At 37.6% G+C, this 69,553-nt stretch overlaps 3 protein-coding genes across 3 annotated transcripts; 1 reads left to right on the top strand and 2 right to left on the bottom strand.

Moving 5' to 3' along the window:
- Positions 1-45,295: 45,295 nt before the first annotated feature.
- On the top strand, positions 45,296-50,439 carry LOC110713025 (TORTIFOLIA1-like protein 4). The gene is made up of 5 exons (XM_021891492.1): positions 45,296-46,765; positions 46,878-46,989; positions 47,409-48,112; positions 48,331-48,779; positions 50,027-50,439. Exons 1-4 carry the CDS (start codon positions 45,941-45,943, stop codon positions 48,769-48,771), a joined length of 2,082 nt encoding a protein of 693 aa, XP_021747184.1. The 5' UTR covers positions 45,296-45,940; the 3' UTR covers positions 48,772-48,779; positions 50,027-50,439.
- Positions 50,440-58,989: 8,550 nt separating this feature from the next.
- On the bottom strand, positions 58,990-60,333 carry LOC110713092. The gene has a single exon (XM_021891553.1). It carries the CDS (start codon positions 60,331-60,333, stop codon positions 58,990-58,992), a length of 1,344 nt encoding a protein of 447 aa, XP_021747245.1.
- Positions 60,334-60,786: 453 nt separating this feature from the next.
- LOC110713091 lies at positions 60,787-61,842 on the bottom strand. The gene has a single exon (XM_021891552.1). It carries the CDS (start codon positions 61,840-61,842, stop codon positions 60,787-60,789), a length of 1,056 nt encoding a protein of 351 aa, XP_021747244.1.
- Positions 61,843-69,553: the final 7,711 nt, after the last annotated feature.

The raw sequence follows: 69,553 nt of genomic DNA, 5'->3' as shown, positions 1-69,553 counted from the left end.
AGAGAAGGCAAAGCTCCTGTTCGTCCCGAAGACAAATACAAGAGTCTTCAGACTCAGATATGGACGAGCAGCCCCTTCTGAAAAGGCGCCGAAGGATGGCCATCATCGGCCCTCATGACTTTCAGCAGAGGCCGATGACCATCGGCGTCGCAATAAAGGGAACCTGAGGAAGGCAATGGATCGCCGAGGGTTCCCCAGCCAACACCCCAATCTCCTCAAAAGACCCTCCGCCACCTCCTGAGATGGAGGTGGATCAGAGAACTCCCCGAACCTAAGGGAGGGGTCCAAGAAGAAAATCAAGAAGAGTGCTGCTGAGCACGAAAAATAAAGATGCCGTGATGTCCAGTGCTGAGGGCTTCACGGCAGATATCGCAAGAGAGGTTGAGGCTTTCGTCCTCACCCCTGAAGAAGAGGAGGTCATAGTAATTGACTCCTCTGAGAAGGACGATGCTGAGGCAACCAAAGCTAATCAAGCTCCATCGTCGTCCTTCCCTTCTTTCCAGACTCTGCATTCTGGAGAAATGGGTTTCTCGGCCCCCCGAATTCCAATCCAGATCACATCTGGGACCTCATATGGGGTCAAAACCGAGAAGGAGCTGCAGCCTACTTCGGCAATTTTGCTGGCATGTCGAAGTAGACAGGGCAAGGATCTGGTCGCTGAAGGCCACTGCTGGGATGGGCGAATCCAGCAGATCAGTTCCTGACCCAGCCAGGTCTAACCAACTGCTGATGATGCAGGTAATTTTCCTTCATTTCCTCCGAAATTCAGCTCTTCATATATATATACATTTTTTTTTTATTTATTATTTTTTTTTCCTTGTCTTCCTGTTTTCAGTTCGTGCACAATCAGACTCTCACTGTAGAGCTGATAGATACCCTACAAGATAGGGTAGACGCTGCTGTGCACGAAAAGAAGGTGGCTGAAGAGGAAGTTAAGCTTGCTAAGCTGAAGCAAGCAGCAGCTGAAGAGAAGCAGCAGGAGGTTGAGGAGTACGGTAAAAAAGCTGCCGAAGCCCTGAAAACCTTCTGCGATGCTATGGAGATGGAGGTTTTTCCCCCACTGATGGAAGGGGAAAAATTCCTCCAGGAGCATATGGGAGTGGACGTCTCCAAATTCAAGGCTGCCATTGAGAGCCGAATTCAAGAAGGAACTGCTGCACAAGCTGAAGTGCAACAGCGTCTAGAGGCTCTTGAAACCAGCCGAATGGCTGCTGAAGAGTTGCTCCTGGCCAAAGACGTCCAACTCTCAGAGGCTGCTGCTGCTGCTGAAGCTCAAAGAGCTAAATTCCAAAAGGCTGAGGATCAATTGCTGATCCAGAAAGTTGAAGTGGCCCAGTCTCAGACAAAGGCTTTCCAAATTCAGCAAGAGCTGAATGAGCTGAAAGGTTCCTCCTCCCAAGTCGCTGATGAGCTGAAGAAATCCAAGGAAGACTTGGAGGAGACCCAGAAGAAGCTGGCTGATGCTGAGGCTTTACTCAAAGTCCGTGTTTATACCCAAGAGGAATATGAGATGGGTTTCAGAAACGGATTCCAAGTATGCCGAAGAGTCTGCCTTCATGCTGAGCCGAAACTGGACTGGTCTAAATGTGCTGAGTGGGTCCAGAATCCCGAAGACCCTCACATGAAGTATGCAACTCCAGCTGAAGCTGAAATTCTTAAGGCTGAGGAAGCCGAAGAGGAAGCTGAAAGACTGGAGTTGGAAGCTGAGCAGAGGGAAAGGGAGGCTCGGCAAAGTGCAAAGCCCGCTTCTTCTGCTGCTGGGGCTGAGGCCACCATGGGGCTCAACGCTGATCAGTCTGATCCTCCGGCTGAAGCATAGGAACTCGGGCAGTCGTCTTCAGAATCTTGCGGTTCATCATGCGCTTAACTTTAGACTTGCCGCTTTCTGAGTTTTTTGCCTTGTTTTTTGCTTCAGCTTGCCTTGTCGTACAGCAGTTTTATTTTTTTGCTTATGTACGTATTTCGGCAGCTGTTATTTTCCGCTTGTGGGCGGCTGCCGATACTGAATTATTGAACTTGTAGCTCAATTTTTGAGAAATATTAATCTAATGCTCTTTTCTTCAGTTGCTTTACTTTTGAATGCTTTACTGTTTCTTTTCTTCAACTCTGCCGAACATAGTTGTACTGAGTGCTTCTTGCCCCCACAGAAATTGAAGTATGACTTCAGCTGAATAAGCAATTTCTGAACTTCTTCAAAATGGGTATCCGAAACACAGGGCCAGCTGAAGGCAATGCTTGGGATATTTGCTTTCTGGGACTAACGGAAATTTGACTTCAGCCGAAAGACCAGCGTTCTTAAAGAAGACGCATATCCGAAACACAGGGCCAACTGAAGGCAATGTTTCAAATAATGGCTTTCTGGGATACAAGGCTCAGTTAAGGCAATATCCCAGAATTGTCCATGGACTAATGCCTTTGGAGAACAGGTCTTACTGAAGTTTGATTTCAGCTGAAAGACCAGTGTTCTTTAAAAAGACGAGTTTTGTAAGCCATCTGAAACCCAGTTACCCGAAGGCGAAGGTTTCAGACGAGGCTGATTTAAAAATTTTCAACTGTTGCTGTTATCCTTGATTTTCTGTCTATCTTTGAAAAATGGATACCCGAAACACAGGGCCAACTTAAGGCAATGTTTCGGATAATGGCTCTCTGGGATACGAGGCTCAGTTAAGGCAATATCCCAGAATTGTCCATGGACTCATGTCTTTGGAGAACAAGTCTTACTGAAGTTTGAATTCAGCTGAAAGACCGGTGTTCTTTAAAAAGACAGGTTTTGTCAGCAATCTGAAACCCAGTTACCCGAAGGCGAAGGTTTCAGACGAGGCTGAATAAAAAACCCTTAGAGAGTAGATAGAACATAAAAAATTTTGAAAGGATAAAAAGTTGTAAATATTTATATAAATGGTGGCTCCAAGGCCTTTCATTAGTTCAAAATGTACTTACAAAGATTGTTCTGCCCCGAAGGGTTTACACATGATATTTTTTCAGTACATCAGCGTTCCAGTGATTTTTCAACTCAGTTCCATCCAACCGCCGAAGTCGGTATGTCCCTGGCTGAAGCTCATCATAAATTTCATAAGGTCCCTCCCATGTAGCTGAGAGCTTCCCATGGATTCGGCCTTTCTGAACTGCAGCAGCATTCCGAAGGACAAGATCTCCAATTTTGAGAGGCCTTGCATGGACCCTTCGGTTATAAAATTTGCTGACTCTCTGCTTATAGGCGGCCATTTTATCTCGAGCTGAGTCTCTTACTTCGTCGAGGAAATCGAGAGATTCCCTCATCAGTCGCTCATTATCAGCCGAGAAATGGTGCACTCGAAGGCTCTCAGAGCCAATTTCCACTGGAAGGACGGCTTCGGCACCATACACCAGTTCAAAAGGTGAGTGGCCCGTTGCCTCTTTTTCAGTTGTCCGAAGGGACCAAAGGGTTCCAGGGAGCTCCTCTAGCCATTTGGACTTTTGATCTTCCACCCTCTTCTTGAGGGCATTTAAGATCTGTTTATTTGCTGCTTCGGCTTGTCCGTTACTTTGCGGGTGGCATACTGCTGAGTATGCCAGTTTGATGCCGAACTGATCTGTATATCGCTTCAGCGGTAAGTTATCAAATTGCCTCCCATGATCGAAGACAAATATTCTCGGGATGCCAAAGCGAGTGATGATATTCTGCCAGATAAATTTTCTGACAGTTTGCTCTGTAATGTTCGAGGCTGCTTCGGCCTCGATCCATTTACTGAAGTAGTCGACACCAACTATCAGCCATTTTTTCTGGTACACAGCCTCTGGAAATGGTCCCAGTATATCCAGTCCCCATTGGGCAAACGGGAGTGGATTAAGGATCGGCTGAAGATCCCTTGCTGGCTGATGGATAACTGGAGCATATTTTTGACATTTTTCGCATTTCCGAACCAGCTCCTTAGCATCTGCGATCATGGTGGGCCAGTAATATCCGGCCCTCAATGCCTTGTGGGCTAAGGTTCTTCCCCCAATGTGGTTCCCACAGATGCCGAGGTGAATCTCCCGCAGGATATAATCTGCATCTGTTGGTCCCACGCATTTCAGCAATGGGGCTGAGAAGGACTTTTTCAGAAGTTCCCCCCTGAAGACAATGAACCTAGAGCTGGTTCTCTTCATTTTGGAGGCCAAAGCTTTGTCCTCAGGAGTTTCTCCCCGAAGCTTAAAAGCTAAAATGGGTTCCATCCAACTAGGCTCTGGGTCGGCGCAGCACACTTCAGGTGCTTCGTCGACACTTCTTACTCGACGCACTTCTACATATACAGACCTGTTCAGCTCGGTAAAAGATGAACTAGCAAGTTTGGAGAGTGCATCGGCCTGAGTATTCTGACCCCTTGGGATCAGCTGAACCTCAAAAGTTTTCAGCTCTGCAATGACTGATTTGATCTTGGCAAGATAAGCTATCATGGAGGGCTCTTTGGCCTCATAGCTGCCACTGATCTGATATGCAACTAGCTGAGAGTCTGTTTTTAAGCAGACATGATCGGCTTCCAAGGAGATGCATAATTGTAGGCCGGCGATTGCTGCCTCATATTCGGCTTCATTGTTCGAGGCCTTAAAAGAAAATTTTAGTGCATACTCAAAGGATTTGCCTTCGGGAGAAGTTATCACTACTCCTGCCCCCGAACCGTTTTCGGTGGAAGACCCATCCGTAAACACGGTCCAGACTTTCTTTTCACTGTCCAGCACTTCTTGATATGAGCATTCGGCCAAGAAATCCGCCAGGGCTTGAGCCTTGATGGCAGCCCTCGGACGGTAGCTGATGCTGAATTCGGTGAGCTCAAAAGCCCACTTGGCTAGCCTACCGGATTTTTCAACCTTGCCAAGAACTTTTTCCAACGGCTGATCAGTTAAGACCACTATCTGATGGCAATCAAAATAGGGCCTCAGCTTCCGAGCAGCTACCACTACCGCGAAAGCAACTTTCTCGAGTAGAGGATAGCGGGTCTCGGCATCCGTCAGTGTATGACTGACGAAATAAATCGGTTGCTGACTCTTACTCTCTTCCCTCAGCAATACTGCGCTGATGGTGGCTGGGCTAACGGCCACATATAGGTATAGAGTTTCTCCTTCAACTGGGCTAGCCAGCGTTGGGAGTTGAGCCAGATGCTCCCGAAGCTGTTGAAAGGCGTCTTTTTGCTCTTCCTCCCAAACAAGCTCTTTTGTTTTCGGGAGTTTCAGGGCTTTGAAGAAGGGTAACCCCTTATCCGAAGCTCTGGAAATGAACCTCGAGAGGGCTGCCATTCTTCCAGTGAGCCGCTGAACATCCCGCTTCGTTTTCGGCTCAGGAAGGTCGAGCGCCGCTTTGACTTTAGAGGGATTGGCATCAATCCCCCTTTTGCTGACCATGAAACCCAGGAATTTCCCTGACTTCACGCCGAAGACACACTTCTTCGGATTCAGCTTCATTTGATGCTTTCTCAAGGTGGCGAAAGTTTCAGCCAGGTCCTTTACATGGTCCTCTAGTTTTCTGCTTTTGACGATCGAATCGTCAACGTAGACTTCCATGTTTCGGCCCTTTTGATCGGCGAAAACTTGATCCACCAGCCTTTGATAGGTTGCCCCCGCATTTTTCAATCCGAAGGGCATCATTTTGTAATTATACACCCCAGCGTTCGTGACGAATGCTGTCTTGGCTCGATCGTCGGGGTGCATAAAGATCTGATGATACCCCGAGAATGCGTCCATGAAACTAAGCAAGGCATGGCCACTTGTCGAATCGACTAGCTGATCGATTCTTGGCAAGGGATAGAAATCCTTTGGACAAGCCTTATTTAGGTCCGTGAAGTCAACGCACATCCTCCAGGTACCATTGGGCTTCTGAACCATCACCACATTTGCCAGCCATTCCGGATATTGACAAGGTTCAATGAACCCCGCCTCCAATAATTTTTTGACTTCGGCTGCGATGTCTCGGTTCTTATTGGCGGAGTAATTCCGCTTCTTTTGCTTAACTGGTCGACACGCTGGGTCAACATTAAGCTTATGGGAGATGAGGTCTGAACTTATCCCGGGCATATCAGCTGCCGAGAAAGCAAACACATCTCTGTTATCCCGAAGGAGCTGAATAAGTTCACAACGGGTGTTAGGATCAAGGTCCATCCCGATTGTTACACATTTCTCAGCATCTCCTTCGGCCAACTCAACTGTTTCAGTCTGTTGGTCCATGTCCATTGCCGATGGACTGGACTCTTCAGAATCTGGTCTGCTGCCAATGTCAGCAGGTGTCCCAGTCTTTGTGTTCTTCGGCTGGCTCTCTGAGTCTTGCGGCTCAGCTGAAGAGTCAACCTTTTCCCTTTCGGGACCTTTTTCTCTGGGCACGGACCCTTGGGCCGAAGCACTTAGGCCTTTCGGCTTTTTTGTGCTTGGCTCTCTTTCTTTTTCTTTCTCCTCCTCATCCTTGTCGTTATCTGGGCGACTACTGGATGGCTTGAGGTAGTTGCACCTTCGGGCGTCCTTTTGGTTGCCCTGTATCCTTTCGGGGAAGCCGGCGTCTGAGACGTAAATCATCAGCTGATGATAAGTTGAGACGACCCCTTGGATCTCGTGAATTATGGGTCTCCCCAAAATCACGTTGTACACTGAAGGAGCGTCGATGACCAAAAACTCAATCATGACGTTCCGGGCTGCCTCATCGCAACCGATGGTGACAGGAAGTGTCACCTTCCCATCTGGATAAGTTGAAGCCCCATTGAACCCGGATACCGGATAGGGTACCGGCGTAAGGTGCTTGGGCTTCAGCTTAATTTGGTTGTAGGCCTTTCGGAACAGAATGTTTGCTCCGCTGCCACCGTCAACAAGGACCTTACTGACGTCGTGGTTGGCCACCGTGGCGATGATCACCAACGGATCCTCGTGAGGGAACGTAATCCCCCGGCAGTCGGCGGCTGTGAACGTCATGTTCGGCACCGGCGACTGGGGAGATTGAATGTCAGCGTTGTTCACCTGGTGAGTCAAAGCTCTAAGGTGACGCTTGTGCTCCCTCCGAGAGTATATTCCTCCCGAGATAACATTGATCGGAGGGAATTTCCCCTCCTGTTTTTTACTGTTTTTCCGGGGGAAATCAAGGTCCTGCCGAGGGTCCTTTGCTAACCTCTCGGATTCTTTTTTCTCGCGGTGATCCGCGATGTATTTTTTCAAGTATCCCTTCCGGACCATGTCCTCTATCTGGTCCTTCAGCTGGATACACTCCTCAGTGTTGTGGCCCGTAGACTCGTGGAACTCACACCACTGATTTTTATTTTTTCGCTGATACCACTCTGGGAGTGGTCTCGGCTTTCGGTAACTCTGCTCCTCCTTCGTCACACTGTAAATTTTGGCGCGTGGAAGAGAGAACGGAGTGTAGGACTCGTATCTGCCTGTGTATGAGGCAAACCTGTCCTTCTTTAGGTCGTTGGTCGGAGATGGCTCCGGAGCCTTTAATTTTCCCTTTGCCTTATGGCCTTGGCCTTCAGACAAAGGTATTTGCCTCTGTTTCCCTCCCCCGGATTGAGGTTGGGTTTTTGCTTTATTCCATTCTTCGGCTCGGATGAACTTATCCGAAGCACTAAGAGATTCCTCCAAGGTCTGCGGGGTATGCATGACCATGAAGTCTAGGAATTTTCCTGGCTGAAGGCCATTCTGCATTGCAAAAACAGCTAGCCCCTGGTCCAGCTGAGAGACGCTTGATGACTCGTTACTGAAACGGGTCAGGTAGTCTCGGAGGCTTTCGGTTTCCCCCTGTTGCAGACTCATGAGCTCTGCGGTAGTCTTCTCTCGGCGGTTTGCCGTGGAAAACTTACTCCTGAACTTGGAGGACAGATCATCCCAACCTGTTATGGAGCCTTGCCTTACTCCCTTGGAGATCCACGCTTGCGCGACCCCCTTGAGAGTGGTTGGGAAATATTTGCACCAAGTCGCCTCGGATCTGGGGCAAAGATGCATATGAGTCTCATACGAGGCCACGTGGTCCTTCGGATCCGTGGTCCCGTCATATGTGATATGCGACGGTATTTTAACCGTGGGTACGCGCTCTTCCAGTATCCATTGCTCGAATGGTGAACTAGCGGGAAGCATAACGGCCTTGCCCTTGTTCCTGGCCGAAGGGACCGCGCTCCGCCCTCTTAGAGAGGTAGGAGTGGTTTTCGTCCCTGGCTGGGAAGTCTGGGCCTCGGCTGCAGGGAACGAGAGGCGACTACGCACGCTCGGTTCCTGGCCGCCGAGTCGGTCAAGGACGCTTCTGCGAGCAGTCTCGGGTTCCCGGCGAGTAGATTCTGGCCGAGAAGCTGAGCTGCTGCTCTTATGCGCTGCTGGTCTTGAGGATGAGGATCCTTTAAATAATTGAGAGTTCTTTTTCCTCTGTTTTTCATTTTTCCAAGAATCCTCCTCCCACTCTTCCAGTTCCCGGAAGGAAGGAAGCTTCCCACCGTCATGGTCTAACTTCCTCCGCTGATGCCGGGTATGCGGAGGAGTTTGATCACGAGGCGGTGGCATATTCTGTGCCCTCATTGCCTCCATGAGTACTGCCAGCGCTCTTGCCACCTCTTCCGAACTGGGCCCCGTCAAAGGGGTCCCCGGCCGAGTGTGGTAATGAGGCCGTGCAGCCGATGGTTGGCTTTGGGACACTGAATATGTCCTATGATCAGACTGACCCCTGCTAGACCGAGAGTGGTCCGGCCTATATTGAGAGTCATGCATTATAGGAGATAGGGAATCCTCCTTGTGTGATCCTCCCCCCGAGCCGGCACCCTTGGGAGAGTTCCGGTCCGACGAGGGCGATGGTGTAGGGGTTTTAGGCTTTTCGCCCGCCCCTTGACGGAGGCTTTTGCTCTTGCGGTTCTTAGCCATGGCTGCTAAGATAATTGCAAGATGATCTTGGTTAGGAATTTGGCTTAAAGATTTTTGAAAGTCTTCCCCACAGACGGCGCCAAATTGTTTCGGTTGAAAACAATGGGACCTTGCCGAAGGTCCACTGGAATGGAGAAGACTGGATTCGATCCAAGTTGTATTGGGCCGAAGGTTTCCTGCACAGTGAACACACGTAAACTAGCCTCGGGGGTGTTTCCGAGGAAGGCCCCTCCGATGCTAAAGTCAGTACAATGTGTAAAAGGAAGACACTATGCAAGAGAGTTTGTAGCTTGAGGCTTTTGTGGAATATTTCTCAATGCAAGAATGAGCATATGAATTGGTATATGAATCTCTCCCTGAATGTGTCAATATGATGGCTTTTTATACCTCATAATATATGGAGAGGTTGGGCTTTAGCCCAATTGGCTTACTTTGTGGGCTGACCTTTGACTTTTAAGCAATTGGAGAGTTGAACCTTGACCTTGGGCTTTTAATTGGATCATTTAGTGCTTAGGCCCAATTTTGACTAAATTGGACCCAAACACATAATATCTAACCTAAATTAGTCAACCCAGAAGCCAAGAGTTACAGAATAAATGAATATCATCATTGCCTATAAAAGTTAAAAAGACAATTCTACATTAAGCTAATAAGACAGTGCGATTATGTGCTTATTGTATTATCATATTTTGTGGTTGATATTCACAAATAATTAATGTTCAATTAATAGTATAATGATAAACTTCATGATTTTTTTTGTGCTGCTTCTAAAATTGTATAATTGTGTTGTTCAACTTACTCTAATAGTCTAATGCCAAATTATTAGCAGATAGGGTATTCTTTAGCTGGCTCTTGCTGAACCATATTATTGATTGTCATAATAAACTGATAGAGTATTTTATAGTATTCCCTCTATCCCTTTATTTTTGCCTCATTGTCATTTTTTGGGTAAAACTTTGTAAAACTTTGACTGTAAATCACCGTTAACACCTATAAGAAATAATATAGTCATATGTGATCTTGTTAGATTTGGCTCATTGTATATTTTATAAATATCACGTTTTAATAATTTTTACGTGTATGGAAATGAAGATATATATGTTCTAAGACGCGTTTTGGAGACCGTGAAAAATCAAATGAGGCAAAAAAAAATAGGGAAAGAGGAAGTATAATTATATGGTTTTTGTCATTAATTTGTTTACCATGTTCTCCTTTGGTTGTCAATTTTCACCATTGTTCTGTTTGTCTGTTTGATTTTGACGGGTTTGAGAAGTTTTGGTGATAGAATTTTGGGCTAGGCCCATTATGCAACCCAAAAAAAAGAAAAAAAACATAATATACTTGTAATAATTAAGAAATATCTAAAGTTTATCATTACCCCTAATTTGAAAGGCAAATAACTCATTTTTGTATAAAAGTTTACTAGTGTGTGCCGGTGCTAATGCATGAAACATTAGTAATGTAGAAAACTAAAAAGGGCTGGTAATGTAGAAAACTAAAAAGGGTTGTATATACAATAAGCAATAAAAACTTGTCAATTACGGAGTAGTAAGTAATAAATCATGTACAATTTTAATATGACAAAAATTCTTGCATATGGGCTAGATGGGAGAAAAAATGTATTTTGAGATGATAAAACTATATAAGTGACAAATTATATTGGCTAACCTTATCAAATACAAATTCATCTTTAAAATTTTGGAGCTACATACTTTTCGAATTTATTTATTTATATATTTTTTTTTTATGCAAAGTTGGGGGCAGGAATTAGATTAAAACAAGTTCAAAAGTACAAGAGAGTTATGGAGGTTTATCCTCCAATATTACATCCTGAATGTAGTCAGGTGATTCAGTTAAAACCAAAATATCCCGATTCGGAGACTTCCTACCATGTTTAGCTAGATAATCAGCTACCCTGTTAGAGTTCCTGCCTTCAAAGTAGAGCTTGGTTGTTTGCAATTTGTTAAGCTAGTCCCTGCAAGTAGGGGTGTACAAAAATTGGCCCGGACCTGAACCGACCTGAACCGAACCGGACCTGACCCGGACCTGTTGATTCAGGTCCGGTCCCGGTTCTTAAAAATCCAGGTTCCCGGTCCCGGTCCGGACCCGGTCCAAACCCGGGGTTTTCAGGTCCGGACCTGAAACCCGGGAAAATCGTAATTAAAAAAAAAAAAAAAAAAAAAGAAGAAAACCAAACTCTGAAAAATTGAAACTGAGTTTTCGTGGACTTATTTGTATTTTCGGTGGACTCATTTGTATTTTTGGTGTTTGAGAATTTGGACTTTATAGACTTTATGTAGTTTTGTAATTGATAATTTTGGTTTGTATGTAATTATTAAATTATGCAACAGGTCTAAAAATCACAAAACAAGTCCATATGCAGGTCCATATGCAGGTCCAACAGGTTTTGTATTAAAAAAAAAAAAAAAACGAAAAAGACACAAAACAGGTCCATTCAGGTCCAAACCCGGACCGGACCTGATTTTTCAGGTCTGGCCAACAGGTCCGGTCCCCGGTCCTCATAATTACCCAATTCAGGTCCCCGGTCCAAACAGGTTCGGTCCAGGTCCGGTCCGGTTTTGGACCGGTGTACACCCCTACCTGCAAGTGTCCAAAATAATCAAATTAGCATCTTTAACCACCATTGCACCGTGGATAAGTTCCACCATCTGCTTTGAGTCTGAGTACACTTCCAGCCTTGACCATCCTCTCTCAAGGGCAATTTGCAATCCTGTAGAAACAGCTGACAATTCCCCCATGACAGTAGATTTCACATGACATTTTTACTGAAAACCCAGCACCCATGAGCTTGCAAAATCACAAAATACACCTTCCACACCAGCCCATTCCCCTTTCGATGAGAAAGAAGCATCACAGTTTAGTTTGAGGTTGGGTTGTGAGGGTGGAGTCCAGTAAGAAACAGTAGGATTGGTAGTGGTGATGCCCGAAGAAATCTACAGAGAGGTACGGAATTCCCAAGCTAAAGCTTGGGCCTCCCCAAGGGACTATTCTAAGGGTTGGTTTGATTGGTTGAGAATGCAGTCATTTCGCTTAAGCCATAGTTTCCAGATTATAAAAGAGAACATGGTTTGCCAAGGAAGGTGAATTTCAGATGAGGGGGGAGGGATATGAGAATGGTTGGTGTGCAACCATTCTTGCAGGGGTTGGGAATAGAAGGTGGGTGGCATATGGAGCAGATCCCAAACTCCTTTAGCTTGTTCACAATCTCTGAGAATATGGAGGGAATTGTCAAGAGTGCTATGGCAGTGAGCACAAGCATCCGAAGTGGTGATTTTTCTCTTAAATAGAGTTACCTTATGAGGTAATCTATCTAAGTAACAAAGCCAAACAAAAAATTTGATTTTAGGAGCTGATTTAAGGCCCCAAATCCAATCCAAATTCCAACTTTCATTATTTTCTCTTCTAAAAAGATTTACAGCTTTTTTAAAATCAAATTTCCCCTTTGAAGTGAGAGTAGGGAAAATAAAATCCTGGCAATCTTGGTCTGTATTAGGAATAGGAACACTAAGACAAGCATTAGTAATGTCCTTTGGGAGATCAAAAGAAATGTTAGAAAAATTCCATTGGAAATTTGAGATGCACTCATGAAGCATGGTGTCCTCCTTCCCTCTTTGAAGAGGACCCAAAATTAAACTCCTAAGAGACCTCGACCCTATCCAATTGTCAGACCAGACAAAGATATCCATACCATTCCCAACACCCCATTGAACACAGCTCCTAAAAAGCTCCCAAACCTTCCCCATACTCCTCCAAAGATGAGAACCAAAAGAAAAAGAGCGAAATTGGTTATTAGGTTTTGAGTATTTATCCTTCAAGATTTGGACAGCAAGGTTACTCTCCTGATTTAGCATTTTCCACCATAATTTCAACATATGGGCTTTGTTCAAGGCTTCAAAACACCTAATTCCCAACCCTCCTTCTTCTTTAGGGATAACTATTTTATCCCACCCAACTAAATGCAATCCTTTAGAATTCTCACCCTTACCCCATATAAACTTAGCCAAGAAGCTATTTAGCTGATTTAACACAGCCATAGGGAGAAGCATGCATTGCATATAGTAATTAGGAAGGGTATTCAAAGTAGTAGAAACTAAGCACAGCCTACCAGCCTTTGAGAGCATAGAAGATTTCCACAGATCAAGTTTTTTGAGAATTTTTTCAGAGATGAACTTGACTTTATTCTTAGAGGGTCTACTACTAGAAATAGGGAATCCTAGGTAGGGGCTCAAATCATCAGTCTCTCTAAAGCTCATACCATCACAAAAAATCTCTCTATCTCCCTGGGAAGTATTGTTAGAAAACAAAACTCTACTCTTTAGAACACTAATGGTTTGGCCAGAGAAAGCACAGAAAGTGTCAAGAGTGTCTTTTAGGGAAAGGATATTCTCTAGAGATGTTTCACCAAACAGAAGGATGTCATCCACAAAAAGGAGATGGGAAATCGGAACTTGTTTTCTACCCATGCAAAATGAATCCAAGTCTATCTTTTTACTTCTCTATGAATCAACTGAGACAGAATTTCCATACAAATAATAAATAAGTAGCGGGAAAGGGGATCTCCCTGACGAATGCCTCTGAAAGGATTAAAGTCATCAGTTGGGATACCATTAACAAGAACAGAAAAAGAGACAGAAGAGACACAAGACATGATCAGCTCTATAGAGGGGGAATCCAAACTAAATAAAACTAAAGCATTTCTCCAGAAAACCCATTTAATTTTGTCATAAGCCTTCTCAAGGTCCAATTTGAGAATAAACCATCCTTTACTCCCCTTTCTCTTCTTCATAGAAAGGAGGATTTCATTCACCACAATCACATTAGTCTCTGTGCCCCTCCCCGGAAGAAAACTGTTTTGGTTAGGAGAGATCCTGGAAGGAAGGAAACCTCGGAGTCTATTGGCTATGATCTTGGTGACAATCTTGTAAACCGTATTACAAAGACTAATTGGTCTAAACTGAGTGATGGAGGAAGGATCAGAGATTTTGGGAATGATGGATATCAAAGTTTTGTTGATATTATCAGGAATGGTCTTATCCTCAAAGAGTTTCCTAATGAAAGAGGTGAGGTCAGGGTTTACTGTGTCCAAGAACTTTTTATAGAAAAAAGGGTGGTAACCATCTGGCCCCGAGGCTTTGAAAGACCCTATCTTGGAAATTACCCCCCAAATTTCATGGTGGTCCGGAAGGTGGGTAACAGAAATCATAGCTCTAGAATCCGGGAAGGGAAGAGGGAAAGCATCAGGATCAGGAGGACTCACAAAAGAAGAGGAGAAGAGATTTGAGATATAGTTCCTAATGTGGTTTCTGAGAAGAATTGGGTCAAATATCTGGTCACCTACTTCCGAGCACAAAGAAATTATTCTATTTCTATTTCTCCTAATTAGGTCTGACTTATGAAAAAAGAGGTATTCCTATCCCCTTCTACAATTTTATTGATTGATTTGATTCTTAATAGGTTGTTTGCAATGATGATGATGATTTTGATGATTAGTTTAGTTTTGTTCTTCATTTCCACCATGCTTAGTGAGTAGATTCCTTGCTAGGGTGATGGTGAAACATGCATGAATGATGGATCATTGCTAATTGTTGAATTTGATTGATTGAATGATGTGATTAAATTGGTTGATAGGATTGTGCATGTGTTTGAATTGTTAAGGAGTAGCTAATCTTGATTTTCAAGCTAGATTGCATTGTGATCTCTAATGACACGAACCATTGATTTAGCGATTACTTTATCGGATTGATTGAATTTGATTTGTGATTCTTCTTGCTAGTCATTCATATAGGAAACCTAGCTTGACTTCTAGGAGATAACCTATTGGATTCTCTTTATTGCAATTACTATTTTCCTTTGCAACATTTGGTTGATTGATTTTCCTTCAATTAGCATAACTATCATGATTGTATGTGGATCCTAATCCCTGGTGCTTTTTGATATTGATTTTTAATCCAATTTTGCTTTGTTTGATTAGCTCATTTGACTACACATTCGTATACTCTTCGAAGTAGCTTAACGCATAGACTATAGTGATTGACCCCCCATTCCTCGTGGATCGACCCTCGACTTACCCTATACTCGGTTTAGGTTTGGTTGAGTGTTATAAATTTTGTTGATAAGGTTTTAAGCATTTAACGACGTGTTTAGACCCTCCTATCACCCTCCATTCCTCCGGGACTTCCGACGGATTGATGATAATTTGCCGGAGAACTTCCGTTGGAACGATTCTGTCATCGTCCCATTAAAGTGTCTCCATCATGAACTGGAGATAGTTCGGGTTCAGGTCCGAGATCCCAGTTGAAGGAGGTGTTAGATCCACCACATGGGTGTTCTAGGTTAAGAAAATCTCTTGAGGAGAAGGTGGTGTCCATGGTGGTGATGCTAACGGGTTCGGAGTGTTGGTCGGGGTTGAAGATGGAGAGTGGTCTAGGCTTCTCGACGGGTGAAAAATGTCGCGAACTAGGGATGGGTTGTAAGTCGCATAATTGGACACCATTTTGCTTTGGTGAATGAGAATCTGGAGAGAGATTGAAATGGGTTTTTTGGAAGAGGGATAGAAGAGAGAGAATTGGGACTGGTTTGACTAGAAGAAGAAGAAGAGTCTAAATAGTGAGAATGGGATCCAGCTGTTAGTAGCTGAGGTGGACAAGGGGGATGACGTGTTAGAATTGTAGGAATTTCAAAATTGAAATCTTCTTTACCCAAAACAGAAATTTGGCGCCCACTCGGAGTCGAACTCTGTTTCCTTTTTTCTAGCCATCTCATCTTAGATCTACCTCGCTGCCCTGTTTCATTGGTGGTCGGTGTCGACTTATGATTTTTCCTTGATTTTCCGGTCACTTGCACCCAATCATCCTTGACTTCAGTAGAATTCTGACTCACCTTAGGGACCGACCCATTAATATTTCGATACTAGCTTCGCTTACACTCAGAATTCCAATGACCATAGTATTTGCACACCTTAAAAAACTTCAAATCATCTTACATTTGAATTGGTTGGAGGAAATTGCCATTCCAAATCGCAGCCGGAGAAGGTTTGGACAAATCAATTTGAACAAGAAGCCTTGCAAAGCAAACTCTATCTATGTCCATCATCTTCACATCAATTTTAACTAATTCCCCTAAGGCATTACCAATTCCCATCAAAATTTCCTTGTCATAGAATTCAATTGGAAGCTCCGGCAGCGTCACCCACAACACCGCTGAATCAATAACCGTATCCGATGGTCTAAACCCTGGTTCCCACAGCCTTAAAAACAAAGGAAAACCTCCTAATTTCAAAGGTCTACGATCTAACGTAGCTTGCAGGTCTTCTTGAGATTTGAATTTGAGCAAGAAGAAACCCTTACCCCGAAGGAGAAAATCCCACTCGGAACAATGCACAAAGGCATTCTTCTAGAGATCTTTCAAGAAGGAGAAGGAGAAGGATTTCCCGATGACTTTTCCAATTAGAGAGAACTTCCAATTCGAACATAGCGAGACGCAGTGGTCCTTATCCGACGGCAAGAAAACCTGACTATCAGGGGTAAAGTCAGTAGGGGGAGAGGAAGCGGCAATGGATTGAAACGAAGCAGAAGAGAGGGAACAGGCTAGAGAAGGATTGGGAGAGGAGAGAGCTTACTTGAAAGATTTCTGATGAATGATCGATGGCGAACTCCTAGAGGATGAATGCTGATGGCGGCAGGTTGGGCTACCTGCAGGATCAGGGGGAGGGGGAGACATTTTATCTCAAATACAATCTTTTCGGGGAAAAATAAATAAATCTATTAAATAATACTAAAAGAAAACATGCTGACATCATCAACCCTCCTCCCTATCCTACGTGTCGCTTTCTCATTAAAAAAATTCCCGCCAATCTAATATGTGATGTCATCAATGTTTTTTTTAATCTACATTTTATATGTATACCTTGGATGATGCCAATATAATTTGTTTGTTAAATACATTTAAAAAATAGTTCTCCTCTTAATATGGCTTCTCCTTATCTTTTCCATTTTCTTGATTTATATTTTATTTTGTGTTATAATTTTTTATAGTTTTAAAATTTTGTGATACTTTTATATAAACTAGAATCATAGCTTCAATTTTTTTTTATTTTTTTTTTTATAATTTATACTATAGTATATATTTTGCAAGTTGTTCGGTTCATTTATGAATACGAGAATGTAAGCATCATCAATTGCTAGAGTTGTTGAGGTATGTTTAGTAATTTTTCTTCGAAATTTTATTTTCCTTTGTTTGGTCGTAAGAAGTTGTAAATATTCTGTTACAGGTAAATATTGTCGTGATTATCAAAGCTCAAAGATACAAGGAATTAAAATCCCATTTAATAGAAGAGTAATAACGAAGAAGCAGTATAAGAATTTAGCTTTGATGTAGTGATTAAAGGAATTTAAATTTATCATAATTTATTAGTAAATACTGATACCTATTTTGATTAAATTTTTACCATGAATTGAATATGATGTTAAATTTATGTAATTTTATTTATGTTTTCCCATATGCAGTACCAATTTTTTTAATTTTTTTTTTCTTTTTACATAACCAATTTAATTACTTGAATGTGTACTACATAGTAATGTAATATATCTTTCCCCCATTAATGGATACACTTACTTGGCTTGGTCTTGGTGTCTATCATGCTGGTGTTCAAGGTTCCCTCTCCTTAATTCTTTTTTGTTTTTTGAATTTAAAAATTAATTCATATAAATCTGTTTTTATCGGTTGTTGTGGAAAATATGATGTGGGTTTATTTGGATAATTTTATGTTAATTAAATATCGGTATATTAAACTCTAATTTTGGTTAGGTATCTTTTTTTTTTGCTAGAATTGTGGTGGAAGTTTTTTGGGGATTTTGAATTTTTATTTTGCAAATTTTCATATTATGTATTTTGCAAATTTCTTATTAAACTCTAATTCTTATTACTTCCCAGAATTAGTTAAAAAGTTGAAGGAAAACCTAATATTTTAAGTGATACTCATAGATGCAATTTTCATATGTTGTTGTTTTCATTAATTGCTTTCATAATAGAAAATTGTCTATATTGTTGCATATAATTCTGGGATAATACTTGGTACAAACAAGAGTATCATTAAGCCTTTCTCCTAGGTGATTTGAAGACGTAATTGAATTCTTCTTTTTTTTTTTTTTTTTTTTTTTTTTTTGGAAATTGGATAAAAGTTGTGTAGATATTAAAAAATTAAAAATAAAAATAAAAAAAAAGGAAAAAAAAGCCTGATTATATACGGATGGTATAATTGGATATCATAGAGGTTGTAAATGAAAATTGAGGTTGCATATGTTTTTATTTGGGGAGTTTGAGTTTTGATAGACCAAATTCAATTGGTTTTATTTGATTTTTTTTTTTTATAATATTTTCTTATGCTAATGACTTTTTTTTCGTGCATGTAAGCCGGTCTTTTTTTATTATTTCTTATGTTGATTAACCACTCCATATTACTAGATGTTGTAGTAATATGAAGTGGTTAATAATGTTGTGATTGTTGAAGCACAAAGATACAAGGAACCATCCTAAAAAAAAAAATACAAGGAACCAAAAGTCCATTTGATAGAGAGTTGTCACAAAGTAATATGATAAGAATTTAGACTTGATGTAATTATCAATAGAATTGAAAATTAGAAAGTACTCCGAAGGACTCTATGAAACTATGAGTAATTTGGAACATCTTATTCTATTTTGTCTAATAAATACTTTGTATATATTAACTTTTCTATTTCCCTTTGTATAACTTTTCTATTTCCCTTTATATACATTAACTTAATTCTTCATATATTAAGTTTTCATGTTTCCAGTTTAAAATAATTTATTATTTGTTTTAAATTGTGTATAGTACAAGTACTAAGATTTTGTATTTGCTTAAATTTTCATATTCGATTTGCTCTTCTTCAAAATTAATTAGATCAAAATAGCATTTGCAACTAATGGTTATGTCTCTATAATTTTTCTCATATGAGAGAAGTAATAAGAATACATAAAATTTATTTATATCAAAGAAATTTTTGAGGGAAGTAATAAGAATACATAAAATTTATTTATATCATAGAAATTTGTAAAGAGGTGAACTTTTGGCTTGCCTTTTCATTAACATGCAATCAATATATAATACACGGCTCTATAGAATCCTAATTCTAGATAAACTAGGAAAGCTAGAAAATAGGAAACAATGAAATATATCCTATCAAAACAATATTCTCCTAAATATATGATATTCTCAAAAGATTCCTAAATATATCTTAATACCCCCCTCAAGTTAGAGCATGAGATTCGAAAATGCCCAACTTGAAAAAAAGATAGTCAAACTGAGCCTTCCCGAGAGCTTTTGTGAATATATCCGCCAATTGATCCGAAGTAGACACATGTGATGGGAAAATCAAGCCTTCATTGATTGCATCACGAACAAAGTGACAATCAACTTCTGTGTGTTTCGTATGCTCATAAAACACGGGGTTCCTTGCAATATGCAATGCTGACTCACTATCACTGAACAATTTAATTGCTTTAGGATGTTGAACACCCAAACTAAACAACAAACCCTTTAGCCACATTAATTCACAAGTGACTGCTGACATGGACTTGTACTCCGCCTCTGAAGAGGATTTAGAGACTGTAGGTTACTTTTTAGCTAGTTTTCTAAGAAATCGGAGATTTGCCTAGTGTTAGAATCCAACCTCTTTGTTATGTATTCTTCTTTATTTTCCTTGTATTTTCCTTATGTAATGTCTCTTTAGTCTTTCTTTTTATTTTTCTAGACCCTAGGGAGAATTATTGTGTTACTGTCATTTCAACGTTCACTTGTAATTCTCTACTAATGCAATATAAAGCTCTTTAGGGAGCGAATGGTTATTCAATCAAAGGTCTCTACCCCGTTGTTATTGCTTTAAGACTTGTGTGTTGTTTAAGCCTTTATAGATATTGTGCTTGCCTTGTTTTAAAGCATCCCCCACCAAACCAAGAGACCCTAGAGACGTCCTCATTTTCGTCGGTTCCGCTTGTGCCCGCTTCGAAGTATCGGCCGTCACAAGCCCCGACTCCGCACTCGTTGTTCTCGTGTGCCCTCTTGAGACACCGTAGGTCCGTGTTGCTGTGTGCTCACGAACCTCCTTGCTTTAGGCTTGCGCCCTTGTCGCCAAAAGACGAGAGCGCGCCGCACGATCTGGTGTTGAATCACTCGGACCGTGACAGTTTGGTATCAGAGCCAGGTTTGCCGTAGAGATGGCAGAAGAAGGAGAGATGCATGAATACACATTCGAGGAAAGACTTGCTTAGCTTGAAGGCAAGTCCGAACAGTGGGCTATGCTTGAAGAAAGGCTGCCCAAACTCGAGGATATTGTAATAAAACAAGCCGACCAAATAGAGAGGCTTGCCGCTACTGTGGATGGGTTAACGGAGCAACTTAACTTCGTGCAAGGCGTCGCTGATGAAGCACAAGATAAATGTGAAACCTTAATGCGTGCCCAGAGAGGGCTCGGGGGAAGTGGAGGTGCCAAGATAAAACCTCCCAAGCCCCGGACCTTCAATGGCACGAGAGATTCAAAAGAAGTCGATAATTTCATTTTCGACATGGAGCAATACTTTCGGGTCTGTCAGTTGGAGAATGAGTTAAAATTTGATACCGCCACTATGTATTTGGTGGATGATGCAAAGCTTTGGTGGCGCACCAAGTACGCCGACATCCAAGCTAAGAGGACGTCGGTGGATACTTGGGAGGATCTGGAGAAAGAGCTGATGGCCCAATTTTATCCCGAGAATACCGAGTTTGTTGCTCGCACCAAGCTCGCTGTTTTGCAGCATAAGGGTTCCATCCGGGAGTATGTCAAAGAGTTTTCAGCGTGCATGTTGGAGATCCACAATATGTCCGAGGAAGATCGCCTATTCAACTTTGTGCGTGGTCTTAAGGAATGGGCCCAAAGAGAAATTTGGCGCCAAAAGATTGATACTTTATCGGGAGCCATCGCTGCAGCCGAAAGGTTGATGGACTACTCCTCAGAGAAAGGACAAGGTTTGAAGAAAGGGAATAGCGGGCCGACACCGAACCCTCCTAGGAACTCCGGACATGGCTCGCAAGTGAGCTCCAACAACTCAAATAATAGATACAATAGGAGTGGGGGAGAAGACTCTCGGAAGAGTGGAGCTTCTTCCTTCTCTAGTAGAGGAAGCACCCCTAGTTCATCTTCGGCAGCCAGGCCATTGACGTGTATCCTTTGCCGAGGACCGCACAAGTGGTTTGAATGTCGACACAAGGGAGAAATTGACAATCTCCAAAAGAAACTTTCCTCCATGTCCTTAGAAAACCCCGAGGGTGAAGAAGCCATGAGGTAGAACCTAGTGAAGGAGAACATTCCAGACAGGGGGCCATTTGCATGATGTGCGCTATGGGAAGAGAAGGCTCTGAGGGCCAACCCAAAAACTCTGGATTGATGTATGTGAATGCGTTGGTAAACGGAAAGGAAACTCGTGCCATGGTGGATACCGGTGCTACCCACAACTTCATTTCAGAAAAGGAGGCAAAAAGACTTGGGTTGAAGCTCTTACCAGAAGGAGGCAGTATGAAAGCGGTGAATTCAGTTGCCAAACCGATCCACGACGTTGCCAAGAAAGTAACAATGAAGCTGGGAGATTGGAGCGGACAGGTGGACTTTACCGTTGCGCCAATGGACGACTTCAGCTTGGTGCTCGGCATGGACTTCTTACACTTTAGTAAGGCAGTCCCGATGCCGCATCTTAGATCTATTCTGGTGCCCGGGCAGCAACCATGTCTCCTCCGAACCTGCGATCCGGGAAAAGGGCCGAAAGGGCCCCTCCTTTCAGCAATGCAATTGGAGAAGGGGTTGAAGAGGAACGAGCCCACGTTCCTAGCAACACTTTCCACGAAGGAAGATGAAGCAAGTGGAGACTTTCCGCCTGCAGTTGCCGAGCTACTATCAGAGTTCCAGGATCTCCTCCCGAAAGACCTACCAAAAGTTCTCCCACCTAGAAGGACAGTGGACCATGAGATTGAGCTGGTTCCAGGGGCGAAACCCCCAGCACGAAGCCCTTATCGCATGGCTCCCCCAGAATTGGCTGAACTCCGGAAACAATTGGAGGACTTGCTTGAGGCAGGCTTCATCCGCCCATCAAAGGCTCCTTATGGGGCTCCTGTGCTTTTTCAGAAAAAACAAGATGGAAGTCTTCGATTGTGTATCGACTACCGAGCATTAAATAAGGTTACGGTGCGCAATCACTACCCTATCCCTTTGGTGGCGGATTTGTTCGATCAGTTAGGGGATGCAGTGTACTTTACAAAGCTAGACTTGAAGTCTGGCTATCACCAAGTTCGTATCGCCGAAGGAGATGAACCAAAAACTGCTTGTGTGACGAGATACGGGGCATACGAATGGCTAGTCATGCCCTTCGGCTTGACGAATGCACCTGCTACGTTCTGTACTCTGATGAACCAAGTATTTCGAGAGTACTTAGACAAGTTTGTGGTCGTGTACCTCGATGACATCGTTGTCTACAGCAAGACTTTGGAGGAGCACCTCGAGCACCTAAGATTGGTCTTCGAGAAGCTGAGAGAACATCACCTTTTTGTGAAACGAGAAAAGTGTGCCTTTGCGCAGGAAGAAGTCGGATTTCTTGGACACTTTGTGGGGAAGGGTCGATTGAGGATGGACCCAAAGAAGATATGTGTTGTTCGCGATTGGCGGGATCCCAAGAACCCCTCTGAGCTGCGATCCTTTCTAGGACTGGCGAACTATTATAGAAGATTCATTAAGGGATACTCAGAGATCGCAAGTCCCCTCACCGACCTATTGAGGAAAGATTGTCGTTGGGAATGGTCAGGGCCCCAGAAGGAAGCTTTCCAGAAGTTGAAAGAAGCAATGGTGAAGGAGCTGATCCTTGCCCTTCCAGACATCACCAAACCATTCGTGGTCGAGACGGATGCTTCGGATTTTGCTTTAGGAGGAGTGCTCCTCCAAGAAGGACATCCTATTGCATTCGAAAGTAGGAAGCTGAATAATGCGGAGAGAAGGTATGCGCAACAAGAAAAGGAGCTACTAGCCATTGTGCACTGCCTAAGAGGATGGAGGCACTACTTGTTGGGGTCAAAGTTTACCGTCCGCACAGACAACACCGCGGCGAGTCACTTTCTCACCCAACCCAAGCTGACAGGAAAACAAGCTCGGTGGCAGGAGGACTTAGCTGAGTTCGACGTGGAGTTCACCTATAGAACGGGATCCAGCAATAGAGTTGCCGATGCCCTGAGTAGGCGGGCCGATCTTGCTGCGATGTACAAGTTAGCGCCAATGACTGCAAGCAGCATTGCCACATCCGTTAGAGATCAAGTTCGTGCTTATCTCCCAGATGATCTGATGACAAAAACCATAACAAGGATGATTGAAGAAGGGAAGACTAGACGCTTTTGGTTGGAAGATGGCCTCATCTTCACCAAAGGTACAAAGCTGTTCATCCCCAAAGCAGGGGGATTGAGGAAATGTTGTTGAAGGAATGCCATGATACGCTGTGGGGGGACATCCAGGTTGGCAGAGAACCCTCAGTCTACTCGCGATGGGGTACTACTGGCCAGGAATGAAGGAAGATGTGATGAGCTACACCAAAACCTGCCTTGTGTGCCAGCAAGACAAGGTTGACAGACAGAAGCCCGGGGGCCTCCTTGAACCTCTTCCTGTACCAACTCGACCGTGGGAGAGTGTGTCGATGGACTTCATTAGTGGCCTCCCGAAGGTTGACCAGTTCTCTTCTATCATGGTGGTGATAGACAGGTTCTCAAAATACGCAACGTTTGTACCCTTGCAGAAGGCTTGTGGAGCAGAAGAAACGGCATCGCTCTTCTTTAAGTATATTGTGAAGTACTGGGGATTGCCAAAGAGCATAGTAAGCGACAGGGATACCAGATTCACGAGCATATTCTGGTCTGAGCTATTCCAAATGATGGGGTCTGACCTCAACATGTCGTCAAGCCACCACCCTCAATCTGATGGGCAGACAGAGAGATTCAATGGGCTTCTCGAGGAATACTTACGTCACTTTGTGAGCGCCAACCAGAAAGATTGGGTGAGACTTTTGGACGTCGCACAACTTTGCTTCAACGCTCAAAGGAGTTCTTCTTCCAACAAAAGCCCCTTTGAGTTGGTCATGGGTCAACAACCTCTCCTCCCGCACACAGTGGCTGACTGGGAGGGCGGTAGGAGTGCTCAGGCTCGAGATTTTACAAGAGAGTGGAAGCAAAACACCGACATTGCGAAAGCCTTCCTAGAGCGAGCATCGCGCCGGATGAAGAAATGGGCTGATCAAAACAGAAGGCCAGTTGATTTTGCTATTGGGGACATGGTGATGGTGAAGGTCTTACCAGAACAGCTGAAGTTTCTCAGAGGGAGAGATCGTCGCCTCATTCGGAAATATGAAGGCCCCATCCGCATCACTAAACGGATTGGGAAGAACGCATACAAGGTAGAACTGCCTGCGTGGATGAGGATTCACCCCGTCTTCCACGTTAGTCGTCTAAAACCCTACCATCCAGATCCCGACGACAGCAACCGCAACGTCAGCTACCGCGCCAACATCAGAACCAGGACAAGAGCCACCCCTACAACAGAAGACTGAAGCTGCTAAGATCTTAGTGTAGATTTTGTAAGTCGACGAGGACGTCGACGACTTAAGTGGGGGAGGATGTTAGAATCCAACCTCTTTGTTATGTATTCTTCTTTATTTTCCTTGTATTTTCCTTATGTAATGTCTCTTTAGTCTTTCTTTTTATTTTTCTAGACCCTAGGGAGAATTATTGTGTTACTGTCATTTCAACGTTCACTTGTAATTCTCTACTAATGCAATATAAAGCTCTTTAGGGAGCGAATGGTTATTCAATCAAAGGTCTCTACCCCGTTGTTATTGCTTTAAGACTTGTGTGTTGTTTAAGCCTTTATAGATATTGTGCTTGCCTTGTTTTAAAGCATCCCCCACCAAACCAAGAGACCCTAGAGACGTCCTCATTTTCGTCGGTTCCGCTTGTGCCCGCTTCGAAGTATCGGCCGTCACAAGCCCCGACTCCGCACTCGTTGTTCTCGTGTGCCCTCTTGAGACACCGTAGGTCCGTGTTGCTGTGTGCTCACGAACCTCCTTGCTTTAGGCTTGCGCCCTTGTCGCCAAAAGACGAGAGTGCTCCGCACGATCTGGTGTTGAATCACTCGGACCGTGACACCTAGGAACACTAGTCATCCTGTCAACGAGCGGCGAGTGAGGGGGCACGCCGCCCAACCTGAGTCACACCATCCCTCTAGTGTGAGCTCACTATCTGAACCTATCCCTTGTCCGGGAGATCCTTGCTGGTGAGGCCTGGTCTGCCGCTAGGTCTTGGGTCTTGGGTTGGGCTGAATGTACACCATTTGGATCGTCAACATCAACTGCTTCCTCATAAATTATTGCTGAAAAATCTTCATGAATATTATGATTATCATACTCATTATTTGAAATATTTACGACCTCCGGACTCCCAAACGAAAATACTTCTTCAATAAATTTCACATCCCGTGAAACAAAAAATTCTTTTGTAGTTAAGTCAAACACTCTCCATCCCTTTTTGCCAAACGGATATCCCATGAAAATACACTTGCGACTTCGACTAGCAAACTTATCTCCCTTGGTTTTCTGATTATGAGCAAAGCATAGGCACCCAAAGGTTCGAATAGAGTCAAATGATGGGGGTCTGTCAAAAAGGATTTCAAAAGGTGTTTTGTTCCCTAAAAGAGCAGTTGGGGTACGGTTAATTAAATGAGCGTCAGTGAGAATACACTCTCCCCAAAAATAAATAGGTAGTTTTGCTTGAAATCTCAAAGCACGACTAACATTAAATATATGTTTATGTTTCCTCTCTACACGCCCATTTTGTTGTGGAGTTCCTACACATGATGTCTGAAACAAAATTCCAGTGGCTCTAAAGTAGTCAAGTAAACAACTAAACGTTGTCCCATTATCACTTTGTACTACTTTAATTGTTTGAGAAAATTGTCGATCAACCATAGCAACAAAAGCCATAAACATTTGAAAGACCTCTAATTTATCAACCAACAAATAAACCCAAACTGCTCTTGAATAATCATCCACAATTGTCAAAAAATAACGAGCTCCACACGACGAAACATGTCGATATGGACCCTACAAATCACAATGAATTTTCTCAAATATTCGAGATGCTTTATTATCACTTAAAGGAAATTTGTCTCTAGGATGCTTAGCATGCATACATACTTCACAACCCATATCTAAATGATCTTTGCTACCAATAACATTAGGAATTAACTTAACTACTTTTTCCGAAGGATGCCCAAGTCGACAATGCCACAACTCCAACTTTGATGTAGCTTCAATGTTTGACACTTTCGGTTTGCTAAAATAGTACAATCCATCTCTTCTAGTTCCCATTCCAATCAGCTCCTTCGTTTGGTCCTGTATAGCACAAACATAAGAATCAAATTGGACAGTAGTGTGTAAATCATCATTAAGTTGAGAAACCGAAAGTAAGTTGCAACTCAAATTCGGAACATAAAGAACTTCGATGAGAGTAATTTTATCCGATAAACAAACGGATCCTACCAAAGTAGCTATTACTTTTGCACTATTCGGTAACCTAATAGGGCATTCAATATTTTTCGTATCAACTAGCCATGAACTATCTCTGGTGACATGATAAGTCGCGTCGGTATCAATAATCCAAGATGAAACATCAAACTTACCGGTTAATCTATTTTCCGGAATTTGAGCATTACCAACAACCCCTGCAATAGCCTTCCATTGTTCAGGAGTAAATAATTGCCCCAAAGCCAAAACAGTAGAAGAATTATATGCGGAAGAATGACTTCCACTAGCGTCTGCATTGGCACGAGGCTGGCCGCGGCCCTGCTCCTGTCGTCTGCTCCCTGGCCTGCCCACAAGCTCATAACAGTGGGTCTTGCGGTGGCCTTTCTTTCTGCAATAGCCGCACACCGTATCTGCCCAAAAACTAGAGGCCTCGTGACCCGACTTGCGGCACTTAGTGTATAGAGGTTTGTCGTAACCCCGACCTCTACCACGCGACACACCTGCCACATCAGTCCCTGCTCGCACAGCAAACCCAACAGCCTCGATTGGTGTGGTTTCAACTTCCTTCTTTGATAATCGAACACGTTCCTCTTGGGTTACCAACTGGTAGGCTCTGTCAAGGCTCGGAAGAGGATCTTGTGATAAAATCTAAGTGCATAGGGAAGAATAAAAGTCAGGATATAATCCCATTAAAAAATCATGCAACTTTGCTTGCGCTCTCCGCTCTTCGTGTAAACGACCACAAGGACAATCAGAAATAGAGCAGGAAATTAATGGCTCATGATGATCCAACTCTTGCCATAGGGAGTGTAATTGACCATAGTAAACGGAAACCGACATTGCCTTTGTTTGTTCACACTTGGCTATCGAAGACCTTAATTGTTAAATTCGAGGGCCATTAGTTTGTGCGAATCTCTGTTTCAAGTGATCCTTAAACGGTTTTGCTTCCCTAAACTTCGACAAAGAGGACCGTATTTCGGGGTCAATTGTATTTGATATCCATGATATTAGCATAGCATTAATGGCTGTCCAATCGGACTTGGTGCATGGTGGTGATGGAGCAAGAATGGTACCATCCAAGAAATCAAATTGCAGCGGGCTTCGAGAGCAGTTTGAATGTCTGCCGCCAAGCTATCGTAGTTGTCAGATTTCAAACGAGTCGGTGTGATGAAGTCCCCCGGTTGGTCTTGGGATCCGAGATAATAAGGGGAATTCGGTTTGATTTCGGTCAGCAGTGGGGGTGGCAGTGGTGGAGTATCATCACCTGCCACTGATTATTATTTGTGAAAACCTGTGGCCTGATACCATGTAAAGAGGTGAACTTTTGGCTTGCCTTTTCATTAAGACATGCAATCAATATATAATACACGGCTCTCAAGAATCCTAATTCTAGATAAACTAGAAAAGCTAGAAAATAGGAAACAATGAAATATATCCTATCAAAACAATATTCTCGTAAATATATGATATCCCCAAAAGATTTCCTAAATATATCTTAATAAAAAAAATTTATGAATACCGTGCATTGCACGGGGCTAATCTAGTAATTAAGTAATCTAACTCTCTAGCCTCTTATTTATGAAATATCAACATCAACCATGGAAAAATCACTAATATTGGGGCCTAAGCACCTAACTTAGAAATTTAACCCATTATCAAGTAAGTTTATATAACCCATTTTCCTAAACATATTATCTTATTTATCTATGGTATCCGTGTACTCTAAATCTCTAATCATCAATTTACATGTTAGATCGATTTTAAGTTTTTAACTTTTTTAGAAGTGGTGGGAAGAAATCCTAAATACTTAGCAATAATCGAACCAGAACTTACACATTAGATCGGTTTTATGTTTAAAAGGGGGGGGGGGGGAATGAAATCCTAGAAGCTAAGCTTAGCTTTATCGACGCCTTAAACCTAAACATGGAGCGCTTAATTGTGATTATGCCAACTTTCATCTACAATCAAAATTCTACAAAGCCTAATACTTTTCTACCCTATAGCTGTCATATTTTGAACACGTCCAAAATCTAGTAACAGGATTATTGGAATGGAATATCCAACTTTTCGTTTATTCTTATTATTCTAATTATTATATGGTTTTATGTCATAAAAAAAATAAGATTATTATATGGTCAACCAATCATAAACCTCTCCTGCCTATTGTTGCCAGATTGCTTAGCTTTCCCAGATCTAACATAAAATGATGCATCAACAAACAAATATATTTAAAAACTATTTACAGATCAAATGATAAAAGTGATTTTTTATTCTGCTAATAATTTTAGTAAAATAATAATATGACACATTATATATAGATGAAGCCAATTAACAAGTTCATGATTATTCTGCTGCTTTCATGTGGAATTCCAGTATAACTGTATAAATTATTAAGTGCTGCTACCAAGGATATTGGAAATTTGGATATAAGCCAATCAAAATGTTTTGGTCTTACATACAATATCAAGATAATGGTTAAACTCTATACCACACGACAACATACAACTTCAAGATAATACTTAAACTCTATACCCGGTATAGAGTTTATTTTACAATTTTAAGATCATGGGATTAAACTTCATTGGAATCTTTCGCCGTGAAACTCCCTTAATTATCTTTTCTCCCTAGAGTTTTGAAGAGTTTAATTTGATTGTTATGTCTCCGTTTAGGAAATCTGTGGACAGCCATGTCGAGGTGGACTATTCTCCTAACGTACAAAGAAGCAAATAACCTCTTATTGAAGTAAATTAAGCAAAACTGTTAGGTGATCGAGTTTAAGAACATTTTTGGTAGACTATGGAAAATTTAAAATAAAATAAAAGAAAAAGAGAGAGAGGGAAGAGCATGTTTCTAAAGTTGGGATAGATGAAAAAAAATGTTGCAATTACAAGTGAGATATGCTAAATTTAGTAGTGGCAAATAACAAATTCCCCGTTAGAAAGTAAAGTGGAAAGTGCTCCCCCTCTGATTCTAAAAGTTCTTTTCAATTTGATTGTACATGTTTGCTAATACATTATTTCGTTCAACCATAAATAACTTTAGTTGCGTATTAGTAATAAAAAAAATCTACCAATTGAATATTAATAATTTACTATTGAGAAAAATCAAATAAGATCAAATTTGAGTATGTTATATTTCATATATATTAAAGCTTTGAGAGTAATTTAAAAATTCTTTTATGTTATGAATAGTGCCAAGATTTTATATTTGAACAACTTTTAATTAGGAACAGAAAAAGTATGTTATATATGCACATAATAAGAAAAACGGTCATAACATACATATCAAGTATCATAAATAGGAAACATGGAAGTTATATTTTTGAGCTCTTGTTATCAAATTATTGTCACTATTATGATCATCATTTAACTCATTATCCTAGTGATTAGTGTGTAGTAGTTGTTACTAACAACTTAATTAAAGTCAGTGATGGGTGATAATGGCAGTAGGAAGCATCATATATAGTTGTCATTTGAGTTAGAGGATATGGTAGTTCTTCAATGATTAGGATGATCTTTACAAATTCTGCATAAGGGGCGAACCTCTCATCCCACCACTCTAAAAAGATTATACTCCAACGAGGAGACAATTTATTTTTGGGACATAATTTAATATAGATCTTGATAATTTAGTTAATATAATATTCCTATAGAAAGCGATACAACAAGTTGTCCAACAAAATTTAATTTGCATATTAATTTCATGGAAAATATGCATGCTAGCCAAATCTTAGACTTATACGTAGTACAACAATCGATAAAGCGTTAGGTGGTGAGAAATTATATGTGTCATGTAAAAGTCTAATCGTGTAAAGGTCTATTTTCATGTGAGATCAAACCCTTAGATGATACTCCGTAATAATACTAATAAAAAAAAGAAAAGCTATTGGGTGTCACAAGCCGCACTAAATAATTCGTGTGTCAATTACATATGATATGTAGTATTTGATATAGGATATGTATTATTTGATAGAGGATATATACAACTTGTTGAAACATATGTGTTATTTGATAGAGGATACTTACAGTTTGTTATAGGATATATATTGTTTGTTATAGGATATGTATTATTTGATAGAGGATATGTACAATTTGTCTTTGATAGTTAGAGGATATGATGTAATATTTGGTGGAGGATATGTGTTAGTTGATAGAGGATATGCATAGTTTATTAAAGGATATGTAGTATTTGATGGAGGATATGTAGTATTTGATAGAGGATATGTACAATTTGTTGGAGGATATGTGTTACTTAATAGAGGATACGTAAAGTTTGTTGGAGGATATATATTATTTAATAGATGATATGTACAAATATGTTGGCTTACATGTTACTTTTGTTTGTTGATTTCATCCTTTTGTTGGCTGATATGCTTCATTTGTTGGCTGATATGTTCAATCTGTTAGCTGATATCTATCTTTTGTTGGCTGATATGTTCCTTTTGTTGGCTGATATGCTTCATTTGTTAGCTGATATGTTCTTTTTGTTGGCTGATATCCATAATATCACATCCTGTTATAGAGGATATCATCCAACTTATAGAGGATATCATCTAACTTATTATAGAGGATATAATCTAGACAATAGAATTTATTTTATAAAAATAATTAAAAGGTCAACAATGGCGGAACCACCATTGAAGGTCTCGTACTAAGCTCATGGATGGGTATAATATAATATGCTCATTTCTCAACCAAAATACATGCATTTGTTATCAAAACGCTCACGATTCAACATACAATCACATAGGACAATCAATTTCAACAATTATACATCACACAAGAAAGCCCCAAATTGATTTTTTTGGGCATTTTTCGAAGCAATTATCAAGCCAATTCAAGCATAAATCATGGACAAATATAATCAACAATCAACGAGTTTCTCGCCGCCAACGATATCACCGCCAATAACAACGCCGCCGATGGAAGCGATCATTTGTATAAAGCAAAAACATGTTGGACTGACGGAATATTTAATCATGCTGGATTGACGCAATAGTTTGTGTAATAAAAAAATTTTTGATATAACTATTGTTAGATGTTATCTTCTCAAAAAGCTTAAGAAACCGCTCTAATACCAACTGTTAGGATCATGTATTTTTGTATGTACTAAATAAATATACTCAGCCCGCAACAATAGTTATGCATAAATACAACATAACAAAAATAATAATAAGATTAATAGATACAACAATTTGTGCAAAAACTAGAAATGTGGGATTAAATAATGATAAACAAGGAATTTTGTACAATTTTTGATAGTGTACACAAATTAAAAAGTCTCACAATTGTAAGCGATCTAAATCAAAGTAAGCAAAGTGTGAAACTCAATCTTGCTAATGAGCGCTATTGTCAAAAAAAAAAAAAAAAAAAAAAAAAAAAAAAAAAAAAAAAAAATCTTGCTAATGAGCAACTTCCCCTTTTATTAAAAACTTTAACTAGACATATTGAGTTGTATTTTTCTCATTAATTCTAATTAGTTCTATTAATTGCTCATAAATAGAAATATCCATAATAATACTTTAGTGATATTATTAACATATGTTCTTTACGTAGTATGGATGTCAAGATCAATCTACATTGGATATGATGGCAAGTGGCGGGTGACAACGGGCAATAACAAACATAGAGAATGTCCTTGAAAAGAATTATTGGTAGAACAAAATTTTATTGATAAATTTATTTTTTGACAAAAGGGTAGACCAAAATTTATGTTGCTACAAAACCATACAATAAATATTTTCAAAAATGTATTGAATATATAAGACATGTTGCCATACATGTGGGTGTGTCTCCTTTGTAGGAAAGGATAGACACATGATAGTAAGAAATTATTTGGTAGGCTAAGGCACATTCAATGAATTATATTGCATAATTAAGGTCATTTTTTGTTGCATTGTGGCCTTCCCATGTGAGTAAGGGACCTTAGATTTGAAGTTTAAATAAAAGAAGTTTATGACAAGAAGGAAAAACTTGGTTTTTAGTCAACCAAATATTGGTATTGGTATGATTAGTTTAAGGTTCACATCAATTTATAAGTAAGTACATAAACATTGCATGCTATATATATGTAGCACACCTTATATTAAGCATTTTGTTATCTCTATATATCCAGATATTGAGCCAAAAAGTAGCGAGGGCTAAGGTTTGATCCTCCAACCTTTTGCTCAAAAACAAGAATAATTAACCACTATGACACAACTTTTTATATGCAATTAGTAGATATCATATTAGTTATAAACAATAGCTCAGAAATACTTAGGAGGGGTCGGATCCTTGCCCACCCTAACAAAGATCCGCCCCTGTATATATCTCATCCTTTAATTTTAAACTCATCCTCGGTCACCCTAGCCTACAACGTTAGCCTTTTAAACTCATGCTTGGTCCACTAAAAGCCTACTAAACTCATCCTTGGTCACCCCTAGCCTGCCTTAGCGGGTAAAGCTTGTAACCTGTTAGGAGTTTTGGTGGGGGGGGGGGGTAGGGAGGGAATCTCCACTCCAAAATATCTCTTAAGGGGATTGATCCTATAATCTCGTTGTTTTCTGATACAATTATTACAACTAGCTAGATTAAGTACCACTTGGCACCTTGTCCTTTAGTCAACCCTAATTTACTAAATGAACGAACTGTACGTACATATCAACATATGAAATACAACTTTAATTAGACATTCAAAAGTATAATGAGATATCTCACTTTGTATAGCATAGGGATCAATGTTACAAAATAACATGTGTTTTCACGTGAGAACATGTGTTATAACGTTTGGATCAACATATATAATACACCCTAATTAAAGGCCTAATTATAATACCTATGTTTTCTTGGACGGGAAAATGATAAATACACGGAGTATAATGTTGGAAGACTTCTAACAATAGTTTAAAGAATACAAAAGGTTGAGATATTATTGGTTTTAAATTTAAATCATAGTATTCTGAAGTCAAAAAGTGCATGCAGCAAAAACTTGAGTAAATAAGTCAGCTACAAGGTTGTTCCCATATCTAATTCATCGTACCTTCAAAGATCAGAACCCAATTACCCAAGTCACATCATCAATTTTAAGCTGTGCATGCCAACTAGCTTAGTTAGCTACTCCACAAAACTTTGAGAGTTTGTTGGTATCTAATACTTGAGATTAAATTCTTTCTACATCATTTCCCTTAGCTTGCGACATAATTTACAAAAAATAAAATCATTTTTGGGCTCCAATTGAAATATTTGATCTTTTGATTTCTTGGCTTAAAATTTTATACTCCCTCCATATTTTATTACTTGATTCATTTGCATTTTTTGCACTATGCTTTGACCTACTTTGACTAATATTTGTGATTTATACATACGAAAATATATGGCCCTGTTTTTTTGAGCTTGTGGGCAAAGCAGAGCAGGGATCAGCAGAGCAGAGCAGATTTTAGCATCATCATCATCATCATTATTATTATTATTATTATTATTATTATTAAATATTAATTATTATTATTATTAATTATTATTATTAAATATTTATTATTATTATTATTATTAAATATTAATTATTATTATTATTAAATAGTAATTAATATTATTATTATTATCTTTAAATATTAATTATTATTATTATTATTAATTATTATTTTTAAGCATAGCAAAAAGAACAGGTCATAGTCTTGTGAGTACTTGTTAGAATCGTTTCAATAAATAGATAATTAATTTTCAATTGTTATAGCTTATACTTATTGAAAATTAAAGATGTTATTGATCAAAGATTTATATCGGCATATGTGTTCAGAAGCAAGTAATAAAATACGGAAGGAGTATGATGACTATGCAATGAAACTCAAAATTCTACATGAACACAATCACACATAACACGTCAAGATTTATATCTGTAACTTCTTTAATTCTTGAGTCATGTTCTTTACTTCGCGCGAAGTATATTTGGCAAGGATTAGCCAGGAAGTAACATTGAGATTTAGGTCTAGCCGCCAAATCTATTAACTATTACTAAAACAAAACATTGCTGACATCATCTCTTCTCAAAACTATATATGTGTCGCTTTCTTACGAAATTTTTTCCCGCCTAAAACCATTGATGATGTCATGTTTTTGTGATAGTTTTTTTTTTTTTTTTTTCTAATAGGATTTTTTTTTCTTTTGTGTGATACTTCGTAAACAAGCTAATTAAATTCTTTCAACAACTTTAATCTAGAAAACTGAAGTATAGTAAATTGAATAGCAACTGTATTCCTTTCTTTTGATTTAAAGATCTATCATTCCCTCTCCTCAATTCTTTAACACTAATATTTACAAACGTTCAAAAATTTCTTGAATATTCAAACTGTATTTCTTTTAAGAAATCTCCTTCCAATGAATTTATGACAAAATTGAAAAAATTCATTGTATATACGAGTTCTATACTATAATTTTTTTTTATTAAAACCGTGCAGGATAATCTAGTTAAAGCTACTAAACCAAGATACTAAACTACCCAGTAGTGGACATGATCTCGTTTTGGAATTGAGATAGCGAGGAATTCATTTGTTAAATTTCTATAAAATCCTAACTAATTTTTTATACTCCTTCCATTTATGTAAGTACTTGATTTCAGAGGAAATTTTGGGGAAATTATATAATATGAAAATGAATTGTACAGTACTCCAAGTTAAAATTGGTTGTATAATAAAAATTGCCAGCTTCAACGAGTGTTGTGTATGGCCTCATAACACTGGTCGAGTAAACCTTTTAATAGTGATTGAGTAATTTTTATAACGCTGACGAAGTAATTAGTTATATAACACTGTCCAAATAACCCCTATAACACTAATGAAATAACCCCCTACCCCCATGGTCCATGATAGCTTGCCACATATAAGAATTTGTGATGCCACATAATAGCTGTTAAATTTAAATCGTTACTCCATAGACATACGATTGGCCAAGTATCACCACTTTAAAAAAATCAATATAGAATAATTTCCAAGTTCCGATTTGTTCTAACTGAATCAGTATTCCAAGTTTTTAGCTTTCGAGAATCTACGTGATCTTGTAACAGAGACAATATAATATCCAAATGTTATTAAGGAAGCCCGTGAATTAATTTTGATATTTATATATGAAGTAGTTTTCAAACCTTAGATATGAAACATAAAGTATAATATTCATCTCAAAATAAAAATATAGTTTGATCATGTAGTGTAGTATTTTGAAATATAAGGTGGCCCGAGGAATTGCGGGTTCTTTTGGTTATTGGATGAACAAGTAATATCATATGATCCTTATCTACTTAAACGTCTACAAGATATTAGTTGACAATAACAACACAAGTCTAAATTGTTTGTCTTCTAACCTTCGTATCACATGGATCCACCTTACTTCGTGTACTTTGCCTCTTCCTTATTCCACGACCCTAGTGAGTATTTGGATATTAATTTTAGTGTATGTCGCTACTATGCGAGATGTGGTCTAAGTTCTCGAGTCTTGACGTTATCTCATAAACTTTAACTAATTAAATTAGTAAGTATTTCAATTTATATAGCTATGATCGATTAGCTAAACGTAATATAAAGAGTACTTTCATCGAGTATCTATCATTATAAAATCTCTAATTTGTAAGAATCTTTTGAAATTTTGTTATGATTTTGCCTAGCTCTAACTTGTACACAATAAATATTATGTCAAGATTCATCGGCGTGAAAGTAGACAAAAACTTGAAATTAGGATAAAAAGTGAGTATTACCCACCTTGAGTCCTTGATGACTATGCTCTTTATCAACTAAAATACGTAGTAATTGTTTTGCCTAGCTCTAACTTGTACACAATAAATATTATGTCAAGATTCATCGGCGTGAAAGTAGACAAAAACTTGAAATTAGGATAAAAAGTGAGTATTACCCACCTTGAGTCCTTGATGACTATGCTCTTTATCAACTAAACGTGCAAATTTTTCATTCGTAATTGGCAAATTTGCACGTTTAGCTAATCTCAAGAGATATAATAGGTCATCATCATCAAAGTTGGTGTCCCTTTGGGGGATGTGTTTTGGAATTTGAATAATTATAACACTTATGTTTACTCGATCATAGTCATTATAGGATAAAAAGTGAGTATTACCCCGTAATACATGTAAAATGATATTGTGCAACTGAGGGTTTTTTTGATTAATTATAGATAGAGACACAATAAATAAAAAATAAATAAATAAACATCCAGATTGGAGTTAAACGAAGAGAAGATCAACAAAATAATACGGAGTGCTATGTAATAATAATAATAATAATCTTACTTCGTATATGTCAGATTAGAAAGTGTTGCAATTATTTATTCAAAACGGCCAAAACAAGGGAAATATTCTTCTCTCTTCTATAGTTCCATCTTATTTATGAACTCCTCTCTTCAATCTTCTCACTTCAACCATTATATTAGGTCATGACTAATAACCCTTATAGTTACCTAAAATACTTTGGTCAATATTTGTACAATTGTACTTGTTATTTATAATTTATTCCACTAAAATTAATTAAAATAAAAAAGTTGTTCACTCTCTTTTACTCGTCCTCCTTATATACCGAACTACCGACCCAAGGATTATTTGTTGTAAACTTGTAAATTGTAATAGGCATAACCTACCAAAACTTTTTAGTTTTTTTACCATGCTGAAGTCCATAACCATTAGTTGCTCATAATTAAGATTTAACCGGCCAAACAGTCATACACTATACTCCATAATTTTTTTAAAGCTAGTTGACTAGCTATTTGGTGTAATTATAATTGCTTCTTCGATGAATTAAAAAAGTGAAAACTAATTACCATTAGTCCTTTTTTATGAGTACCGTTAGTCCTCTTTTGAATATGAACTATTTAACCACTTTATGAATAGATATACTGATGATATTGAACTATTTGATTTACATTTCATTTTTGCATTTTAACACGCTAACAGAAGTAGTTATTTACTTTTCATTTTTGCATTATAACATACTAATTAACAGAAGTAGTTATTTACTTTTCATTTGCATTTTAACATGCTAATAACAGAAGTATTTATTTATTGTAGGCTAGTAAGTTGTAACAAAGTTATAAGGTCTCTTCTTTCGTAAAATAGTTATAGTACAATAAATTAGTTCATATAGGAGTATAGTATTTTACTTTTTCGAGCTTATTAGTTAGGTATGTAATTTCTTGGCACTTTGGCAATGTAACATCATACAAGAAATTAACTCATCTTTTACAAAGGGTTATTGATCTATTGAAAAGAGTTTCACGATGATCATGTTCTTAAAGATAGCTAGTTAAAATTCGGTTATGATGATACATCTTTTCATAAACGACACATGCCAGCTATATCTAGTGAACTACTCGTAGATATTGCACCACTCAAGCTAGTACCTTATTACACAATGCCTTCGTTCTCTACATTAAATATGAATACTATATCAAAGAAGGAGCTCAGCTATTCCTTTATCTTGCCATCTTTAGGCATTAAGACCAATAAAGGCAGGGGCGGAGCCATGTAGGAACAAGGGGGGACGGTTGTCCCCCCATTTTTCCAAAAAAAAATTTAATTTATGTTAGCTTAAATAAATGCTGTAAATAAGAATAAATACCTTACATGTATACCTTATATAACAAAGACAACATTTGGTCTGGTGGTTGATGGGCTTGAGTAAAGCTTGTATTTCTCTTTGATCCTAGGTTCGATTCTTTACCCGATCAATTTTTTTGTTTCTTTTTGCTATTTTTGGATTTTATTTTTATTTCATTTTATAGTTTATACAAAGTGCTCCTATTTAACTTCTTTTTCTTGTTTTTGGATTTTGCCATTTTTTTTTTACTGGTTTTTAAATTTCATTATATAGTATGTAATTTATATATACAAAGTATTATAAGTCTTCAAACCTCTAATTACTCTCATTTAACTGTTTAATCAAGTATCGCCTTGTTGATAGTGATTACTAATGTGTTATTAAACTATTTGTAATGAACACATGTCTCCGTATTTTTTTATCTCTCTAATTATGTGTGTCTAAATTCTATTTTTTTTATAGCTTGTTTGGAACTAAGTTTCCAATTTTATTTTTAGTCAAAGAAAGTTTATTTATTTATTATTATTTTTTTTTTTTAAAATGTAACCCAAATCCCTTTACATCTACTATCAATTTGTGTAAATGCTTATCATTTGATAAATCATATTTATCGATTATTAAGGATTACATACCTTAAAATTAGGGTTTACCAGCATAAAAAAAAAAAAAAATTTGGTTAATAAATTTCTTAATATGCAATTAATTTTTTAACAACTCCTCTTTCACCATATAAGAATAATTGTCATATCTCATAAGCGATTTCAAATATATATTAAACAATTTATGTGATCAATTTCTTTTTTCTTATAATTATTGTCGATTATTAAACATCTAAAAATTGTCCCCCCAGATTACAAATCCTGGCTCCGCCACTGAATAAAGGTATGATAAGCTTAATAGTGTGCTGTGCCAATCAATTAATACAATACCAACCTAACGTATTACTAGCCTAATAAACACATGAATAAAAGCTTCTTATTTTTATTTGTTTGCTCGAATTAGGCCTTCTTTTTTCTTGGGTTAGCTTTACTATAAATTGAAATAAAATTGATAGTGTAATTCAGTAAATAGGACATACTCGTTAAAGAAAGGTGGATATAGGGTTTTTTTCGCCAACCTATACTAGGTTAATTAGGTATGTAGGGCCCTTGTTCTTTAATGAAAATTCACCCAATTTTTTTTCTTCTTTTTAGATTCTGTTCATAGAGCAAAGATTCTCATTCTCCCATGCTAAATGCTAACATGAGCATTATAATATCGATCAAAATATACGTAGTATATAAAATCATAAGATTATGGAGTATGTAACTCCTTGCTTGCATAATGTATAGGTCAGAGCTTTTAATTAATGTTTAATGGAGTAGATGTTACAATTCATAGGAGAGCAAAATGGCTAAGATATTTGAGACTTGCATAAAAATTCAATGTGCAATTATGCTTGCTGTTTTTGTACGCACACTTAGTTTCTTAGTAGGTTAATTCTTGGGAATTTGGAAGTGTTACGTAATGTCTCCCGATACCATGAAATTTGTCATGTTTACAATAATGAGCATAAACAATGTAATAATAACACAATTATTCTTACTAAATTGGCACAAATAAACTTATAAAGTTGCAACCGGGTCAAGTAGAACGCCGAATATAAATTAGTCTACTCCAGTTATACAAGTTAAAATGTACAACAAAAGACGTGTGGAGATTAATTGGAAACAAAGGGATACACCCATAAGTGTAGAACAAAAGACACAATGTAACAGAAATGAATGTAAACGAATAAACGGATGTACGTACTTCCTCCCTCCAATCTATTTTAATTGCCCATAGACAATTTTTAGCATAAAAGTCCAAAAATAAAGTACAAGAAAAAATGAGTGTGAATTTCACCTTAGTAGAAAAAGGCATAGAGAAAATTTACAAAAAGGTAATTTAATTCCTACATTTTGTAGAAATTGGAAATTTCCATAAATTTCCAATTCCTACATATTTCACTTTTTATAACCCCCAATTTCTAAATTTCCATGATTTTTCAATTCCCCCATTTTTTTGTTCAACCAAACAAAGCCATATGTATTACGGAGTTGGCCTATGTATTACGGAGTATAACCATGGAGTCCACCTACCCCATATCGGCCATACTCCGTATGTAATTTGTGTTACCTTCATGGTTAAAAAAAAATACTACTATCTCCGTTTCATATTATTTGCAACGATTAGACATTTTTTACTCACACTTTATGTTAAATCGTTGCAAATAAAAGCATGAAACAGAGGTAGTATGACAGATTTGGCGATTTGTGAAAGGGAGCTTACAACCTAAATGACGAGCCAATTTTGTCGTTAGCAAATGACTTGCACGTCATGATATACTGCAACACAGTAGACCAGAAGACTAGTAGTAGTACTTTGTTTTTCATGAACTGTAGGACTGAAAATCAAAACGTGCGAACAAAAGTTGATTCGGTCTTGAAGCTAGATAGTCTTCAACAGCTCAGAAATATTAGTAATTGCAACTCTCTGATTTATTGTGATCTGGTTAGTTGCAATATTTTTCTTTGTTCACACTATCTAGCTAGTTGGTACAAAGATGAACTGATTATAGACCCAGTACAATCTGCTAGAATCTTTGTGAATATCTTTTACAAAATTCATGACTTTGCAATATTTTTTTGGTCATCAAAATCTATACTATGAGATTGCGTACGTTAATTAACACCGTGTTATTTTGCTCCTTTAGAGTATGCATGTGTAGTGTATAGTCTATTGTGCAACACAATGTTGGCCGTGTAAGAAAATTTAACGCTACTCCATCCGATTAAAATTCTATTACTAACCAAATTGAACTATATAAATTAGACTTGGGCTATTTGTATAAATAGTGAATTATGTTATTATAACAATTATTTTGGCAGGTCTAGGCTACACTCGTCATGAGTGTCTATTTTATAAGTCCAAGATTTCTACCTCAAAATCAAATGACAATAAGGAAAGTAGCCTCTTAGCCTTATAAAATGGACACAATCTTCTTTTTTCTTTAATGCGGGATACACATTACAACATTCGCTCTATTTATACAGTTATACACTTGATTAATATGATACAGCACTTCCACTTACAAATGGGTTTGCTTCAGGCCTCAACATAACACAATCAATTTCAGCTTTTCACCAAATACAATCTTAAACTAATATGACCTGATATTAATTAAACAGCTCATCATCTAAATTGGATTGAAAGAACTCAAAATGATTTACACCGTATTTATCAGCTTTACTCAAATTCAATCACATACTTTACTCTTAAGTATGTAGATGAGTGATATGAGAAAGGAGGCTGAAATTGAAAGTCTTGAAACTTTTCGTGGAAAATTACTAGAGTTGTCAGTTTCTAACCTGAATTGTTAAATCTGACTGTTTCGAACCGATTCGAAAAGGAACTGAATCGTTAAAAATCCGTTTTTTGGAAATCAAAAACCGACCCGACCTAATTTTTCCTAACCAGAAACTGACCTGAACCGAATTTGTGTGAACCGTTACTAACCCGACCTGTTATCAAGCCAAACCGTTAAATCCGAAACTGAAAACAACCCGAACCGATTACGTTTGAACCCGATAGTAACCCAACCCATTTTAAACCGAAAACCATTTAAACAAAGTAAAAATCCAATAAACCTGAACCGGTCCAACCCGTAACCCGTTGTGACCGAACCATTTATAACTCGTAACCCGTTATGACCGAACCGTTTCCAACTCGTAACGCGTGAGATCGAACTGTTTACGATCCGTAACCCGTTGAGATCGAACCATTTACGACCGGTAATCCGTTATGATTGAGTCATTTATAACCCGTAACCCAATATGTTTATGATCTGATCCGTTTCAACCCACTACTCGATAAACCCAACTTATTTATGACTTAACTTTATTATAACATGACCCGTTCCTACCCATTATCTGAATAACTCGACTCGATAATGATCCGACTCGATTTTAACCCAATATGACTTGGACTGGAACCCGCTTCAAATTGGGTAAACTCGTTTTCAAACCGACCAAGTTCAATCCAAACCGATTATGACTTGAACCAATAATGATCGGAACCCCGATTTCACCCGATCTGTTTTGAACCGAAACCCATTTTCAAACCGACCCAATTTAACTCAAACTGATTATGACCCGAATCGATTACACCCCAACCCGATTAGAACCCGAACTATTTTGAACCGAAACCCACTTTAAACTAGCTAAACTCGTTTTCAAACCGACCTGATTCAACCCAAACTGATTATGACCCGAACCAACAACAACCCGATCCGAATGGAAACCGCAATAAAAAAACCAAACCGAACTGACTCGATGATTTTCAAAACCAACCCAAACCGATCCACTAATCATTTTAACCCGTTATAAAGCGACTCATTATAACACGAAACTAATAAACTCAACCCAAAACCAAATTGTTTACCCGAATTGACACCCCTGAAAATTACATAAGAAGTATAAAATCACGATGTATTTTTCGCTTTATAGTACGGTTAAAACCGGGATTGAGAATATGATGATGATGGCATTGGCAGGGGAGGAAAACTGAGTAAGCAAGTACCTCTCAATTATAATGAATGAGAGACTTCTGAGGAGTCACTTGGTTTGCTGTTCCTTGGAACACTTTAATTTTACCCATATCTTTCTCACATGCTTTCACTCTAGATTTACGCCTTTTTTTTTTTTTTTTTTTTTTTTAACTTAGTTTACTCCATCGGTCCCTTAATAATAGTCTTTTATGGACAATTTTCATGGGAATTAAATAAAAAGTACATTGTAAAGGTAAATTTATATGAGATATGTCAAAAAATAGAAAGAAAAGGTAATAAAAGTACAGGGAAAAGCAAAATTTACATGGAAAAACTAAATTTATACAAATATTATTGCAAATTAGAGGGAATTTTGGTAAAAAAAAAATTAATATTAATAATTGTTAGAAAAAGCAAATGGAGTGAGTATTTTAATACTAAAATTTGACCAAAAAAGACTATCATTAAAGGATGGAGGGAGTATCTATTTAATCCACTTTTTAATCAATTTCAGGCATTTTACTTGAGTAATTAAAAAGTTCATTAGTATTGTGAGTATAATATGATAAGGTAATGTATGAGAAGCTTGTCAGCAAAGACATAGGCCATACATAACCACTTGTCCAGGTTTATCCTTGTGACATTACCAAAAAGTTGAGTCTTTGTAACGTCACGACACTTCCGGATGGTTGTTTCAAGATAACTACGGAGTAGGAATTATCTAGTAATCAATACTCCGTAATTTGGCTTAATTACTCTGTTAGACATTAAATTCAATGTACCAAGTATATGTGAAGTTACTGAAGTATATGACATAACACGATACGTAAACACTTTACGGGTCACACCGTGTGACAGGGGTTACCCAAGTTATTTTATCAGGGGTTATCCGAATTATTCAGTCAGGGGTTACTTGAGGGGTTCGGACAAGGGTGACTCAAGAGGTTCGAACAGAGGTTAATTGAGGGGTTACTCGAGTTACTCAGTCAAGGGTCACTCGCGTTACTCGGTAAGGGATTACTCGAGGGGTTAGTCGGTCATGGGTTACTCGATCAGGGGTTACTCGAGTTACTCAGTTAGGAGTTATTTAAGCAGTTCGGTCAGGGGTTACTCGAGTAATTCGGTCCGGGGTTACTCGGTTAGGGGTTACTTGAGGGGTCAGTCAGAGGTTACTTGAGGGGTTACTCAATCAGGGGTTACTCAAGAGGTTTGATCATGAATTACTCGAGGGGTTACTCGATCAGGGGTTACCCCGTCAGGAGTAACTCAAGTAACCCCTAACCGAGTAACTTGAGTAACCCCAACAGCTCGAGTAACCCCTAACCGGGTAACTGGAGTAACCCCGCCAACTGGAGTAACCCCTGACCGAGAAACTCGAGTGTCCCCTGCCGCACCGTACAGCAAGCCGCATACAAAAAATTGTGTTATAATTTTTTTGTTTTTTTAAAGCCAATCTTGCAATTACGCTATTTTTAAAGTACAAATTTGAGTAATAGACTTGAGGTACAAATATACGATCATTTGTACTTTTATTAGTCTATATACTACAATTATTCAATCCAATTTTTCATTTGCGTATGTTTTATTGTACTACTTTTTTGATCCATCTATTCTTTTGTTAACCAATTTAGAACAATTTAGGTTTTATAAGGATTGAATCATTTAGGAAACATTGTGATAAGAACCCAAGTGTTGGAGAGAAAATTCTTACACGCAAGACCTAAAACTATGTTTTTAGATCGAAATCTAAATTTAACTCGAAAAAAGCTCACCCATTCTGAAAATTTTATTTTATTTAGCAAGATTTTTTTTTTTTTTTTTTTTTTTTTTGGGGGGGGGGGTGGATTTTAACTTGGTTTGTTTTGGGTACACGTACCAATATACCATTATGTGTGCTTGAGGTCATTAGATAGTGGGTTGTTAGCAAGGGAGGGATTTGGTTCATTGTTTTATTTCTTATATGAAATAATCAATCTTTACTTATCAAAATTGGTTGTTATTGAATAGAATTAGTATTTATTGAATTGAATTGATGCATTCCGTACTGTATTATGATTGTTTTTAAAATACTATATATATGTGAAAATTTATACATAAGATTGAAATATACAGAGTACAAATTAATGACGAATTGACAATAATAGATTAATAGTTAGGGCAAATCACAAAATAAGTCGCTTGTTTGTTAAAGGTTTTTTACCATGTTTGGAAAAACGTAGTTGTCTAGGTGGTTGCTAGCTGTGTGGTATTGTAGTAGCTATTACTTGTGTTTGTAATGGTTAGCTCTCAACAAGCTGTTAGCAGTGAAGATTGATAATTGATTTATGAGTGTTTGGTAAAACATGAATGATACTATAATAACTTTTTTTTGAAAAACAAAATTAATTCATAAATAAAAAGTCATACGACATCTACAAAGAAATTTAAACCTAATAAATACGTGACAATTGAGTCAAATAAAAACATCCTTTCAGCAGAGCTACGATCATTGTTACTAATCGTTCATTCTTCTAACATTTTTTTATATCGCTGTGATTTATAACCTTTTTCGACGAGGGAGTCTATTAATTTGTTGTAGTCGTGCAGAAAATTTTTGTTTGATTCATCTGATTGTAATCGAATGATTAACCTCTTTTTCGATCACACACAAATCTTTACCCATGAAATAACTTTTACTATACAAAACTCAAAAAACAAAAACAAAACTAGAACAAAGCTAGCCCACAATAAGGGGCACTTACTACACTCAAACCCACTATAGGGGTACTTTATCTACAACAAGTGTAGTTTTATTGGATTCAATAACAAAAATATAAAAAAAAACTAAAAGGCTATTTTCGACTTAAGAAACACTTTTTGTGAAAAACCCTAGAGAGAAAAAATAAAGAGGGAGGCAGATAGTGATACTATAATAACTTCAAATAAAAGTAAATCTCTTTCAAAAACCCAAAAAAAAAAATTAAAAAAAAAATAAGGAAAAAAAAAAAGTAAATTAACGAATCAATTACTCCACAGTACAGTAAAATTTTAGTTCAGTAATATCAAATGGAAAAAAAATGTGTAGTTAAAAAAAAAGCACTAAATATTTAGCAACGGATACCACTAATACAAATCCTAATAAAAAATTAAGTATAATGTCCCACTTAAATCACTTTCTCAACGAGCTAAAAAAACCCCGCCTCGTAACTTAGAAAACGATACCTCCCTCCCACTTCTCCTTCCCCTTTCTCTCTCCTCTCTCTCTCTCTCTTTCTTCTTCCTTCTGAAACGTTTATAAACAAAATCCTCTGCAAATTTCACCTTTGAAAACACCTTCTTCTTCCTCCATTTGCCTCTCTCTTCCTTGATCAAATTCCATGAAAATGGCGTCATACCAAAAACCATCAAACACCCACGAACTCAGACAAAAAATCTTCACCTCCATTGACAAACTCTCAGACAGAGCAACCTTCACTCAAGCTTCTTCCGAACTAAATTACCTCGCTAAATCAATTTCCTTAGATTTTCTACCAACATTTTTGTCATGTATTCTCTCAATCGATTCTTCCTTGAAATCCCCTGTTCGTGTTCATTGTATTACTCTCCTATCTCTCCTAAATAACACCCATAAACATTTTCTCTCTCCTCATTTACCCAAGATCATCCCCTTTTTACTCCGTCGTTTAAGGGATTCCGACTCCTCTGTTCGCAATGCCTGTGTTTCCGCCGTCTCCGCGTTGTCCCCGTTAAACTACCCGCCTTTACTTGACGCAACTCTCGGGTCGATATCGATTGAACAAGATTTAAACGCGCAGATCGGGTGCTGCTTGTGCCTGAAGGCGGCCATTGATGCAGGCGGTCTCGAAGAGAAAGAAGTGATTGACCTGAGAAAAAGGGTATTGCCTAAAGCTATGAAGTTGCTCAAAGGAGACGGGTTTAAGGCGAAAGGAGCACTGTTAGGTGTGATTGAGAGTGTTGTTGGCGTTAAAGATGGCGTTGTTATTAATAATAGTAACAATGGTGGTAATTTAGTTGGCAATGTGGTAGGTGTTGCTGTTGAAATGTTGAGTTCCGACGATTGGATGGCTAGAAAATCTGCTGCCGAGCTTTTGCTTAAGATGGCGGTTGTCGTGGATGAGGACTCTGCCGCTGAGGTTAAGCGTTTTGTGGTCAATTCCTTGGACTCCAGGAGGTTCGATAAGGTAAAGTAAATCGAGTCGTAAAGGGCAGTAATGTAGACGAGATTTGTTTTTATTTGGTAGATTTGTTTTTTTAATTGTGTTCTAAAGTGTGTATTATGGTTGATTTTGACAGGTTAAGGTTACCCGTGAAATTATGAACCGGGCATTGGAGGCTTGGAGGGAGGTTCCTGGTGGTCCTGGGGAGGAAATCGCTTTATCTAGATCTAATTCATCAATTTCTAAAGGTATTAACTTTTTCTTATTTTGTTGACTATATTTTTCTGAGTTTTTATGCAAATTTCAGATTATATTTTGTTGCAACTTGCAAGTTTTTATTTGTCTGGATTAGGTGGTTTATAATTAATGTAAATCTCAAATATCATGCAAAATTTTTCAGATTGAGCTGTCTAATTACCTTTCATGAATTCCATGAAGCTTGTTTGTGATTCGATTTTATGTTTATTGTAAATGTTGTATGACTTATAATCAGGGGAATTTTATTTGTTTAAAAAATAAAATAAAAACTATGGAGATGTGGAACTGAAATTGAAGCATGAGCTATAGTTCAGCAATCAATTTTGTTTATCTTGGAGATTGAGATAATTAATGATGGGGATATTTTAACTAATTAATTTTTTATTTATCGATGTTGTCAATGGAGTAGAAAGTGGTGCAGCAGGTGGGGTTTCACCTCCTATCCCAAGGAGATGTTCATATGCTGGCACTGAAACTCCTAAATCAAAGAAAGCAATGGCAAAGTGTAGGTCATCTTTGTCTGATGGTCCAATTGCCACTATTTCACCTTCCATGTCCCCAAGCACTCAAGAGAGTATAGGACTTGAGACGCCGCAAAGGAAGGAAACACTCTCGAAAAGCAGATCATCCTTGTCCGATGACTCGACTATCACTGATTCTTCTTCGGTCTCAAAAAGTTCCCCTGATGCTGCCTTTGAAGCTGCTCAGTCCAAAAGAGCTGTGTCCAAGGGCAGGTCTTCTTTGCCTTTGAAGGCCAATGATAAGAAGTCGAGTTTGTACCAAAATGCTGAGCCTAAGAAATTGTCAAATTGGAAGGTTGAATTAGCTGCTCTTGCGGCTTCATCTGAAACGGTTGAATCAGATGTGAGCAGCAACTTTGTAAAGAAGTCCTTTGAAGGAAAGGTGGAAAAGGTGCCAAAGGTTGATGCTTTCAAACCTGGGTCTCGTGTTGTTCCTTTCTCCGAGGAAGATGAGCCTCGGAGGTTGGACTTTGATGGAGGAGGAAATGAAGAAGTTGGTGAAAGCAATGCAGACTCTGAGGACCTGTCTTTGATCAGAAAACAGCTTCTTCAGATAGAGAGACAGCAATCTGATATGATGGTTCTCATCCAGGTTTGTTGCATACTCTTTTCGTATTCCATTGTTAATATGAACTGGCTATTTTTTATTCTTGTATCTTTTTGAGTTGATTTACACCCGAATAACAGACACAGCTATTCATCCACAGTTATAATATGAATGAGAGTAGTGCAAAAAAATCAATGTAGTTTCTGCATTTTTAAATTGAAGATTGATAACTGACATCAACCTTCTGCTTTTGCAATATTCAGAGATTTATGGGTAATTCTCAAAGTGGGATTGACTCTTTGGAGACTCGAGTATCTGGCCTCGAGAGAGCATTGGATGAGATCTCCCATGATTTAGCTGTGCAAAGCGGAAGAATTGCCAACAATGACTCAGCAGGAAGCACTTGCTGTCCTAGTACAGAATTCCTGAGTCCGAAATTCTGGAGAAGAACAGAAGGAAGGTCGTCCTCTATTCCAAAGTCATCTTGTTCAGGAAGTATGCCTAATAGAGGTGTTAGTCTAGAAGCTGCTCCACAGATGGATAGTTTTAAGCATCACGAGCAGAACGAAGGCTTTTACCGGGAGTCATGGGGAAGTGTCAAAGGCATTGGCCAAACTGCCCAGAGAGGAAGAAACTGCAGTCCCAGAAGCTTTGATTCAGCTTCCACTGCTGCTTGTTTTAATTCAGTGGTTCGAGGAGCATAAGACTACAGGTAAATTTAATTCGCTTTCTACTCAATTAGTCTGCAATTTTGTCAATTCTTTCGCCTTGGCCATCATATCTTTTGCTGTAGTTAGTTGATACAGGCATTTAGCATTTCATAGATGCTTCTTAATGTTAACCATTACTTTTTAATGAGTCACTCACTATGTGGTAGTAGGTACTAGGTAGATATCAAATCCGACTCGAAATTGGTAAAAACCCATACCTTACTTGATACGGAGTATTACATAATATGATAATAGGATTCAAAATTGACCTGATTTGACCTGAGTTGATATTGGCAATGGCTGCGATTATGGCCCAACCCGAGATAACATAAACAGACCTTGATCCGAACAACCCTTTAGCCACTTCTACTTGATATACACAGTTTGTTTTTCATTCTACAACCTGCTGAATGATTAATGATCATTGTTCTAGAAATGATTTTACACCAACTTCCTGTTTCTACTTTTCCATCATAGGATCTTTTTCTTACTTTACTTGACAGTGAATCCTCAAGCTATAATTTGCCTTTTCCCCTTTTTTCTTCTCATAGTATAGTAAGATTACATTGATTTAATATGGCCACCAAATATGTCAAATAACATATTTCACACTTGAATTATTGAGTATGCTAGAATTTTGGAATATTCATATCTATGTCAGTCAAGCCATTTAATCTGACCAATATATTACAGGTGGGATGGGATTTTGTTGCTGACTTAACCGTTGATTTTATCTAATTAATAGTATGGGCCCTTTAAAAACTGTCGGTCCTTCCCTATTTATGTCTATCTTCTACTATATTAAACTCAATGGTAAAGTTTAGGGAAAATAGTTTTACAAAGTAATAAAGCTGTGAATATAAGGGCTAATGAATTCATGGATTGTGAATGAATGAATACTAATCATTGGATACGAGTATTTTTTTTTTTTTTTTTTTTTTTTGCTGTTCAATTCTGTTTGATAATCAACTGGTCATGAGTAACATAAAGTATAAAGATGAATTACATCCAAAGTGTTCTTTCTTTTTACGGGCGCATCCAAAGCTACTTGCATCTACAATTAGATGCTGTATGCCCACTAGCTCTAATAGACTACTACTATAGAAGTAAAGAACTATTGTTTTAATTAGAATCCAATGATTATCTTGTAATGACTATCTTTTGCAACATTTTTATACTATAATTGCTTTTATTATATTAGAATCCATCATCAGCAACTTTTTGCTTATCATCTAATTATTTTATACAGCAATTGCAATGGATGAAGTTTAAAGCACTTTTAAGATAAGATCCTCAAGCTTCAGCTACTAGCATTCGACATGGGATTGTCTTTGATGACCGTGACTACTACTGAAGCTTGTATATTACTTGGTTCATTTGACCTTGAGTCCTTGACAAAAGGGATGTATCATGTATTTAACTCCGAAATGTGTCATCATCAATTTGAACATCCACATTGTATTAGGCGTGACGATTCATTTCGCAGTTAGGCTGGTGTTGACAGCCGGTGATGATCACCATTCACGTTTGCTGTGATCTTTGAGAGCTTGTGCTTGATTTATTTCGGATTTGTTTGTTGTTGTGGAGGGGTATATATATGATGATGTTTGTACAGGAGAAAAAGAATGAGAAGATAAAATCTTGCCGTTGCTATTATTCATATTATTCTTGTACTCTTTGGCCTTCAAGAGTTTAGCTTGCTCTAAGTCTGTGACATACGAGTATTATTCGGTGCACCGGTAACACTGATTCCAAATTAAGACAAGAACAATAAAACGTACATTGAGAACAGCTAGAATCAATACTTTGTAAAGAACAAAACGCAGAGTATGTTATTGGCAGGGTACAAAAATATACACATGTTAAGTCAGCCAAACGCCTTGAAGGGGCTCTCCATAGACAAGGATATGCTCAAAAAAAAGGGTAGACTAGTTATCAATTTTAGTTCATCTCAAAATAATACACATACGGAGTATATTAGACTAGTGAAACCCTTAAGATCTTAATTTATCAAGGAAATTCAAACGAAACCATAATGTTGAGACAAAAAAGCCGTATAAAATTCGAGTAGTTATGTTACTTATTTTCATCAAATCGTCCATTAATAAACTGCAATAGAGGGAATAGTAAGTTGGCTTACGGAATAACTTATTGGTGAATTGTTGATGTGTGACTTTATGTGATAAATATGACTACACAATTTTTTTAATTTTTTTTAAAAGAAAAAATTAAAACCTATAAACTCTAAAGTGAGCCAGAACTAGCTAGACTCAAGAATTAAGAGTTTAAGACACATCCAGCAACTAGAATTATTAGATCATATTTTCAGAATAAGATGCACAAACAAGTGATAAAGGAATCAATTACGAATCCTCATAATATTTGGAAATTATATTGGACCAACTACAAAGTGAAAGGTGGTGGTTCGAAAAATTATTCCACATATTCAGTAGACATTTTGTTGGTGAGCCAATGCATATTACACAGCATATTGCATTAATGCGTTAGTTCAGCAAAAAACAAGTTTATGAGCTGGTTAGTTGCGTAGATTAAAGGTTATATTAACGTAACGAAACACTAATTTGGATAGTCTTTTGAGCATAATTAGTTATGTTAAATTTATAGAGAATATATGAAATAGAGTTTGGAACTTTATTTACCAAAAAAAGTTGATTAGTTGGACAACTTACAAATCCAAACGAGGTCTATTGTCTATACATAGGTTAGTTCTTGGGATTTGTTAAACATCGCCCACAAATTACTACATAAAGCCCACAAAATTCACTTGGTTTCCCAAAATTGCCCTTGACCTTAAAAAAAAAACACTCACACTCTCATCACTCACACTCTCATCACTCACACTCTCATTGCTCATCTTCTTTCAACCTCTCTAAAAAAAAAAAATTCAAAATAACGGCAATGTCGAGGCGGCAAGGCAAGGAAGTGGCGGGGGGCGGCGGAGGGAAGGATGTCCCAAGGAGGAAAGGTATATTTTATTTAAGAAAAAAAAGGGGGGAAAACCGCCGTGAACGCGGTGGGGCGCCCTGGCTGGACGCCCAGCCAGCGGTGGTGGCGCCAGATGCAGACGCCGCCACCAGTTGGCTGGACGCCACAGCCACGATTGTGGCGTTTATTCTAGGCGCCGCCATTTTTTATTTTTATTTTTTTTTTAAATTTTTTTAAAAAATTGTTTTTAATTTTTTTTTTTTTTTTTTTTTGTAATATAATTTTGAATTGTTTTTATATTTTGTTGTTTATTTTTATAAATTTTTTCAATTTCGTTGTATTTTTTCTACGTTTATATTTTGTTTACAATTATTTGTATGTTTTTAGTTTATTTGATTTGCGATGATGATTATTTATCGTATAAATTTTTGTATGTTTATATATTTTAAAATTTTGTGTAGGGTCGTCATGGTGCGGGGAAGAATATAGAGCTTCTTAGTAGAAGTTATTCAGTGGAGAGGTCGGGGCATAGACATGTCAGATCCCGTGGTATTTCGGCCTCAGTTCGTAGAGAACGGATCCACCGTCGGGATGAGGATGCCGATGACGATGATGATGCTGAGGAGGGTGACCAGGAGGAGGGGCAGGAGGAGGGCGCAGATGAGGATGAGGATTTGGACGATGGCAGTGGACCGTATGATGATTACGGTCCATTCAGTCAGAGGGTTGATGACATGTACGAGACGCATATGGTGGAGGTGCGTAAGGGTAGGGGTGGTAGGTTTGTTAGTAGATCTGGCACATCATCTGCGTCCACTGTATCTGGGGCAAGCAGGAAACGGTCGAGGGCCGGTAATGATTCTTGGGTTGTTAGGAGTGAGGTGCCCGGTGGGCCTGTGGTACAAGGATAATAAGCTTGACTATGCACTCCCAGGCCGAAATGCATGACTGCGCATTTGTAAATGTTTGCAACGGAAAACAGATCTAGGGGCGCGTCAAAATAATGATTTTCGCCGCAAGGTCCACCTCCCCACCGGATACGCCGCAGAGCGCCATCCAAGTCATCCTGGTACACATGACGATAAACATTTCGGTTAGAGGCAATTTCGCTGTACATCAGCTCACGCACCAAACCGTAGTTGTCTTCGCCCATTTGAAAAACATCAGCCACGACCCGAAATCCGCAGTTACCATCTCCGATTACATCATTCCACCCTTCCAAGTACGACATGATGATCGCAGGTATCCTTTCCTTGTACGGAAACTGATCAACATCGTTTCTTCCTATTCACCAAATAATTAATTATAGACAGTTAAGAAGGCAGGAGTAACACTTTAAAACTATGTGCAATAAAAACAACCAAAACGTACCAGTTCTCAGGGGCATATTCACAGACGATGAAGATTGACTACGACTAGATGACGATGTCCGACCACGAGAACGACCACGACCAAGACCACGGATATACTCAAACACACTCCTGTTCCGCCGTTGTCGACCTCGAGGACGGTCAACTCCTTCGGGTTCCTCATAATCTAAGTTAGACGGGTGGAACATGTCATGAAGCACATGAGTAGCGTCACGAATAATAGAAGGATGGCTGGAGGACACTCGGTCGTACATCGAACGGAACTGCTCCAACTCTTCCTGTTCACGGTCGGCCGTTTGATTGTCTGCATGCTCACCAATAACAAGCGTCCTCCAGAATGAATGGACCTGATCAACATGTAACGACGCCCTTTCTTCTGTAATAACGCGATGAATGGTGCATGCGCAAGGTAATCCATGAGTTACTGAAATAGTACACCCACACCGAGTATACACTTCGTCAGCCAAGTCCCTCACCCTGTTCAGCTCAGTGAGAATCAACCCCAAGCAGTAGTGCGACACACGACCATGGAGAATCTTAAATATAAAATGGCTATACATCGTACCATGTCGTCGTCTGGAGTCCTCTAGAGAGTTCCTGATGTCGTTCTTCTGAGTTTCAATTGACTTGTTCAGTCTAGCGAACAGTGTATCCAAAGCAGCGGTCGATGAATCAATCCAGTCCTTGGTAGCTCTATGAGCGCTCTCAACTCTACATGTTGTAGTGTTCCCAAAATGAAGTACCTGGTTTGTCCAATATTTGACAAACTTTTCCCTGTGAGGGACCCATTGATGCATCACATAGTCCACCAGTGCCGGACACCACTGGTACGAATCCCTGAAGTTAGCCAATGCTCGCTCATACGCTTCCTCTGTGGTAGCCTGTAGGATCTTCCGCCACTTACCATTCACCAATCTCTCTGCCATTTCCAAATTCTTCTTGAAAAGGTTGTAGGCTTTCACTTTCACGCAGTTGTTGATGTGCCATGTGCACAATAAGTGGTTCGATTCGGGAAACAGCTCTGCTATGGGGGCAAAGAGACCTCCCTCACAGTCGCTGACGATGGCTGCTGGATGAACATTAGGCCCGATGTAGTTTCTCAGCTTCTCCAAAACCCAATAATAACTTGGAGCCGTCTCATCCCTGATGATTGCATGACCAATCAGAAAGTTCTGGTTCGTTGGAGCCATCCCAACCATCTCAACCAGAGGGAACTTGTACTTGTTTGTCTTGTACGTTGAGTCGATCAAAATCACAAATGGCCAAGACTTGATCATATCAGCACAATCAGGATGCACAAGGAAAAGATGAGTCACCTCCGCTGTATCTTCATCAGAATCAAACCAGAACAGGTAACCACGTGATTGTGCCTGGTGTAGCAGCTGCTGTATAGGGTTCCTTCCCTCTGACCGTTCAAACCTGAGTTGTTGTCTGACGTTGTAGATGTGTCTTCGGTTTGGATGGTCTTCTGGAAATTTCTCTAACATAGATGCTAATATTTTAGCAGGCTTCACTTGAGCATCACTCATTTCTTTCACAACTAGTTTCGCAGCAGGACTTAAGCCGCTCAGTTGTCGATGACCCTCTTCATATACTATCATCTCATGGTTGTGATACCCCCATTTAGAGTAACCTATCACTTCCCAACCGTCACGACTCCGTAGTTGTCGAACCTTTACTCTGAACTCACACCCACAACCTTTCCGCTTTGTGTCAAACCGAGTGGCTGTACGAAAATCTCTTTCTTCTCTTTTGCGATAACGGTCACATCTCAAAATGCGATCCATTCTACCATCCCGTTGAGATTTGTGAGTTGCTACTACCAAGCAAAATCCAGCTGCAATTGCAACCTGTTTTGCCCAATCAATCGCCTGTTGAGCTTCTTCGAATGGACCATCATGTCCAAATATCCCACTGTAATCATTTCCGTCTCCACCATATTCCTGCATCAATTATATATTACAATAAATACATTTAACGGATAATACATTTAATTTCTATATTTCCACATAATTAACACAAAAAAAAACATAATTATATATAATCAAACTTAATTTTTATAAAAACCCAATTCGAATTTTCAAACTAAATTTAAAAATATACCATTTCGAATTTTCAAATTTAATTTAAAAAAAACCTTTTTCGAATTTTCAAATTTAATTTACAAAAAACCCATTTCGAATTTTTTTAAAAAATCATTTTCGATTTTTTTTTTTTTACAAAAAAATTAAATAAAAAACAACAACAAAATCAAAAAAGAAAAAAAAAATTAATTATTAAAGGTGGCGTCTGCCAGGGCTGCCACAGCCACTGGACTGGCGCCTGGCAGGGCCGCCTCACCCAGTGGAGTGGCGTCTGCCCAGGACGCCAGTCTGGTGGTCTGGGCGTCTGGGCTGGACGCTACTCTGGTGGTCTGGGCGTCTGGGCTGGACGCCACTCTGGTGGTTCTGGCGTCCGGCTTGGACGTCCAGGCTACGGTTTTGGCGTCCACCCTAGGCGCCGGAGCCACTCCGACGGTAAACCGTGAATTTTAACGGTGACTTACCTCGTTTTCCGTCGACGACGACGTACCTCCGGCGTCCCCCGCATCTCCGGCCTGCCATCCGGTCTCCCCCGGCGAGCCAGTACGGCTCCACATTTTTTACACCGAGATTATTTCAATTTTAGAAAAAGGGCATAATGGTCAAATCATAACATATTTGTGGGCTTTATATGGTAAATTGCGGGCGATGTTTAGCGTTTCACTAGTTCTTTAGTGTTACATGGTGGTATATACTAGTATTTGATTTCTTCTTTATTTCAGACTTTCAGTGAAGGGCACATCATATTATGTGATTCAATAAGCTCATGTTTAAATTATGTGTAATTTCTTGGTATAGAAAGATTGTCGTATGTTAACTCCAAGTAAAAATCACGAGATTAAGTCTCACATAAAAAAAAAATATCAAGCATATGCTCACTATGATTAATAATTGAGGGGATTTTTGTTAGGATAAAAATGAAACTTCTATCAAGTAAGGGCATTAGTATTGTAGAGTAACTTCTATGAATTTCGGATTAAAAAAATAAAAAAATAAAAAAAACAATTTACCAATCTAGATAGGTGGTGTGTGTAGAGCTGGGCATGCATTAAAAAAAGTCCTTTCTCCTTAGGGATAGACCTAGAGCAAAAGATTGAATGGGATATGTGAGGTTGGTGGGTCGTGCTGGCTCGCGAGCGGCACAGGCACGACACGACATTGGCCCGGCAGCAACACGGTACGATGACCGAAGAGTGGGTCGTGGGATGTGCCGTGAACAAATTTGGAAATTTCGGCACGAGCCCGCGGGCGGCATGCCAATTCGGCCTGCTAGCACAGCACGGTTAAAGTCCTTTCTCCTTAGGGATAGACCTAGAGCAAAAGATTGAATGGGATATGTGAGGTTGGTGGGTCGTGCTGGCTCGCGAGCGGCACAGGCACGACACGACATTGGCCCGGCAGCAACACGGTACGATGACCGAAGAGTGGGTCGTGGGATGTGCCGTGAACAAATTTGGAAATTTCGGCACGAGCCCGCGGGCGGCATGCCAATTCGGCCTGCTAGCACAGCACGGTTAAAGCGGCTACTTTCCAACGGTAATATGCGCCAACAGCTATAAAACGACTAGTTTTTTCCATTTCTACTGACTAGTTTCTATTCCTAACGACTACTTAATCTAATTCCCTATAAATGTATCACTTCATCATCCAATTTTTTCCACAATTCATTCATCAACTCATCTATTCTCTTATTTTCTTATTATATGCATTGTTGCTTTTTGCTAAATAATAATAAAGATATATAATAATAAAAATTAAAATTAATTATAATAATAAAAATAACATAAATAATAATAAAAATAAGAATAATAAAAAGAACTATAATAATTTAATAATAAATAAACATAGACATAAATTAGTAAAATTATTTAAATAATATATCAATTAAAAAAAATTATGGGCTGCTCGGTGCCCGGCCCAGCACGCCAGACACGTGGGTTGTGCCATGCCGTGGGCTGGAGTGTGCCAATTGGTGACCCGACACGGCACGGTCCGCCAGGATTCAGACACAGCACGGCACGACCTACCACCAGGCACAGCAAGGCATGGCCCGCGGCAGCCCGTCATGGCACGATGCCCAGCTCTAGGTGTGTGTGATCTTAATGGAACACCAAAAATCCTAGTAACTTCTTTGTACATACGTTGATTAGACTTTTATTTTCTGGGAAATGGCCTATTGGTCTATAACTGTTAGGTGATCTTGCAATTTACAAACTTCCTTCACGCATGAGCTAAGTAAGCTAGCTTTTGACTAAAAACTTATCAAAAATAACACTCCATTCACTATATGAGCATTGAGCCTAACCTATGAGCTTAGACTAACCTTACCTTGGCTGTTCCTCGGCAACACTTTTATTGTCGTGCGTCCCATGTATATTTTTGTGTAACTAAAAACATATGTTAAATAGAATATTGTTCTAGCGCTTTTCGGTGATGGGGATGAAGAGGCGATATTCAGAAATCTTTATGTTTTTGTGGATTTCTTTTAGCTTGATAGGAGATGATATCCAAAATTTGGAATCGAATTCCGTCAAAATAATATCTTTGCATCTTGTTAAAAAAAAAAAAAAAAAAAAAAAAACATAATATCTTTGCAGCTCTATTTACACCTATTTCCCAATATTCCCGTCATATTACAATGACGTTTTTTCAATAAATCTGGGCTTTACAAATCTAATGTTGGACTGAATCTTAGTCCACTTTCCTTCTACTGTGATCTTGGGCTCAATTTTTCTTGAGAACTTCCAAGTTCCAACTAGTTGATGAAGAGATGGGGTGTTAAAATTATCCCTTTAGAAAAAAAATGGATCATGGAAATCTACTTCCTGGGCTGGCCTTTTGTACTGTAAAAGATACTGGGCTTGGTGGGCCGATACTTTCATTCTTACAAGAGCGTTTAACACAATCAGAGCCGTTAGAGCTTAGAAGCATTTCACTAATATCAAACTTCTGTTACTGCAACAAAAATTAGTAAGCACAATGAGAATACCCCATCTTCTTACTCCCATCTGCCCTGAATCCTCTCCTTCCTTTCCTGTCTTTGACGCATACAATATTCTTCGATTTAGCACACGGTCTTCACATTCGACACATACACGGTTTTAAAATTTGATGCGTACAACACTCTCCGACTTAGCACAAAAGCAATGTAATCACCTTCTTAAGATATATTCATGCAATCACAAGTTTTCACTAACACCACAAAATTGATTTTATACAGCCTCCAAAATCCGAAGGACTTTAAACAACGTAGCACAATGTAAGACCACTCTCAATGGTGAGCAAAAAAAATGCTCACACACTCTCTCTCTACCCACTTTCTCTCTCAACAAATCAATTTTGCTCATGGGCAAATTTTTTCCACATTTCCTCTCCCAATGGTGAGCAAAAAAAATGCTCACCCACCACTATCTCTCTCTTACTTTTTCAATACCCCACCATAACTTTCTCTCTCCTACACAACACTTCTTTATTTATTTATTTCATTTATATTTTAACAATGTTACTCCAAATAAATAAAAACTAGTTTAAATTTGTGTAACTTATTTTTTTTATTTTTGTCTTTTTTATTGTTAAAATTTGTCGTAAAATTAAGTACGTTATATAAAAAAATTGTAAAAAAAACTCATAATTTGTTAAATGTTTTTATTTATTTTAAAAGCGGTACAATACTAGAGAACAATTACATTTGCAACGTCATGCGCAATTAAACATAGGAAATAAAATAAACACAACAACTAAAAATTAACTCCGCTGCGTACGTAAAAGTGGCTACGCCATAGTACTTGGCTTTATTTAAGTCGTCTAATTTCTCCCTAATTACGTGGCCCGTATCGTTGCCAAATATGTTCGACTAAATCACGTTTCAGAGATAGATGAATTTCTCTGTCACGGAGGGAAGCTTTTCGCTGTAGAAATGCGTTGAAGTCAAAGTTTGTAGGTCGGCCTACGTTGAATTCAAACGGTGGCGTTGTAGATGTTGATGCTGGTGTTGATTCTTGTTGTTCTTCTTCGTAGAAGGCTCTTAGAACTTCGGCTCGAGTGTAGTTGTGGCGCTCATCTTCAACAATCATGTTGTGCATAATGATACATGCTTTCATTATGTCTCGCAGTATGTCCTCATCGTACGCCAGTGACGGTTTTCGTATTATTGCAAATCGAGCTTGCAAAACACCGAATGCTCTTTCAACGTCCTTTCGAGCAGCAGCCTGGTGGTCAGCGAACAATTTATCTTTTTGAAGTTGAGGGGTTGTGATACCCTGAACAAAAGTTGCCCACTTCGGATAAATACCGTCGGCTAAGTAATATGCCATGTTGTATTCATGGCCGTTAACGGTAAAATTTACCGGAGGAGCTCGACCATGCAGAACCTCATCGAACACTGGGGAACGGTATAAGACATTTAGGTCATTACAAGATCCAGGAATCCCAAAGAAGGAATGCCATATCCATAAATCCTGATCTGCAACGGCTTCCAGTATTAGCGTTGCTTTCTTGTTCCTACCGGCGTACTGCGCTTTCCATGCCGTTGGACAGTTCTTCCATTCCCAATGCATGCAATCAATGCTGCCTATCATGCCTGGAAAACCACGCAGTTCATTTTGATGCAGTATTCTGGCCAATTCATCAGTTGTAGGGTTTCGCATGTACTCGGTTCCGAACTGCGCAATGACACCAGTACAAAAACGTTGAAGGGCAACTCGAGCGGTTGACTCACTGATCCGAACGTATTCATCCACGGCGTCCGCAGCCATGCCATAGCCTAACATTCTTATCGCCGCTGTACATTTTTGCAGAGGTGATAAACCTAACCTTCCAGCTGCATCCCTACGCTGCTGGAAGTAAACATCACCTTCAACGACCTTGTTCATTATACGTACAAACAAAGGTCGTTGCATACGAAATCTTCTTCTAAATTGGGTGGTGTTGTACACAGGATTATCGGAAAAGTAATCATTAAACAACCTGGCATGTCCAATTTCCCTATCTCTTCTATTCGTACCCCCTCTAGGTTTTTTTGAAGAGTGTTGGGATTGTGTTTGGGGCATGAGGACAGATGGGGGTTGGTATGTGAAGAGTTCATCAACAAGTTGGTCATATTCTTCAGTATTTGAAGAAGATGATCTTGAACTTGAGCTTGATGATGGTCTGGAATACATCTCGTATTAATATAGTTACTTGATGAAGGGGTGTGGTTGTGGATATGTGCCATGTCTACTATATATAGCAAAAATATCAAATGAATATGCGGTTACAAAACTGAATGACCACACCAAGTACAGGAATCAAATTTTCAACCACGGAATAGGTATACTATGCTAGTTGACAGTGACAAGTCTTGAGTGCAATAATGTCGGTATCAATGACACAAAGGTAAAGCATTCTGATAAAGTGAATATAGGAAAACGTGGCTGTACAGTGACAAAGATTTAAAGCAATTATGTCGGTATGACTGGAAACTTAAATCAACTTGTTAAACAACTTGTCATTCAATATTGGAAAATCAGAATACAAGTGTACATCTTACATTGAGATTAACCACACCACTAATACAACTTCAAAATAAAAGACTAAATTACGCTTAACAAATAAAAGACTACAACCAATCATGCTTAAAGGCCTTGTAATTTACCCAGTAAAAAATTCTTGTACGACTCTTCTTCAGATGTGAGTGGCGTAGGAGAATTCTTCAGAGCTTGCAACATATCAAACCAGGTTTTCATCTTATGAAAGTCAAGTTCCTCCCTTTTCCTCTGTTCCTTGTCTTTTTCAATTTTGATCCTCTCTTCTTTCAGTATGGCTTCCCTCTCGCGAACTAAAGCGAATTCCTTCATTCGTTCGCTAAGCTCAGACGAACCACTTTCTGTTGGTACTGCTTTCCCTATACGCTTCGCCTTTGCCTTCTTGACACCCTCGGGTCGCTGTAAACCGCCAGATGAAAAACCATCTGTAGGGGTATCCGCCTCTACATCACCTCTGGACCTCTTCCCACTTCCAGCACTACCTTCTTCCTCATCATCACAAGCGGCTTTTCTTTCCTTCAAGGACATTGACCATCTTAGCTTTGGTCTCCACTTTGGGTCCTTGTTAAGCATTTCAACCGCGTGAGGAAAAGTGAAATTGCGACCTTGGGCGACATGAAAAAGCTTCGCCGCACTTTTCATACGATCAGCTTCATTGTAACCACTCCCTCCCTCCGGAAGTCTACCTGCTTCATCATAGCAAGATATCCATTGCAGTGTGTCCGCTGCCAACCTTCTCCAATGCGACGTCAGACTCTTAATAGGCCTTGGCGGAATTATATGCGGCTTCTGCGTATGCAAAGTTTGGTATGCTTCGTGTACATTGCGCCATAGGGTAGTTGCTTTTTGGCTTGTACTTTTAATAGCATCCTCGCTAATCTGCAAGTACAACCCAATTAGAGCTTCATCTTCCGCCACAGACCAAACACGGGTAGCTCGTGCAGGAACCTGGTTGGGTTCCAACAAGCGAACTGGTGGAGGAGGATACTGCGGCGTCTCTGGTACGCTTTCCTCTTCGCTCTCATCGAACATTGTGTTACTACCAAGATCAGTTTCAGGTGTACGATCTTCATTCGCAAGGTTTTGTAGGGGAACCTCAGTGGGTGTCTGATGCAGTGGAGGTGGTTGGGACGACATATTGCCCATTCTTTGCAAGAACAATTGAAACTCGGGATTAGTTAGGAAATCATCACTATAACCGAAAATTGTTGACGGAAATTTGGGTTGTTTGGATCCATTCAAAGATTCTGCATCAAAAAATCACATATGTACTACTTATTAAACAAATTAATTTGATAACAAAAATAACAAAAATATCAACAACTTTATAGCAACAAAAATAACATATATACTACTTATTAAACAAATTAATTTGATAACAAAAATAACAAAAATATCAACAACTTTATAGCAACAAAAATAACATATGTACTACTTATTAAACAAATTAATTTGATAACAAAAATAACAAAAATATCAACAACTTTATAGCAACAAAAATAACATATATACTACTTATTAAACAAATTAATTTGATAACAAAAATAACAAAAATATCAACAACTTTATAGCAACAAAAATAACATATATACTACTTATTAAACAAATTAATTTGATAACAAAAATAACAAAAATATCAACAACTTTATAGCAACAAAAATAACATATATACTACTTATTAAACAAATTAATTTGATAACAAAAATAACAAAAATATCAACAGCTTTATAGCAACAAAAATAACATATAATAACAAAAATAACATATATACATTACATGCCATACAATATTTAATTTTTCTCCACAAAATAACATATATACTAATTTTAACACATAACTACATGTACATAATAAAACCAAACATATAGTAATTTTATTATGTAACTACATTTATATATAGCAACAAAAATTAGCCAATAATTGCAATTTCATTTCGTGGCCTTCAATTTTTGTTTTCCATAAACTTACATATATACTAATTTTATTAAGTAAATACTAAAATACGTTTATATATAGCAACAAAAATTTACCATTAATTGCAACAACACTTTAATAACTACAAATATAGAAATTTATGGACAAAATATAAACAACTTTGTTAATAATTACATATTGCAAAAAATTACATGGCCTACAATTTTTTTTTTTTTTTTAAAAAATCACATATATACTACTTATATTGTAAAACTGATAATAAAAATTAATTTTTTTTTTTTACCTCAATATGGATTAATTGCAACAACAATATTCTTCTACAAATTTCAAATACTTTTAAGAAAATAAAATTTTGGAGGATTTTTAAGTGTTTACGAAATTATATCAAAATGCATGTCTATTTATAGAGAATTTAATTTTATGGCCGTTGGTATTTTTTTTTTTTTTTACAAAATATTTTTTTCAGAAATTACAAAATACAAAACTAACCGTTGTAAAACGGCTAGTTCAACCTGATTGGCTACTGCTGCACACCTGCCACGCGTCTCATCCCCATTCACCAACCTCCTGCACGCGTCAGCCACCTATATTTTTTTTTTTGGCTACTCAAAACGACGCGTTTTGAGGATTGCCTTTGAGGAAGCTTCATCAAAACGCGTCGTTTTGATGGGGAAGGCAGCAGAATTTTTTAAGTGGGTCTGACGCGTGTGGGGCCCACCTCTACTACTGTTCATCCGAAAAAAAGCTCAAGTTTTGAGCTTTTTGATAAATGCTCATGAGCATTTCTTTCCCATTTTGATTTTCCTCACTATTGTGACTAGTGAGTATTTTTTTACACCATAAAAATGCTCATGAGCATAAAAAACTCTCACCATTGAGAGTGCTCTAACAACATATGGGCCCCATTGTACCATCCTCAAGCGAGGACACTAAGTTTGGCCCATCTCCAACTGGGCCAATGTTATCCGATAGATGCATATTTTTAGATGCACCCTTGTGCATCTAAACTAGATGCACCACTCATCAAATACCCCCTTTTATACATCAAACACACATATATACTATGGTACTACTGGTATATATTACTTCATCTCCTTCCTTCAATATTCTTTCTATTTTATTTATTTTCTTATCTCTTAATTTTTACATAAATTTTTCTCTTTTTTCCAAATTCTTTACTTAATTCTTAATTTTTGGTTGAAATTTTCTCTCTCCACTGTATTTGGTATTATCTTCTTCTTTTAAGATTTTCTCTCTCCTCCATTTTTTTATTTTCGTTGATTCGTGATGGATTTAATTGGAATCTTGAAAAGATTGTTGATATAAGTTAGTTTATGTTATTGATTAGTAATTTGGTTTAATTGGTTATATTTTCTGAATTTGTGATTGATATTGCATATATAATTTTAGGGTAATTTGCCAATTTGTAATAGGGGATGAGCACAAATTGATTGTAGTACTTTTTCACTTCACTTTTTTTTCCTATAATAATTTTAATCAAAATTTTCATCAAAATTTCGATCATAATTTTCATCAAAATTTATTCTCCTTTGTTTTTCCTCTTTCGTTCTTCATTTTCTCTCTCCTTTGTTTTCTTTATTTTTCTCTTTTGTTTCACTTTTTTCGATTGATTTTGTTGCTTGCTATGGAATTAGTTGTTATTCCTTAAGAGATCGTCAATGTAGGTTAGTGTTTTGTTTTGTTGATTGTAATTAGTTTTTTTTTTAGGTTATATTCAATGGTAATTGTATGTTGTTTAATTTCTGTCAATTTGATCTATATATGAATTTCGATTTTTTTTTTTTTGTGTGGAGATTTTGTAATGAATTTTGATCAATTTGATTAGGTTTGTGAACATGCAATTCATATGAATTGAATTTACGGCCTTTAATTATGAACATAAGAAAATTAAAGAAATAAAAAATAAAATGAATATGAAACATACGCATTATAAGTATTAAAAATATGAACATATGCACTAAAAATATGAATATATGCATTTTATAAAATGAACATACGCATTCAAAATATGAACATATATATTGGTTCATTTTTTGAATGTGTATGAACATAATTAAGCATTTTAGAAGGTGAACAAATATATATAATAAATATGAACATAAGTATTTAAGAATGAAAGTGAACATATGCATAAAAAATATGAACATATGCAATTTAGAAAGTGAACATAAGCATTCAAAATATGAATATAAGCATAAACAGACAAAATGAAAACATTTTATGAACATTAAGAATATTTATTTATCATATGAACAACAAATAATAATATTATGAACATTTCAAAACATTATGAACATAAGGTATCCGTTTGATTTCACTAATTTTTTTTTAACAATTTCAATAAAAATTTCAAACAGCAAAATATCGAACAATATTCAAACAAAATTAAGTGATATTCATATAAAATCAAACAAAATTAAGTGAAATTTACATAAATTTATCTTTTTTGGGAGAATCCGTTTGATTTTCATCTCATCTCAAATATCCATGGTTGTTTTGGAGGAGAGAGAGTGAATTGTGTTTGATTGTAAGAGAGAGAAAACCAAAGAGAGGAGTAATAAATTTCAGAAATTTAAGTTTGAGAGTGACGATTTTTTTTTTAAAAAAAAAAAATAACTGTTGGAAGTGACGGTTTTGTATAAATGACAATTGGGTGGGCTGCATTTTAAAGATATGTTCAGTTTTTTGAGTGGGCTTGTTTTGGTTTGGCGCTTTTTTCATGGGCGCGTTTGAAATTGGGCTTGTGGGCTGGTGTTGCAGCTAGAATAGTTGCACAAGGGTGCAGCTTAGACCAATTGTACAATAGAATGGACCTAATGTACCACCATTATGTCAGGGCTACCAGTTAGGCTCATCTTTAATGGGGCCAATTTTCCATAGAAGGCGTACTCTATTTAGTTTCTACTCCGAATTACGGAATAAATGGTTAATTTGCCTAACAATTCCAACACATATTATTAAAAAAATGTAATCATATGGGATTTTGTTGGATACTTTATCACGTACAATTTAAAAATGTCTTAAATTTTATTAATAGTCGGAATTGTACATTATCAAGTGTAAAAATGGCAAAGGTACAATATTATCACAATTACAAGTGTGAAAACGACAAAGGTACAATTACAATTATGCCATCATTCCTTAAAAATACAGAAGGGCGATTTAAAAATATGTGATGAATAAAATGTTGAAGCTTAAACTAAAAACAAACATAAATTGATATTAACTTCTAGCCTACTAAAATTATTAAGATGATATAGATACAAATTATACTACTCGTCATAAGAGAGGGTACTTATAAGACCGTATTTTAGTTGTAAATTGAATTTGGCTTATTCTTATCAATCAACTCTTATAAGATCATATATATTTGAACTTATTTTTATTCAAAAAAAAAAAATAAACTTGTTTTTCTTGAATTTATCTAATGAGATTTTTTTAACTCTTATCAAAATTTATTTTTCTTGAAATAAGTAGAAAAAAGATCAGTTGTAAAGAGCCTTAATGAGTAGTGATACAACTCCATCTATGAGTTGAGTTACCCTATCACGAGTAAGGACTATTAAAGAAATAAGAAGGAGATGCCAACGAAGAATTGAAGGAGAAGAGGAAAAGAAACACGTGTTTCTAACTTTCAATATTTTGACCATGTCATAATATTGTGTATGTGCTAGCCATCAAGCTAGAAGTAATAATCATTTTGTTAGATCATTAAACTTCATGTATGTTATCAAAACAAAGTCAAAAAAAAAAAAAAAAAAAAAAAAAAAAAAAAAAAAAAAAAAAAAAGCTCTTTATACCTTTCATTTGATCACTTTATCTCTTTTATTCATTATAAATGGTAGCTCCAACAAACATAAAAACTTTGGAAGAAAATTAAGAAACATTAGCAAAACAACATAGCCATTCTTCCCTTGCCTTTCAAGCAACTCCTCATTTACCTCAGACGACCCTCGAAGAAAAGGTATTATTTGTCGGCAACTGTTTTTATTTTTTAATTTTAACCAATAAATTGAAGTAAAAAATAAATAATAGTCGTATTTTTGTACTACATAATTTCGTATAATATACGCTTCAATTTATATTGGAGCATCGATGTTTGGAGCTCATCATTAGCAATCAATCACATGTGACAGCAAATAACATGAACTATAGCATATACGAAATTCTTCAATTTGAGTACTACTAAAGCTAATAAAATATTCTTTTTATATTTTAATAGTTGGCAAATTTATTTATTGATGAGTAATTTTTTTACACAACTATGTACTATGTACTCCGTATTTGGTATTGACTTCTATAGTTTTTATTATTTGGTTTTGGTGTGCATGTAGTGGGACATGTTATTCAATTGAGTAAATGGTTCTCCAACAAGGAAACAATTATAAGTTTGATGAAAACGAAGACTAATTCTTTTTGCCTTGCTTTTTAAAACAAAATTTAATTCCTTAATGAAAGTCATTAGATAATAAATTGAGTCATGTTATGTGACACATCTTACGCAAATATAGCTGATATATACGACTATTCGAAGAGACAGATTAAGGACATTTAACAGCCACATTGATGATATTTATTATCTGATTCAATTGATTGTATTAGAAAATTTGATGATTGTTGTGATCATGTTATCAACAAATGAATTTTAGGCTTTTAATAAGATCTCTTATCCTAGAAATTCTTTTAAACAAGTCTCCCACAAAGAGAGAAGGACACATTACTCTTTCTTTGAAGGTAGTACCTTGCAAAAAAAAAAAAATGAAAGATGTGTGGCTTTCAATAGATCACAATCAATAATGAAAACAAACTTATTAAAATTCACTAAATAGAGAGAGGCTAAGGTTTGAAACAAAAGAAGGAGGAAGGGAGGGCTGGACAAAAAGAACACAAATCAATTACTCTTTCATTTTTATTTAGTTGCATCACTGTAGTTTTCACGGACTTCTAAACAATTTTTGGAGTAAAGAGAAAAAATAAATAGGGTCCATGTGATAGGAGAGAGATAGAGAAAATTTTAAAAGGAAAGTGACGCAACTAATTTTAAACTTCCGTTTTAAAAAAGTGTCGTTTTAAGAAAGTGATGCAATTGAAAAAACAGAGGAAATACAATTAAACATATGTATTTTAAAGTTTAGCTCGTTTCATATTTACAAAAGTAGTATCTGCGTTGAAAATTAACCATCACATTGAGCTCGACAATAATGTCTACATCTTCGTCTAATTGGTACTATTCCTCCTTTGTCAATAACAATTTCATTTGCTTCACGATATTGAAATAGTAGTAGCAAATATTAGAGCACATCCAAGAACGTTAATGACAAAACGATAAAAATTAATTAAAATGATCGACCCTCGAATATTAATGTAACTAGAGAGGACGTAATTGCATAAAAATGACAGATAGAGCACAATTATTAATCAAGTTGTCACAAAAGGCCGCCACATTATAAGCAAAGGAGGCTACTTTACAAGTTAGTCTCTAAATTGTGGGTTCCATTTTGTCCATTCAATAGGTACCAATAATTTCAAACGTGTCCTAATCTTCTAGTAATCACAACCTAATAATTTTATTATTTTTATTTTAGGAAATATATGCCTTTTTTTTTAGTAGTATTTTTTTTGCTTAATAGTGAAATTGTATACGGACTCGTATTATTCTAGTCAGAAAATGAGGTTTCTAGAACAATACAAATGTGATATTAATTGGGAAAGATTAAATTATACTTCGTGTATTACTAGACTTTTATCTTTGTTATCACAGTAATTTGGTGGGATTTATTTTTTATTTTTTATTTTAATTATTTTTTTTTGGGTGAGATGTGGGGTTAAAAGGTAGTTATCCATATTCTTAACCAAAAAATAAAAATAAAAATAATCCATATACGTAGAAGTATTTGATATAAAAGTTTTACTCAACATCTGGATATCTTTGATGGATTACATCTAATTTATTGGTAAGACTAGTAATATGCACAAATGATGACCATTTATAAAAGTTTAGGATAAATTTTTGGGTTAAATGTTGAATACGGTCATATAATCTCTTTTGATAATGCAGGATATTTAGACATACTGAATTGAAATTATATTTTATTGAATTGAAATTATTTTTAATGAAATGACAGTATTTTTACCAAAACTAAAATTATTTTTCCTAATTAAAACTTATTTTCACTGATTCTCTATTGTTCTTGTAAATAAATTGAATATATTATAAATGGATCTTATTTTAAAGAACTTTTTAAAAATGAATTTTATGATGGAAATAAAATCGAGTTATAAGATATTTATTAAAAGTTATGATTAATTTTGTATAATATGAAATATTAAAATTATATCGATAACAAAACTCTATACAACATTTTTATCTTTAAAAATCTATCCAAACCTCGCCTACTTAGCATCATATGTGTCACAATAATACCTAGTTTTTGCTTATGCGACTCGACACTAAGCGAAAAACTAGAATACCAAGTGTCACTGTCTCGTGGCTTGGCTGCGAAACCAGCTTTATTTATTAGTGATATGATTAGCAAGTACTCCGTATAAAGAAAAATAGTTGATATATATGGAGCACATTAGGCTATTTTTGCGACCGTAAATGCATAATTTTAACAAATAAAATATATAAATAAGATAATATGTGTCGTTTACTAGCTAGGGGTGTAAATGAGTTGATACGTTCACAAACTATTCGTGAATAAACTCGGTCAAAACTAATTTGTAAAAGAATAAATGAGGTTAAACTAAAATCTTAAGCTTGTCAAAAAAAAAAAATGAACAAAGCTCGAACAACTAACATCATGTTCGACTCAATAATGCTCGTAAACAACTTATTTAAGTTCATTTATAAGTTTGTTCACGCTCTAAAAATCTCGATTATATTAAAACAATTTTAATA

Source organism: Chenopodium quinoa, unplaced genomic scaffold, assembly GCF_001683475.1.
Source record: "Chenopodium quinoa cultivar QQ74 unplaced genomic scaffold, ASM168347v1, whole genome shotgun sequence".
Classification (NCBI taxonomy): Eukaryota; Viridiplantae; Streptophyta; class Magnoliopsida; order Caryophyllales; family Amaranthaceae; genus Chenopodium; species Chenopodium quinoa.
This window is presented reverse-complemented; position numbering and strand designations above follow the sequence as displayed.

Bases quoted from the DNA above. Each gene is read 5' to 3' on its own strand.
- LOC110713091 (XM_021891552.1), bottom strand. From the start codon at position 61,842: ATGGGCAATATGTCGTCCCAACCACCTCCACTGCATCAGACACCCACT.
- LOC110713092 (XM_021891553.1), bottom strand. From the start codon at position 60,333: ATGTATTCCAGACCATCATCAAGCTCAAGTTCAAGATCATCTTCTTCA.
- LOC110713025 (XM_021891492.1), top strand. From the start codon at position 45,941: ATGAAAATGGCGTCATACCAAAAACCATCAAACACCCACGAACTCAGA. The intron at 46,990-47,408 runs GTATTAACTTTT...TCAATGGAGTAG, and splicing joins TAATTCATCAATTTCTAAAG to AAAGTGGTGCAGCAGGTGGG. The intron at 48,113-48,330 runs GTTTGTTGCATA...TGCAATATTCAG, and splicing joins ATATGATGGTTCTCATCCAG to AGATTTATGGGTAATTCTCA.